This window comes from Benincasa hispida, unplaced genomic scaffold, assembly GCF_009727055.1.
Source record: "Benincasa hispida cultivar B227 unplaced genomic scaffold, ASM972705v1 Contig398, whole genome shotgun sequence".
In the NCBI taxonomy this organism is placed as follows: domain Eukaryota; kingdom Viridiplantae; phylum Streptophyta; class Magnoliopsida; order Cucurbitales; family Cucurbitaceae; genus Benincasa; species Benincasa hispida.
The window spans coordinates 152547-224635 of NW_024064833.1; positions in this window are offsets into that span (position 1 = coordinate 152547).

Consider the following 72089-nt stretch of genomic DNA (forward strand, 5'->3'; position numbering starts at 1 on the left):
TTTAAAAAAAAATCTTTTATGCCAATCAATTTAATCCTATTAAACCTATTTTAAAAGATTAATCTAGGTTACTAAACTTTTTAGAACCATTTGAACTTAGATCTATCTCAATCCAATTTTAAAACCCTTTTAAAATACTTGAGTTCACCCTAAGTCCGCATGTAATTCTTTCTTATCAATTTTAGGTCTAATTTCCTTTATAACACTTATAAACTGAAACAACCAAAACCACAATGCAAAGCTAACACATGAAAGGCATTCATAACGATTATAAACAGCCTAAGTGCCATGCTCAATGCATTGTTCATTCATTGCTACTTCTTTTATATAACGCTTATACAAAAACAGCAATGAAACAAGCACAACATGCATCCATACACCCTTAGACTATAACACTTATAATAAAATGATGATGTTGAGTTTTATGTCCTAAAAACTCGCAGTTTGTAAAATGATAAACATTTTCTATAATCAATATACTTGTTATTGATCTCATAAATTGTATGAAAGTCTAAATCCAATAAATTAAGACCCATGACTATTGTATGAGTACTTGAACTTTATGTGGAGACATAAGAGTGGATCGGGTTCGAGTAAATAGTCAAAATGATCTATGGTACATGAATGAGGTTGGGTACCTTATTTTGGTAACATCATTGGATGCGGTCTACTCCTTAGTTGTTACAAAGAGTTGTAAAGTGCTACATACGATGTGATCCTAATTCGTACATGTTATGACATGAGAAGTGGGGGCATCCTATGCAATGAGTTTGCATAAGATCAGGACCAAGAAATAAGCCACTTTTACTTTATAACGCTGTTTACTGTTTAAGACTGACTATTTCACCTAGATGACCTAGGTAAGTTGATCTTAATCCTGAGCTAACTATGAATTCCTGTTTATTCGGGATTGCCCTTAGATTTGCATAGTTGAGGGTTGGCTCCACAGCACCGGTTCAATAAGACTCCCATTTCAAGGGTAAGACCGAATAGATAGCTGGGACATAGGGTGCAAGACGGAGTTCACGCCTACCCGATTTAGGGATAGGAGAAAGGTTGTTCTCTCTAGTACTTAATCCAGATCTTGAACAAGGGCCCCAACCTCTCACTGAGCTGAGAGAGTTTAGTTTGATGATTAGATCACAAACCAGTTGTTCATTAGAGGATCAGTAGAGATTTGAGGAATAAGACGTAATCTCGGGGGTAAAACAGATATTTGACCCAGCCGTTATATGAACAACCTATGAAGGGTCGACTTGCTGATTATGGTTAAATCATGTGGACATAATATATCTACAGTGAGGGGAGTGTAACTATGGGCTTTAGTGGAGTGACCCATTAGTTAACGAATGGGGATTAATTTGGTCTAATGAGTTTAACTGATTAATCTCGAATCGTTGGAGCCCATGATCTGTAGATCCGCGAGGTCCCCCTATTAGCTCGTAACTTACTGGCTCTAGAATAGCATGATAAGTTAATTTGAAACGTTCAAATTAGAATTAAGGGAATTAGTAATTATATGAGATATAATTACATGTTTAATTTTAGAATTAAACGGAATAGAAGAATTTATATTTAAATATGATTTAAATATATAAAGATGGATATGTGTTAAAATTAATTTAATATTTGATATTAAATTAATTAAGTTTTATTTAATAATTAATTTATGAAATTAATTAAGTTTTATTTAATAATTAATTTATGAAATTAATTAAATTTTCATTTTTTTTGATTTTTGGATAAAATTGAAAAATTGTAAAAGTAAAAGCACACAAAATGAAAAAAATAGTTTTTCCATTATCCTTCACCTAACTAGCTCACACATGAAGTAACTTCTTGCCTTTGTCTTGTCTAAGCATGAGTTGGAACTCATGCAGTTCTTCTCTTTTCATGTTGATCTGCAATATAATGAAGAGATTGGAGTGAAAATCGGGCATGCAATCAAAAGAGTTTTGAGAGAAAAATTAGTTTAAAGAAAGGTTTCTTCAATAAGGTTGCAGTAGTAAGCTTTTCTCCTTCATCCCTTGATTCAAGCTTGTTTTGAGTCCTAAAACTCAATCTAGAACACCAAGAGAATAGTGTGGAATATCTTGAGGTGGTCTACAACAAGATATCAAGATAGCAACTGGAGATGGAGCTTTGAAGAAGTTCTATAAGAGGTATGTCTTGAAACCCATTTTTTCTATAGAAGCATGCTTTATATTATGCCAAAATTAGTGAATTTGAGTGCTTAGATTATCCTTGTGCTTCCACTACTGTTGATACAATCCTACAGATTATGCATGATAATGCTCACTGCATGCAAAATATCACTCTTATATTTCATGATGCATGCGCATACTTTCATGTAGTTTCCTCATGCTAGATTATAACATTTATAATACATGATGCATGAATAATTGCACAACTAAAGGTGGGTTTTTAAACTATATATCAAACATTTTGCCATATAAACACCATACATCTCATATATGATAAACAAATGTTAATGAACTGGGTAGAATTGCCTCAAATCCACAAAAATAAAGCTAACTATTACACAACAAGGAGTCTCTAGTTCAAACTGGCAAACCGGGTCTTAAACCATCTGGGCGAAGCAACGCGTCTCCAACCATCGTGCACCAAACTCCCCGTGATTGTCTACACGAAAGAACAAATGATTTTCTCTATCGTTTACCTACACTCCCTGAGCTAAACGATCATTTAGCAACAATCATGTACCTTTCATTAAGCAATGAAGCATGAGGTATGCGATCGCCTAGCGCGCTCCCCACAACGCAAGCCTTACACGATCATCTAAATAACTANAACGCGTCTCCAACCATCGTGCACCAAACTCCCCGTGATTGTCTACACGAAAGAACAAATGATTTTCTCTATTGTTTACCTCCGCTCCCAGAGCTAAAAGATCGTTTAGTAACGATCATGTACCTTTCATTAAGCAATGAAGCATGAGGTATGCGATCGCCTAGCGCGCTCCCCACAACGCAAGCCTTACACGATCATCTAAATAACTACGATGTGGCAAAGCACCATCGCCTAAATGATCGCTTAGCAAGCACCTTTGTATCGTATAGCGTGTGATCATGTAGGTAGTAACTAAGTGATGAGGCATGCTAACTACATGGTTGTCTAGCACGCGCCTTCTTCTAAACGACGAGCATCAAATGCTCCCACTACGATCGTCTACCTCTAACATCTATGTGATCGGGCAACCAATGCCACGTGATAGAGTAAATGAATTAGCCCATCGTTTAGCATTAGTTAAACGATCATTTAGTAAATACTACACGATCACCTAGATAAATCCCAACGATCGTTTACCTGAGGCTACACGAAACGACCAACTCTTGGTCTTCTTCTTCACTAAGAACCGCATCTCTATGCTTCAAAACTTCATCACGAACGACTTGACTAACTATAACTCTTTGAATTACAGACTCGATTGCATATTAACTACGCTAAAAAACACAGAGGCCCTTACAAGTTAACACTTTGTAATTGAAAGAAAGCTTTAAACAAAAACATCCATCAATGCCATCCACAAATGCACTTAACAATTAAACAAAAATGCAGAAAACCCACCAAGACTGTAAAAGAAGTTCAAAACAGAACTAAAATTTGGAATATCAAAACAATCTGGCTTTGATACCAATTGAAGGAAATCGAACACGAGGATTTCCATGAGTAGCAGAAGGATCTTTCCATATTTCGATCGTATATGAACAACAACACTTAGAGTCACAAACAGAAATATATGGTTATGCATAAAATAGAAATTACAACATGCTTTAGAACATGATCAAGGGATAAGACTAACAAACCTTTGAAGACTCATCTTCAAGTTCCTTGATCACGAACGCTCGATCACAACAACACAGCAACACACGAACGTTCGTTTAACATGACCACTACACTGCACAATCATCGTGCACTCGAACAAAGCCATCACCATGGTCACGAGCACCCAAACACCGCGAAGGCCTAAACCAAGAAGGTTACCTTGGTATTCTCGGTGTGAGAATCCAAAGGGTGGGCTTTGTGTGGACTTGGTTGGACTCGATTGGGATTGTGGCTCATTCAGACTTTCGTTGAGATCGTGTTCTATTTGTTGCATTCGAGTTCGGGCTGATTGAACGATTTGCTAAACGATCGAGGGATAATTGAAGAAGAGTTCTTCAAAGGAATGTATACTCTATCCCTATTTGTTCTTTTATATTTAGCATGTTGTAATTTCTAATTATGCATAATATGTTTTATTTCCATCAAGACTATAATTGTTTATGTTCATTCTGAATGGGATTTGGAACGATCCGCTTCCGCTCACAGGATATCTATGTTTAGATTTCCTTCAGTAGCCTGTTGAAATGTACCTTTGGGATCCAAAAATGGTAGAATCACTCTGATATTAGTAGTTAGATGAGATTTTTTCAGTTAAGGGAGGGGTAGTTGATCACCCTTCGGTGGCTTTTGCTCTTAACCTCTAAAGTATCATTGCTAGAACTAAATCAATAGTTGAATTAAGATTCTTTGATTGTTTTTTTTTCTTCATTGATTGGATGTTTGTATTTTGTGTAATAGGTTATAACAAAGGTAACTAATATGGTCAATTATTTGTTATTCTTTTCAGCATGTTTTCCTCAATTATATCCTTACTAAAGAACAAAAATTTATCTGGTGAAAACTATGCAACATGAAAATCTAACTTGAATACGATTCTAGTTATAGATAATCTATGGTTCATCTTAACGGAGGATTGTCCTCCAATCGTTACTCAAAGTGCATCCCAAGTAACGAAGGATGCTCATGACCGTTGGATAAAGGCCAATGACAAGGCTCAAGTCAACATCTTGGCAAGTCTTTGTGACGTTCTTACCATGAAGCACGAGGCCATGGTCATTGCACATAAGATCATGGAGTCCCTCCAGGAGATGTGTTGGCAATTGTCCACTAAGATCCAGCACGAGGGCTGCAAGTACATTTATAACATGCGAATGAAGCAAAGTTATAAGCATTTATAACATTTATAGGCCAACAAATGAGAGAACACGTTCTTGACCTAATGGTCTACTTCAATGTTGTTGAGATGAACGATATAATCATTTATGAGCAAAGTTAGGCGTTCTTTATTTTGGAATCTCTTTCAAAGAGTTTTCTCCAATTCTGTAGCAATGTGATTATAAATAAAATAGAGTATACCCTACCCTTCTAAATGAGTTACAGACTTATTAGTCTCTTATGAAAAATAAGGGACCGGTAGAAGGAGAGGCAAATGTTGCTCACTCTAAGAAGTTCCATAAGGATTCATCCTTTGAAACTATGTCTGTTCCCTCATCTTCTTGTTCTAAAAAGATCTAAAAGGAGAAAAGTGGAAGGGTCTCGGTGCTGGGAAAAGCAAGGCCAAGGTGGCCGACAAGGCAAGTGGTTCCACAACAATGTGGATAGTCACAATATGATTTACTGGTTCTAGAAACTTGTTTACTGAAAAATGGCAATAATGCCTGGATACTTGATTTGGAAGCCACTTATCATGTTTGTTCTTCTTTACTTGGAATTAATTCCTTCCAGTAGCTCGAGGAGGGTAAAATGACACTCAAGGTTGGCACGGGAGACGTCATTTTAGCTCGTGTAGTGAGAGCTACGAATTTTTTTTTTTTGGAAATAAATATTTGTGTTTAGAAAACTTATATATTGTTCCTAAAATTTTAAAAAAACCTTGTATCTATTTCATCTTTAATTGAACAGACATACTTAATTTCCTTTTCATTAATGAAGCGTTCATTATGAAAAATGGTGTACATATTTGTTTTGCTAAATTAGAAAACAACTTGTATATGCTAAGACCAACTGGAGCAAAAACACTTTTAAATAATGAGATGTTTACAAATGCTAACATTCAAACAAAAAGGCAAAGAATTTCTTCAAGTAACAATAATACCTATCTTTGGCATTTGAGATTAGGTCACATAAATCTAGAGAGGATAAGGAGATTGGTAAAGAATGGACTTCTAAGTGAGTTAAAAGATGATTCATTTCCTCCATGTGAATCCTTTCTTGAGGGAAAAATCACTAAAAGAGCTTTTCATGGAAAATGTTATAGAGCCAAAAAGCCCTTAAAGCTCGTACATTCGAATCTTTATGGTCCAATGAATATAAAAGTGGTAGGCCACTGGATTCACCTCATCCGTAAACCCGCACCTATGCAAATAATATTTATAAATCACCAAACTAACTACTTATACTAACTGGTAGTACAATTGGCAAGTCCGGGGTCGAACCTTAGGGAAGCGTAGAAGATTAGTTCATCAAAGCTCGTTTTCAGTTAAAGAGATAAATGTGGGAAGGGGGGGGGGGTTGGTGTGGATTGATAATTGAGATTGCATGAAAATAAAATGTGAGAAAAAGTAAGAGATAAAAGTGCAATTAATCGAGATGTCCCAATGTAATTTAGATCATTGACCCAATTTATGACTTAAACTTATTGTTTATGCTTTGCCCAATTGATCAGAATCCCAACCAATGGTCCTAATTTTCTAATTAATCAAAATGCATAGAAAACAAATCCGCTCCATACAAATTAACGAATCGCATTAAGTTCTAGGGATTATGATAAGACGAGTGTTTAACTTCCAATGTCTAATTAAACAATCATTATGGTCTTTCTCTAGGTTGCTAGAAGCAGTCCTTTTTGCCTAACTAACCTATTGCTTCCAATGGGATTAACTTATAAATATGTGTCAAATATTGAGTTAATCACAAAGCATTAGAATCACACAATGAAATTATTGAGCGTCAATCAACAATTAAAAATCATGTAATTCATAAATATAAATTCAGATTAAAACCGATAGACAAGTTTGTGTACATTAATAAATCGAAACCTCTAGAAATTACATCGAGTTCCTCTGAATCCCTAAGCTAAGAAGCCAAAATCTTACCTTCCCATGGAGGATGAGAAACTACAATACGGCATTACTTGATTAACTACTAAATAAACGCCCAAAATACAAAGTGGAAGAGAAAAGAGAGGGGAAATTCGACTGGAGGCCGAAGTTGGGCGAATCCTATGCCCTAAAACGAAAAAAATGGTATTTATAGAGTACCATCGCAATGTTGCAACACTACATATATGGAAAGTTGTAGTGTTGCAATGCTACAAGTAGCATTGCAACGCTACTCTACTTTGTCGCACGCTTCCGTCTTCAATTCGTAGCATCGCAATGCTACTTGTAGCATCGCACCACTGCCCTGTTTTGCACGAAATAGGTAGCTACTACCTTATAGTGTTGCTCAATGCTTGTTTGAGTGTTGCAACGCTCCGTCTAGGGGTGTTTTTGTCTGTTCAGGTCCCTTTGAAGCTCGGTTGCTCAAATTAGCTCTTAGTTGCTCAAAAGTAATCCCAAATAGCTCGTAATGAATAATTCTACCACAAGATGCTCAATACCTACAAAATAATCAAATAAACACATTAAAAATAGTAACGACCTCAAATTAAGAAGAGGAAAATAGCACATTTTCGGTGCAATCAAATACCCCCAACTTAATTCTTGATCGTCCTCGAGCAAGGTAGAATCCCACATTCATACAGAAAATTATTCTTGCTCAATCACAAAGGTCGTTACTTTAGTTTCAATAGTCTATAAGGATGAGATTTTCAATAAAAAAATGAAATCCGATTACAATCAAACAATGAAGCATATTAAAAAAATGATCTTAAACTTTTCATGCATGAGTGAGTCAAAAGACCTACTAATTAAGCTCGTAAAATCTGGATGGTTTTATAAGGCCCTCAAATCGTTTTCCCCTACACTGGCTTGAAGGTTTAAGAGCCAAGCTTCCTAGACTCAACTTTGTAATGACACACTTAAGGAAACCAAACTTTTATTTTACCCCTTTTTATTATATATATATATATATATATATGCTTTACGCAAAGAAGAAACTTTATTTAGATAAGATTTTTTTTTTAAAACGGGCTAAAAATCATGATCATGCTCTTTAAACATTGTTTCATGCAAACCTAATCACAAAAAAGGGTGTGTCATCAACTACTTCATCATAACAAACCAGGCAAGAGAGCAAGCAAGCAAATTAAGCACACAAACATCATTCTAGCACAACGCTCAAAGACCCCAACAACCACCACATACCCCACCCCCAACTTAAATTAATACATTTTCCCCAATCTATTTTCAAATAAAACTCATTAAGAATAAAAACATGGGAACAGAAAACCTCCCCTGATAACATTTCTGCACACGGGATGGTGGTAAGAGGGTTGTCTCAAATTGATCTTCTTCTTCTTTAGGGAAGAAGGAAAGATCCTACCAAAGAAAAATAAAACAAAGAAAAACTACAAAAGAAAACCTACAAACAAAAAATAAAAGAGCTAGCCCACTAAAAAGAAAGAAAAATAAAAAAGTAAAAAGAAAAGAAAAGCTAAAACTGAGGGCACATAGTGGAAAGAAAAGACTAGCCTCAGTCGAAATTTGGAGTGTCTGGATCCCTCTAAAGACCACTCTAGAAACCGATGCTAGCTTAGTAGAGACAGTTCTCCTCAGCGATGAAGTTGATTATCTTTTCCATACGCCTCGCATGATGAGTAGTCTCCTGAATCACTCTCAAAGACTCAATAACCACTTGAGACTTCAGTGGACATCCTCAACGCCTACTCTGCATTGGACTCCCCGGCTACTGGAACATCGTTCTGATCTGGGGACCAACACGGGGATTTTCCTTTTTCGTGTGAGCTTGCACATCCTCTCTGTCATCCTCGTCATCGTCTTCATCTAACTGATCTAATCCTCTCCCACAAAAAGCGGCAACTGAAGACCTATAGATGGAAGCATGACACCCCATCCTCTCTCCGTCCTCCAGAATCTGCACCCCTGACCTTTGGCACAACTCCGTAATCATGCTCAGGTACCCTAGACTACTGGTGGTGGAACAACGTTCACAATGGTAGATCGAAGCCCTAATGACTTGACCGCCATGAAGGAAATCAGACATGAGGATTTCCATGAGCTGTGAAATGATCGTTCCAAATTCCATTTGAAATTGAACACTAACAATTACAGTCAAGAAACGGAAACTTACAGGTCATGCACAATACGAAATTACAGCATGCTTTACAATGAGGTCAAGGCATAAAGTATACATACCTTTGAAGACTCATTCTTCAAACTCCCTCGATCGCTTGATCAGTCTTCAAGACAGCAACACACGAACGCTCGTACAAAACGACTGTAACATAACACGATCACCAGCAAACACGAACTCAACGATCTCCAAGATCACGAATCCAAAAAACAGCCTCCAAAACCTCAAACTCAATCGAGTTGAGTGAGGACACCAAGATCAAGTGTGGGCTCTATATGGACTTAGTTAAAGGAAGAGACCAGAGGAATCACAATCGTGTAGACGATTGATCAAATGGGAGTTAAGAAGAGTCTATCGTATAGACGAATTCTCAATCGCGTAGAAGAAGACAATCTATCGTATAGAAAAATCCCTCGATCGTTTAGCTATGACCAGCTAAGTAAACTATTGTATAGTAACACTCCACGATTCTTTAGTCTTTCGTTCAGCTATCGTTTAGTGAAACCATTTCACTTGATAGCAATTCCATGAGTTTCTTTCTGAGAATAGCAACTCTTCTAAATTTAGGAAAACCTTTTTCCTTTTATCTCACAATACCATAAATCCACCAATAACCTCCCACGCAATTGGTTATTAGAGAAAAAGATATAATTATCCAACAATTAATATTATTATAAATATATATGATAACCAACTTACCATATTATATTTATAACCTATAGTTTTCATCTCATGAAACAGATAAACCATAGTCCTTTTTCTATTTTATGGTACTTAATATAAATCTCCTTTACATTAATCCTCCACTTGATGTATCTCATACATCACATCGATCATATCATATATCATCGAATTTCCTCTTGTCAATTTGAACATTTCAAATCAACACCAAGAATTGATTCTCAACTTGAATCCACTGAGCTACCAAGGGGACCTTATGAACCTGTAGCTCGAAGATCCAACGATACGTGAATAACTGACTAAACTCTTTAGTCACGGGATCCACCATCCGTTAACTGCAAGGCACTCCACTAAAGACCGACAACTGCACTCTTCTTACTACAAATATATTTTGTGTCGATAACAACCAATCAACAATTTGATAACCTTTCACAGATCGCTCGTAAGTATAGCTGGGCCAATATACCGTTATGCCCCTGTAGTTACATCTAACTCCTTAAGTACCACTGATCCCTCTACATGCCAAATAAAATAACTCCGAGAGAATTAGGATACCAATCCTAACAACCTCTCACTTGTCTTAATGCCTCAGGAGACTAATGTACCATACATGAGAAAAACAAGTACAATATACAATAAACTAGGGCATACTCTATACCCCAGTATCTTCTCCCACTTACCCTAGACAAGATGCCACATGTTCAGTAGACCCAGGCCTTCCAGATGACCCTCGAACACTTTAGCCATGGGAGCCTTTGTAAACAAATCAGCAACATTGTGCTCTGACGCGATCTTCGTGACTATCACATCACCGCAATGCACAATCTCCCTGATCCAGTGATATTTCCGTTCGATATGCTTGCCTCGACGATGACTCCAATGTTCCTTCGAATTAGCTATAGCCCCGTTGTTATCACAATAAAGAGTGATCAACAAATCCATATTTGGAACAACTTCCTACTCTGTAAGGAATTTCCTCAGCCAAACAGCCTTCTTAGTTACTTCACAAGCGGCTACGTATTCAGTTTCCATAGTGGAGTCTGCGATGCATCCTTGCTTGATGCTTCGCCACACTACAACCCGTCCATTTAGAGTAAACATTGACCCCAATGTCGATTTATGAGAATCCCTATCAGTCTGAAAGTTAGAGTCTGTGTATCTTATAAGGATCAAATCCTTATGTACATACACGAGCATGTAGTCCCTCATTCTTCAAAGATACTTAAGGATCGTCTTGACCGTTGTCCAGTGATCTAATCCGAGATTGGACTGGTAACGACTGACAATCCCTACTGCATAGCAAATATCGAGTCTGGTACACAACATTGCATACATTAAGCTTCCTACAGCTGAAGCATGGGGAATCCGTCTCATCTCCTCAACCTCTTGAGGTGTCTTAGGATATTGATCCTTAGACAAAATGATTTCATGCCTAAAGGGTAATAAACCCCTTTTAGAATCCTGCATCCTGTACCTGATCAACATTTGATCGATGTACGATGCCTGAGACAGGGCTAACCTCTTATTCTTACGATCCCTAATGATATGGATCCCTAGAACATACTGTGCCTCACCCAAACCTTTCATTTGGAATTGGGCAGTGATAACGGGCAGAAATGCATGTTATCATAGTGCTAAGTTCTTAAACAATGTTGGATTGCATTGATAAAATATGTTAAATTGCATCCATTAAGCATAAATTCTATAATATTGCGGTCGCATGCTTCCAACGCATTAGAGAAGTTGATCTTTATATTTTTGTGCAGAATAATGCGTTAACGCAATGCAAAGAATGCGATCATGAATACATTGGTTCAGTGCAACTTCACCTTAAGACTTTGCGTTGATCGTGCTCTCAAACATCCACCCAAGAAGAATCACCACAATATGGTTGGCGCAAATGGTGGGTGCATCCGAACGAAAGGATAATTGAGATCGATGGGACAAAAAGCTGACAGCAGTCGGATCCAAATTAAGTTGACGGCCGATAACGGTCACAAAGTACATCCAGCTTTATTGATGACAATTATTCGACGCATCAGTCAGGAATTAAAGCTGTCCCATCTATACAACCAGAAGAGAGAAGTCGTCTTTCACTTTTGATGCCCTATAATACCAAGTGCATTCTTCAGAGAAGGGGTTAAGTAGTCGATTACTTCGTCATTTACAAGTTCACATCTCTATGCATAGTTTTCTTTTCCATTTTACAACAGAGCTAGAGAAGAGTGGTGACGTCAGAGATCGTCCAAGGCGGCTCGAGAGAGAACCTTGGGGAGTAAGAGTAGAGAGCAGGTTGACTCTCGCGAAAGAGAGAATATCTTTAAAGCACGAGTAGAAATAGTGTAATGCCTGGTGGCAAGAAATTGCTCCAGGCTCTTTACTATACTTGCATTGTTATTCTGTACTTCATCGTATATATATTCAGTGGAAGTTCTTTGTCTACATCTACTCACTCTCTTAATACGCATGAGTAGCTAAACTAGTTGAATGGGTTGAGAGGAACTAAGCTAACATGATCTAGGAAGTTCATTACCTGCGATTGTCTTGTTTTATGCTGTGCCAAATACCCCTTTATAGTTACTTGAGAGAATCTAAAGAAAGAACCTAATGTCTCGAGAGAGCTAAGTTATAATCTGGACTCGAAAGAGCAGGATTAGGCTTGCATAAATAAGAGATAAGGACTTAGAGATAAGCTCTATTTATTAACTTGCATCGCATGCATCCTAGGAATAGGAGTGATATTATGTGGTCGTATATTTGTGTGAATGTCATGTTGTCTTCGCATAAATAGAGATAGAGGTTTAAACCCTGTAGACTTATCGCATATTTATCGCATGCGTTCTAGCCTTAGAAGCCGTGGCATTCACGCCGAGAGGTGGTTTACTGTTGTGTGCATGTTGCATGATCGCAAAGCATGAACGCATCCTAGGGAGTGTTAGCCGAAACCCTTCTCAACCCGTTCACCGCATATTCATCGTATTTCCCATCTACCAACTCTTTTCAAACTCTGCTGCATTTATTATTATTTTCATCAATGCAACAACAATCCAACACTTGTTTATTTAACTGGTTACTGCAAGTTTTCATAAAAATCTCTAACGAAACTATTTTCACAAGTCCCTGTGTTCGACCCTAGACTTACCAGGAAACTCAGAGGAATTTACACTTGGATTCCACTGGGGAAACTTGAGTGCACAATGCTATCCATCAACATATATCACCCATAATTCCACACTTCCTAAATTCAAGCATCAAGCAACTAACCATTTCTTAATGTCAGTCAGAAACTCTACATCATTCTCAATGAGTAGGATAACATCCATATACAGTACCAGGAAAGCTACTGAGCTGTTGATGATCTTCTTGTAAACACAAGGTTCATCAACGTTCTAATCAAAGCCAAACGATTTGACCGCACTTCAAATCTAATGTTCCATGATCTAGACGCTTGTTTCAACCCATAATTGGACTTAAAAAGCTTGCAAACTCTTTGCTCTTGATCTGGAACTACGAACCCCTCTGGTTGAGCCATGTAGATGGTCTCCTCAAGATTACCATTAAAAAGGTAGTCTTGACGTCCATTTGCCATATCTCATAATCAAAAAATATGGCTATGGACAAGAGTATCCTGATAGACTTTAGCATGAAAAAAGTGAGAAAGTTTCCTCATAGTCCTCTCCCTCGACCTAGGTATAACCCTTTGCCATGACTCTAGCCTTAAAGGTTTGCACCTTTTCATCTACACCTCGTTTTCGCTTGTAGATCCTCTTACACCCTATAAGTTTTACCCCATCAGGTTGATCCATAAGTTCCCAGACGTTATTGAAGTACATAGACTCCATTTCCTGGTTCATAGCCTTAATCCACTCATCCTTGTCAACATCTTCCATTGCTTGCTTAAAAGACAATGGATCCTCAACTCCATCATTATAAATGAGATTTTGGGCTTCAGTCAGACCCATGTAGTGATGGGTTCATAACCCTCCCACTATGTCGAGGAAGTCTCAACTCTCGAGCTGGTTGACTAGATGTGCCGACCTCAACAACACTTTTTGATCTGTTAGTCTGTTCAACAACTCTTGTTTAACCCTTAGCAGTCTCAGTCTCACTAGAAATCTCACGTAAAACAAGCTTACTTTGTGGTTTATAATCCCGGATGTGGTCATCTTTCAAGAAGATAGCTTTTGTAGAAACAAACACTTTATTCTCACTCGGATCATAGAAGTATTCACCCCTCGTTTACTAGGGTAGCCTACAAAGAGGAAAACTTTTGAATGTGGTTCCAACTTCTTTGGGTTAGTCACAAGCACATGGGCCGGACAACCCCAAATCCTGAAGTAGCATAAACTATCTTTATGGCCTCTCTACAAATCAAAATATGTTTCAGAAACACTTTTCGAGGGAACGTTGTTCAGAATATAACATGCAGTCTCCACTGCAAAACCCCAAAACGAGTCTTGAAGATGAGCATAACTCATCATAGACTGAACCATGTCCAACAAGGTTCTGTTTCTCCTTTCTTCCACCATTCTGCTGAGGTGTACCTAGGGCCAAGAGTTGGGACATAATTCCATGTTCTATTATATAGTTATGAATTGGAGGTCCATATACTCTCCACCATGATCAGATCCTAGTGTTTTTATCTTCTTACCTAACAAGTTTTCAACTTCAACCTTATACTCCTTGAACTTGTCAAGGGCTTCAGACTTACGTTGCATTAGGCATAGATACCCGTACCTTGAATAATCATCTATGAAAGAGATGAAATATTCATACCCACACCGAGCCATAACACCCATCGGACCACAAAGGACAGAACGTACAAGCTCTAAGGCTTCCTTGGCTTTGTAACCTTTTCGAGTAAAAGGTCGTTTGGTCATCTTTCCTTCGAGGCATGATTCACACACCGACAAGGAGTTTTCTTTTGAACTCTTCAGAAGTCCACATTTCACCAACTGCTCAATCCTATTAAGGTTGATGTGACCTAACCTTAGATGCCAAAGATGGGTTTTTTCCTTAGGAGAAAGCTTTGGTCTTTTAGCTGTTGTCCCTATACTGAACATTTCAGTATTAAACAAGGCTTTTATGACTAACGGTCTTAGTACATACAAGTTACTTTCCATTGAACCAAAACCAATCTCCATCCCATTCTTGGAAATAAACACTTTACTCTCAGAAAAGGAGAAGGTATAACCTTGTTCAATGAGAAAAGAAACCGAGATTAAGCTCCTTTCAATATGAGGAACTACAAAAACATTATCCAGTAACAGATAACGTTTCTTGTCCAAAAATAACTTTAGCCTACCTATAGCAACAACTGAAACAACCTCACAAGTACCGACTCTAAGAGTCAACTCTCTTTGTGACAACGTTTGTTAGGAACTAAATCCTTGGTAAGAGGAACTGACGATTAGTAGCACCCGAATCAAGGATCCATGAAGAATCATTATTCTCTACCAAACACGTCTCCAAGACAAATAAATCATATCTACTGTCTTTAGACATCCTCCTCTTTTTGAGAGTAGTGGGATCAGTATCAGAACCTAAATAAGCCCCAAGTTCCATGTCAGAGAACATTTCTCGTCAATGAACTTTAACAGAGTCAGCAACACTTTCTTCCTCTTCCTGGAGTTTAACTTGGGAATTGACACTACTGGTATTGTCATCCATCCCTTTGTACTCAAAAAGTAAGAACTGACGTTCAAACAATTCTTGCAACGAGTCCATGATCTCACGTGCAATGACCATGTTCTCAACCCTTCTGGCAAAAACATCAGGTATGCTAGCCAATATGTGAAGTCGGCCAATGAATTAGCCTTCATCCACACCTCATATACATTACGAACACTTAGCGATGCATCAAGGGTCGGGACTTGAGGACACTCCTCAACCATGACAAACTCGAGGTCGTTTACCACGAAATACATTTTACAAGACTCTTTCCACTATATAAAACCGGTCAAACTAGAGGCATTTAACGAAAAATCAAACATGCTACTGAAAACAAAAACACATTGACCTACGTTAGGTTCTAAGCAAATACTCATTGATAAAACAAACAACATCCAGTATGGTTTAGCAAAACTAACATGAACCCTGTGTGACATCTAGTTTCGTAATGACACTTCAAAGGTTTAAGAAAAAAGCCACCGAAGGGTGGTCAATTTATCCCTCATTTTGAATTGAGACATTCTCAACCAACCATTAATACCAGAAAAAATCTTGCTCCTATAACGACTAGCCATCATTGATTTTGTCAAGAAATCATTAACTTACTTAACAATTTCCCGTAAGTGTGACCCGTCATTTTAGGCCCTAGAGTTCTGCCCCAGCAGCGAATCCGAAGGGAAAAAATCCGATTAAGGAAAAAACTAAAGTGACCCTATCCATTTCTGGAGTTCACCTTGATATTGACCAACTGCACAAAACCCATCCGAAGGGGGACGCTCCCAGGGCGCCACAGGGAGTACAAGAACGATCTCACGGTGCGAACCAATGAGGAGATTGCAGGATGTGTTGACACACATCCTTCACCCACTTACTATAAATACTCTTTCTGTCCACCTTGATATTGACTCATGTAAACACCATCCGAAGGGGGATGCTCCCAGGGCACCACGAGGCCAAGCATGAATCTCACAGCGTGAACATTCATGGAGAAACGTGAGTGGAATCATTGACATATCATATATATCTCTTCCTCCCATTGAGTATTTTATAACCTAGGGTTTAGTTTACTTTGAAAAAAACATGGCTAAGGATTTTAACTAAGTGACTTTTTAGGTTTGCCCAAGAGTAACTTTTACCTGGGATAGTTGAAAAACTTTTGATCATCATCCATTAAACTCTTTAACAGAGTCTTTGACCAATTGTTGCATGCTTACAGGAAATCTATCTAATTCACCTTTCCAGGTAGGTTCCCCAGGTAGGGGTGTTTCGTTTCCATCAGCTTAAGTACCCCAGCCTAGACAGAACCCGCCTAAGACAAAAGGTCCCTTATAGATAGATTTAATACAAATTTAATCTTTTATGCCAATCAATTTAATCCTATTAAATCGATTTAAAAAGATTAAACTAGGTTGCTAATCCCATTAGAACCTTGAACTTAGGTCTACCTCAATCCAATTTGAAAACCCTTTTAAAACATGAGTTCACCTAAGTCCGCATGCAACTCTTTCTTATCAATTTTAGTTCTAATTTCTATTATAACATTTATAACATAGACAACCAAAACCAACCACAATGCGAAGCAAACACATACAAGGCATTCATAACTTTTAAAACTTAGCCTAAGTGTCATGCTCCATGTATTATTCATTCATTGCTACTTTTAATAACTCTTATACAAATAAGCAACGAACCAAGCACACATGCTTCCATTCACCCTTATACTATAACGCTTGTAATATAAAGATGATGCATGAATATGCTTACAGTATGCATAAATATAACTCTTATATTTCATAATGCATGCACATGCTCTCTTGTATTTTCATCATGCCATATTATAACACTTATAATACATGATGCATTTGCACAACCTAAGGTGGGTTTCAAATCTATGTCATACACCATGTCATATAAACCACATGCATCTCATGTATATTTAACAAAAGTTGATGAACCTGAATAATTAGCCTCAAATCCTCAAAACCAAAAGCTAACTATTACAAAAGCAAAGAGTCTCCAGTTCAAAAGGGCGAACCGGGCCTTGAACCGTCTGGTCGAAGTCCGCGTCTCACTAATCGTGTACCAAAAACGAGTGATCACCTACATGAATGAGTAAACACTTTACTCAATCGTTTACCTACGCTTCAAGAGCTAAACGATTGTTTAGCAACGATCGTGTACCTTTTACTATGCAACGAAGCATGAGGTACAAGATCATGCAGCGCGCAATGCATAACGCAAACCTTAAACGAGCGTCTAAACGACAAAAATGCGGTGAAGCACAATCGTCTAAACAATCTCTGAGCGAGTGCCAAAGTATCACATACCGCGTGATCATGTAGTCAATAACTATGCGATGAGCCATGTTAAGTACACGATCATTTAGTGCGTGCGCCTTTTATTAAACAATGAGCATTATATGCTCCCACTCGATCATTTACCTCCAGCGTCCACGCGATCGGGCAACCAACTTTATGCGATAGAGCAAACACTTTACCCCATTTAGAATTAGCTAAACGATCGTTTAGTAAATACTACATGATCGCGTAGAAAAATCTACACGATCGTTTAGCCAAATCCCAACGATTGTTTACCTAAGGCTACATGATATGACCAATCCTTGGTCGTCTTCTTCACTGAGAACCACATCCCCATGCTTTGAAACTTCATCACGAACGATTCGACCAACTCAATGTAGGATTGTATCAGCAATAGCAAAAGCACAAGGATCATTTAAGCACTCTAATTCACTAATTTTTGCATAATATAAAACATGCTTTTGCAGAAAACAAGTGAGTTTCAAGACATACCTCTTGTAGAACTTCTTCAACGCTTATTCTCCAGCTACAATCTTCTCCAATTCTTGTTGGAGACCATCTTAAGATCTTCCCCACTATTCTTTTGGTGCTCTCGATTGAGTTGTGGGACTCATAACAAGCTTGAATTAAGGGATAAAGGAGAATAGCTCAGAACAGCAATCTGGTTGAAGAACACCTTCTTCAACACGAATTTTCTCTAAAATTCTCTCTTGATTGCATGCCCGAATTTCACTCCAAACTCTTCATTATATTGCAGATCAACATGCAAGGGAGAGAGTTGCATGAGTTGCAGTTCATGCTTGGAGTAAGACAAGGCAAAGAGATGGCTTTTGTGTGAGCAAGTGAAGAGATGGATAATGGAAAACATGATTTTTTCCATTTTAGTGTTTTGTTTTTCTATTTTTCAATTTTATCTCAAAAATCAAAACTTGATTTTAAAAATCATTTTGATTTTAAAATTGAAAAATAAAATTAATTTCATAAATTAATTTTAATTAAAACTTAATTAATTTAAATCAAATATTAAATTAATTTTTACACACATCCATCTTTCTATATTTCAATCATATTTAAATATAAATTATCCTATTCCGTTTAATTCTCAAATTAAACACGTAATTATATCTCATATAATTACTAATTCCCTTAATTCTAATTTGAACGTTTCAAATTAACTTATCACGCTATTCTAGAGCTAGTCCATTACGAGCTAGTAGGGGGACCTTGCGGACCTACAGATCATGGGCTCTAACGATTTGAGATTAATTGGCTAAACTCATTAGACCAAATTAATCCCCATTCATTAACTAATGGGTCACTCCACTAAAGTCCATAGTTGCACTCCTTTCACTGTACATATATTATGTCCACATGATTTAACCATAATTAGTAAGTCGACCCTTCATAGGTTGTTCGTAATAACAGCTGGGTCTAGGTCATCTAGGTGGCATTCTAAGGGCAAATCTAAGGGAACCATAATTAGTAAGTCAACCCTCACCTATGCAAATCTAAGGGCAATCCCGAATAAATAGGACTTCATAGTTAGCTCAGGATTAAGATCGAGTTACCTAGGTCATCTAGGTGAAATAGTCAGTCTTATACAGTAAACAACGTTATAAAGTAAGAGTGACTTATTTCTTCGTCTGATCTTATGCAAACTCATTGCATAGGACGTCCCCACTCCTCATGTCGTAACATGTACGAATTATGATCACATCGTATTTAACACTTTACAACTCTTTGTAACAACTACAGAGTAGGCCACATCCAATGGCATTACCAGAATAAGGTACCCAAACTTATTCATGTACCATAAATCATTTTGACTATTTACTCGAACCTGATCCACTCTTATGTCTCCATATAAAGTTCAAGTACTCATACAATAGTCATGAGTCTTAGTTTATTGGATTTAGACTTTCATACAATTTATGAAATCAATAATAAGTATATTGATTATAGAAAATATTTATCATTTTACAAACTGCGAGTTTTAGGACATAAAACCCAACAATACTCCCACTGGTCTAAAACTCCAGTGGATCAATATATACAAATATATACAATGTTGAGTTTACATGAAGAGAATAAAATGTACAACTATAATTAATTAGAATAAAATGTACGCGTGATTTGTATGTATGATATTCAATGCTCATGATGATGCGATACTACTACTATTTATGTGTTAATTAGAGATGCTCAAGTAGTATGCCCTGCGTTGTCACAAGTTTCCTTACGATGGAAGCAAGTGTAATTCCACTACAAGTTTCTCGGTGTTATCCGAGGTCGAGCACGAGGAAGTGGTACCGATTATTGCAGTATGTTCATGGTATATGCGACCGGGTTTTTCAATTCTTTATAAAAATGTGTACAATATGTAAATTACAGTAAAATAAAGGAAAGTAGTAAGATGCGATAAAACATGAAAATACAATAAATCTAAACTAGATGTTACAAGATACAGGCTTTATGTGCAAGATACTAGGATTAAGGCTAGCTATGAAGATTGTGCAAAGACATGGGATGCGACGACAAGTCTTGTGAATAGATTAGAAAGAGAAAGACATGGGATGCGACGACAAGTCTTGTGAATAGATTAGAAAGAGAAAGACATGTATTACAAACAACACAAGTTCTTAATTGAATTGAAGGTATAAATACTGTTCCGCTCTTCTCTTAGCGTACACCTCTCAGTGATCAGCCGCGTTTCCTACATGTTTGTGGTGAAATAGAGTTTAACGTAATGAATGCAAGGTTGCTTCCATGTCTAGAAGTACTTCTCGCTTTAGTTAACGAACTCTTCTGACCTTCTCTCGATAGATCAAAATGACATCTTCACTTCTGCTCTCACAGGTGAAGTGCCGTCTAGCATGCTTTAGTTAAACGTATTTTATAACTTTAATACATATTAAGTTCTTGGTGATTCATATTGCTCATCAAGGGATTAAGAAAATCATGAAGAAAGTGACTAATGGGTGAACGGAAACAGACAGAGAATGGTAAACAAAATCTATCGAAACATTTAATATTTCTACTAAGTGTTTGATACATGATGTGTGAATGAAGAGATAAAGAGAATATGGAATACAATGAAAGAAAGATAGAACAAATACAATCTGGTGCCAATATCTTGGCACAGATTCGATGGAGAGCTTGCTGGATAGGATGGTTTCGATGGTAGGAAGAGCTTCCCTCTCAGGCTTGCTCCATCGTTAGCAGGGCTCTCTGCACAGAGCTTCGATCTGGTATACAGCTGGTCGGATCTGAGATTTACCTCTCGGCCTTATCTCTTTCTCTTCCCAGATTTCTTCTTTTTACAGCACTTAGCCAAGTATCAAATAGCATATTTTTCTCTGAAATCGCTGGGGTATTTATAGGAGCATATCCTTTGACTCCGGCCTTGTGGTCCCCACTTTTGTTATGAAAAATCCAAAGATAGAGGGATATTATTCCTTCTGTTATGCAATCGGACCGTCAAATTTGCACAACGGTTAGTTGTACATGTGTCTCAATCCTCCGCCTTTGTGTTGCTCAGCTGCATCTTTCGATCATGGGTTCGCATGGGGAGTTTGTTTTTATTACCGCATGTGGTCAAAGCATAACTCTGGACCGACTATCGCATTGTGCCGTTACTTCGGTAATTGTCTCTTCAAGGTTGATCGACGGGCGCGATGTGATAGAGATGCGTTGATTAGTTTCTCATGAGCCTTGAGCGCAAGCGGTGACTTGGTCTCCTGCAAAACAGATTAAAGTTTGGCTTGTCCTCCATCTTTTTGGCTTTAGTGGGTGTAATTGCAAACATTTATAATTATTGTCATACTAGGTTAATTTTCATACAATTGGCACATAATTACTAAGTTTTGGCCACAATATCTAGATAAGGTGGCATAAATAACTTGTATTTCTACAAGTTATCACACCCCTAAATTTAGATATATGCTTGTCCTCAAGCATATCTTCTACTAAGGCAATCATGCTCCATTCCTATCCTATATTTCTGCGATGATTGGTTGCTCTGAATGTTACACTTAGGCACATTACCTGATATTGCACTTTCCTTCTATCCTTGCTAATTCTTAGCAAGCCTTACTTTATGCTTCTATGTAACAAAATTCTGCTCAAAGACACTTTTCGAGTTTTCAAAATAGAATGCTTATCCCTTCTTTATTAAAACAACATGATGTATCTATATGCGGTGAGCAAAACTTTGCGTCATTTATTCACTTAGAGACAGTTGGTCATGGTTACACTCTTTGTTTTGGCTTGTCCCCACGGGTGTTATGCGAACATCCAACTATGGTAGTGTGACAGTTCTAACTTTCAACTCATGATAATCAGAGGAGTTGTCCCTTGCCTTCTTTTTCCCTTTTTGGCTTATACTACGTTGTTCTTTGAAACCCACCTTTGTTTTGGCTTGCTCCTATAGATGTCATACGAACATCCAACTACGAGCAGGCTCCTTTCAAAACTAAACTCTTATCAGGTTGGGAACAATTTTGAAATTTTCCCTTGCGTTGACATTGGAGTTTTGCAAATTTTTTTTTTGGTAAATGAAAGTAGACACATTTTCTGAAATACTACATACTTCTGAGTTCATCTACTCAGACCTTCCCCACCCCTAAATTTAAAGATGAGCAAGGTCCTCATTGCTATGTTTGGATAGATTAGACAAACACTTAGAAGAAAATTTCAAAAAGAAGGTTTGAGCAGGCCTTTGAAAGATAAAAGATAAAGTACTGCTAACCTAAGAGTTAACTAAGTGTTAGTCAGAATTTACTAAGTATGGGAAATGTTTCTAAGTGTAACACATAATACATCATAGCAATGCGATGAAGATCGTAAAAATACAAGAGTACAAATATAGCAAAGATTAACAAAAGAAGATCAAGAAAGAGGCTCAGGAAAAGAGTAGAGTGAATTATGTACGTTGATTGTATTGACTATTAACAAAGTATGCGAATATATTACAAATGGTCGCATTACAAACAAAATTTTCTCATGCCTGTACAAGAGTCAAAGAATTTAGTTAACTTACAAAATAATAAAAGAATTGAATACAATTAAAGAATGGCCGCATTAAAACTTAAAATTGAAGAAAGAATAAAAACTAAGGTTGAGGAGCAGGGGGATCTGGTGGAGGGTATTGAGGCGGTGTAACAGAGCCATAGTAAAAAATAAAGGGATGCCTTAGATGTGGAGGCACCATCAAACCATGCAGATAGGCGGTGAGAAAGTTGAAGTATTCTTGATTGCGCTCCGCTATCTGCCGCTGGTGTTGGAAGATCCTGTGCATATTGCGCTGGATATTGATTAGTGCTTCCCTTGAGGTTGCAGCACTGTGTTGAATCTCATCAATGCGCTCCATTGCTACCTCAAATCGATGGTTGAAGAAGTGACGTTGCTGAGAGACAAGTTCTTGCTGTTGGGCGAAGAGAGTTCTCATTTCAGCTAGCTCAGCAGCCAAGGAGGTGGAGGATGGTTGTGTCTGCAATGTCTTGCCAACACCGTTTTGAGGTGGCCATATGTACCTTCACCCAAAGCGTATGGGTCATCAACTTACGGAGGTGGGGTAGTGGGGTGTAGTGAAGAAGTTGTTGGTGAATATGGGGCTGCTAGTTGAATTGGAGAGTTGGGGAAAAGAGGAAGATTGATAATAGGTTCATGAAGAGGGGAGGAATTTTGCACTGGCAGGGTTGGAGGGCTTGGAGATCTAATGACTAAGGGAAGAGGGTTTAAGGGCTCAGGATCATGTGCTGGTGACTCATGCACCCTCACTTTTCCCTTATCTTCTCTTTTTCTTCTTTTTGGTCTGGGTTCCTGCGGCGCATTCAAATCAATCGCATGTCTCTTTGCTGGCAGTTCCGGGCAATATGGGGAATCCTTGAGAAGCATCCTCAGAATTTTGATGTTGATGAGGCCGTGAACTTCTAGCATGGGCTCCTCATCAATGCCTACACCCGCACTTAAGCATAAACTTGAGATGATCCACGGGAAGAAGTACTGCCCTCGTATATGCCCCACTAGTGCTCTGATCTGCCCTACGATCAACCTTCCCACGTCCATAGGAATGCTGCGTGCAATACAATATGCGACCATCACCTGATCCTTTGATACAGTTCTGTCATGCATTGTTGGGATCAGCCGCTTTTTGACCAAATAAACCCAGAGCCTTCCCTCTGTCAGCAAAGACTTAGACTCCAGAGTGCGGATGCCTTTAGGGGAAATTGTCCATCTTGTACCTGGTTGCGCTAGTACCTTCAGCGCGTCTCTCAATAGTTCTTCTGTAGGATCATCAATGATAGTGTTCCTTGGTGCATCAGGGTTGTACCTCATCTGATAAAGTCCATTGATGTCCTTTGCGCTGAAGTGTACTATCTCGCCCTTAAAAGTCACTACATCCTTATTTCCATGCAGACTCCCGCGATAGAAGTCCCACACTACCTGAGGCACGATGATGGATGGGCACTGGCAGAAAGTGTCCCACCCATGCTCCACAATGACACTCAGATGAGATCAGGTAGTGGGGTCGGTGCAGGGTAGAAGCCCATCTCGATTAGCATATCATCATTCTCCTTTCCCTTAGATGATCGCTTCTTGGTCGATGCAGGCTCGCTGCTCTTTGCTATGTCTATGCCTTTTGCTTGCTTAAGGCAGGCTGCTTGCCTTATTCTCTTTTCCCGCTCCTTGCGTTGTTCCTCTTTCTCATGTTCAGCGAGTTCTTTGCCCTTACTTTTGTGCAAGCGCTTTTTGTTTGCTTCGTGCTTCCTCCTCTTCTCTTCCACACACAATCTTTCCTCTTCTTCCTTCTTTCTCCTTTCTTCTTCTTCTACCTTTCTCTCTTCTCTCTCAAACTCTTCTTTAAACTGCTCAAAGGCCCGCAATAGGCGTTGATCCTCTTCGCGCTTCCAAATCCCTTCAAGTCGGGCAAGCTCGTTATTTCTTCGCATTTCTTCAAATTCTAATCTTCTTCTTCTGTTCTCTTTTGCGATGATGAGCTTGCCCCGCTCCATCTTTTCTTGCTTCTCTTCTTCTTTTTTTTCTTCTTCTTTCCTCCTCTTCTAGTGCTAACATTAATTGTCGAGGGTCGATGCTAGACCCTTCTGGTGCATTCTCCTTGCGACGCTGCATTAGGGAGGTTCCCTCTGTTTCTTCTCCTTCATCCATCGCAACTAATTGTGTTGCTTCAGGTTGCAGCGAATCCATCAATTGCACCATTTCCCCCTATCCTCCCTTACGCAGGTCGATTCTCCATCCTTCTCGGGGCTTGTAGCCCTCTGTTTTGCCTTTTCTTCTTCTCTCAGGCGCCCCTTCTCCTTTCGGTGCACCCTTCTCTCTTCTTTCTCCTCTTTCCTCTTCTTCTTGGCCTCTTCATCTTTGTCATCATCCTTTTTCTTTTTGTTCTTTCTAGACTTGTGATGATGCGACGACTTCGCCTTTCCAACCTTCTTTTCCTTTCTCTTCTTCTTCTTCTCGTCTTCCTTCTCGGCCTATGCTGCCTTCTTCAATCTAGCTTCAGCTTCCTTCTATACCTCAGCTGCCTTCAACTCTTCCTTCTTGGCCTCTTTTGGCAGCATACTCCCTGCAATCTCCTCCATCGCAAGGTCAGAGGTTATTAACTCAATCTCCGCTTCTCCGACCTCTTCAACTGCGGTCTCTTATACACATCTAGATGTGTATAAGAGACAGGGTCAGAGGTTATTAACTCAATCTCCGCTTCTCCGACCTCTTCAACTGCGAACTCATGTTCTTCTCTTTCAATGATTGCAATTTCTTCTTCTTCCATTTGTGGAGGCTCATAAAAAATTTCTGCGATGATAGTGGCCTCTGAAGTTTCCGGGACCAAAACGTCATTCCCTTTATCTTTTTCTTTAGCCACCACATCTTCCACCACCACTACTCCCTCCTTTATCGTTTCCTCTGCCACAACCATCATCTCCTCCTCTGTAGGCAGTGGCTGGTTGACAACCCCTGCCTTGGGTAGCCCTCCTCTTTGCACCAAGGTGCTTAAGATGTTGCCAAACACCTCCATATCGTCTCGCCTCTCCCGTTCACTTTCAGTGGAGACAGACGATGTTGGCATTGGCAAGCCTTCAGTGCTTCCTCCTCTTTTGAACGAAGGAGGCCTAACGACCAAAGGATTTCTCCAGGGTCTTCCAGTGGGTCTGGGGACAGAATAGGCTTGGGCGGCAAGCCTGCGACTGACAGCCAGGAATGCTGCCTCTCGCATGGCTGCTTGGTTAGGGACAGACGGTGAAGCAGGTTGGTTTGAAGTTTGGTCGGCCATTGAAACGGATTTGGAGAGGAAAAGGGTTCTAAAAAAGGGACTGGTAACTTAGAGCTTTTTGGGAGAGAAAAGAGTTCTGAAGGCAAAATGCTAGGGTTTCGAGTTGCTGGTAAAGAATTTCCAAAGAAGAGAAAAGGGGTATTTATAGGTTGGGCCATGGTGAGCCCAATGTGATTTATGCGACGACTGGCCTCAAGCAGCTCAACAGGCGCGTCGTTCCACCTTCTGCATTTATGGAATTTTCAGAAAAAGTGTCCTTTCGCCTGCCAAGCCATAATTTCTTGGGGATACGAATCGATTGGACTTCTTCTCAAATTACTAGACAACATTTTTCTTCAATATTTTATTCGAATGGATGCATGATAAGTTATAACGCATCGTGTTCAATAACGCAACTATATCTTTGTAGGGGATGGGTAACAACGCATATATCCCCGCAACACACCCCTTAACCAATGCATTTCTGGAAGATACCTCGACATAGTGCATTTGACTTAAGGACGGGCAAAGGTCATATACGAGCGCAACACACCCCTCAACTCAATATAGTTGAGTTACGTGATCGCAATGCATTCCTAATAAGCTTGGGATGCGTCCATTGTCATTTTGCTTTCTTGTTGTTCAATGTTTTATTTTTGTAACACAGGCATTTTATTTTTGTTATTTTATTATTTATTTTTCTTTATGACTCAATCATTCACAAATTAAAGCTCATACACTGACTACAGAAAACTCAAAGAATTAAATGCAAGAATGAATTAAATGCACAGAAGTAACTGAAGAATGAAACTCGAAGAGTCAAAATTTGCATTAATGAATCATTAAAGCTTAGTTCAAAAATCAAAGAAGGAATTTAGTAAAGCAGAATAAATGTAGTATCGAGATATGGACCGAAAATTTGCATTGTCTTTGATGCTTGCAATCCACATCTCTGTAGGCGGTCAGGCTTGCCTGCTCAATGTCTTCATGGACATTTTTCTTTTCCTGTCGATCCTGGGGCTTCAGAGTTGCTGGGCAGTGTTCCAAGTGTCCGATTTCTCAGCTCAGAAGCCAGCTGGCCCACTTGGATCTCCAGATTTCGTATAGAGGATGCTTGGGCCTGCATTACCACATCATTCTTATCCATGTATTGTTTCAGCAGCGCCTCTAATGATCCTCCTGAGGCATTAGATGATGATGATGGTCGCTGGTTCTGCGGTCTTGATTGCCCCTGATTATGGTGAAACGGAGGGTTCCCTCTGTTGCCCCCTTGATGGTTTATTGGCCCCCCTAGGTGGATTGCCACCCCAACCGAAGTTAGGATGACTCCTCCAGCCCGGATTGTAGGTGTTGCTGAATGGGTTATTCTTGATGGCACACACTTGCTGCAGATTTAATGGACATCCTTCAGCTCCATGAGCCCCTCCACTGGTAATGCAACCAATTCGGCCACTTGAGCCGGCGCAGCGGGTTGCACTGATTGTGGAGCAATGGCTCCTTGATTAATGGCCATTGATTGAAGGATTGAGGTTACCGTGGCCATCTGAGTGGCCAATGTAGTCATTGTCTCCGCCGGGACAATGGTTGTTTCATTTTCCCTTCTCTCGTTCCCTCGACCTCCATAACTGTCATCAATCCAGTCATTCATGTTCCATGAGATGCGATCGAGGATGATGTTGGCCTCAGTGTATGTTTTGTCCATAAAACCTCCTGCAGTGAAGGCATCAGCAACAACTTGCGTTACTCTGTCTAGGCCATTATTAAACGTTTCCATCAAGACGTAATCGGGGATCCTGATATGCGGGCAATTTTTCACCAACCTTCTAAATCGCACCCAGGCGGTGCTCAGGGTCTCGTTCTCTTTTTGTTGAAAGTTCGGCACATCCTTTCGTCTTCTTGTGTTGACAGCCGGCGGGAAGAACTTCTTTATAAACCGCTCAACCAGTTATCCCCATGATGTGATTTGATTGGGCTCTAACGAATAAGCCCATTTCTTAGCCTCATCCCTCAAGGTGTAAGGGAACAGATATAACCTAATGTTCTCTGGAGTTACGTCAGGTAGGGAGAAATTTCTGCACATCTCCACGAAGTTGGTCAGGTGGGCATGCGGGTCTTCACTTTGCAGACCCCCAAACTGCCCTACATTCTAGATCATTTGTAACATGACCAGCTTGATCTCAAAACGGGCATTCTCCTCAATAGTTGGCCTTGAGATTCCAGGCGAAAAATCGTACAGGTTGGGTGCCACATAGTTTCGCAGTGAGATATTGCAATCGGCTACCAAGAATACAGGATCTTGGGTTGGTCGAAAAACCCCTTCATTCACATCTGGCACCGCGTTATCGTTATTATTTTCCATGTTGGCCACCTTTTTTCACTGATTTCTATTCTGGCATATCCTCGTGCGGAAGGTTCGCTCAATCTCAAGGTCAGCTACGAACTCCAGTTTAGCACCATAACTCATAAACCGTCAGGCTGCTCTCCACGTTAAACAGCCAGTACAATGAGATCTATCCTGCAAAATACCAAAAACCACTCAAACAATAAACTATTGACCAGTGTCCCCGAGAACGGCGTCATAAACTTGTAATGCATGCTTTGTATGTATGATATTCAATGCTCATGATGATGCGATACTACTACTATTTATGCGTTAATTAGAGATGCTCAAGTAATATGCCCTGCATTGTCACAAGTTTCCTTACAATGGAACCGAGTGTAATTCCACCGTAAGTTTTTCGGTGTGATCCGAGGTCGAACACGGGGAAGTGGTGCCGGTTATTACGGTATGTTCATGGTATATGGGACCGGGTTTTTCAATTCTTTATAAAAGTGTGTATAGTATGTAAATTACAGTAAAATAAAGGAAAGCAGTAAGATACGATAAAACATGAAAATAGAATAAACCTAAACTAGATGTTACAAGATACAGGTTTTATGTGCGAGATACTAGGATTAAGGCTAGCTGTGAAGATTGTGCAAAGACGTGGGATGCGACGATGAGTCTTGTGAACATATTAGAAAGAGAAAGATAAGTATTACAAACAACGCAAGTTCTTAATTGAATTGAAGGTATAAATACTATTCTGCTCTTCTCTTGGCGTACACCTTTCAATGATCGGCCGCATTTCCCACATGTTTGTGGTGAAACAGAGTTTAACGTAATGAACGCAAGGTTGCTTCCATGTCTAGAAGTATTACTCACTTTAGTTAACGCACTCTTCTGACCTTTTCTCGATAGATCAGAATGACATCTTCACTTCTGCTCTCACAGGTGAAGATGCCGTCTAGCATGCTTTAGCTAAACGTATTTTATAACTTTAATACATATTAAGTTCTTGGTGATTCATATTGCTCATCAAGGGATTAAGAAAACATCATGAAGAAAGTGACTAAATGGGTGAACAGAAACAAACAGAGAATGGTAGCGAAATCTATCAAAACATTTCAATATTTCTACTAAGTGTTTGATACATGATGTGTGAATGAAGAGATTAAAGAAAATATGGAATACAATGAAAGAGAGATAGAAACAGATACAATCCGGTGCCAATGTCTTGGCACAGATTCGATGGAGATCTGCTTGCTGGATAGGATGGTTTCGATGGTAGGAAAGAGCTTCCCTCTTAGGCTTGCTCCATCGTTAGCAGGGCTCTCTGCACAGAGCTTCGATCGGGTATACAGCTGTTGGATCTAAGATTTACCTCTCGGCCTTATCTCTTTATCTTTCAGATTTCTTCTTTTTTAGCACTCAGCTTAGCTTTTTCTCTCTAAAATCTTACAGCACTTAGCCCAGTATTAAATAGCATATTTTCTCTGAAATCGTTGGTTATTTCTAGGAGCATATCCTTTGACTTTGGCCTTGTGGTCCCACTTTTGTTATGGAAATACCAAAGATGGAGGGTTATTATTCCTTCTGTTATGAAATCGGACCGTCAAATCTACACAACTGGTTAGTTGTACATGTGTCTCAATCCTCCGCCTTTGCATTGCTCAGCTGCATCTTTTGATCATGGGTTTGCATGGGGTGTTTGTTTTTATTATCGCATGCGGTCGAAGCATAAACTCTGGACCGACTGTCACATTGTGCCATTACTCGGTAATTGTCTCTTCAAGTTGATCGATGGGCGTGATGTGATAGAGATGCGTTGATTAGTTTTTGATGAGCCTTGAGCACAAGCGGTGACTTGGTCTCCTACAAAACAGAGTAAAGTTTGGCTTGTCCTCCATCTTTTTGGCGTTAGTGGTGTAATTGCAAACATTTATAATTATTGTCATACTAGGTTAATTTTCATACAATTAGCGCATAATTACTAACTTTTGGCTGCAATATCTAGATAAAGTGGCATAAATAACTTGTATTTTACAAGTTATATCAGATGCGTTGGATGTGTTGGATGCGTTGGATGATGGATGCGTTGGATGCATTAAGATGATGGCTGCGTTGGATGATGGATGCATTGGATGCGTTGGTGAAGGAAGGAAAATGGAAGGATGCATTGAAGGGTGGAAGGCGATTGAAGGATGGCAGCCGAGGATGAGGCATTGGGATGGCACAAGGGCTAGAGGGTGCCATGCGTCGAGCAGGCTCGACCAAACTTCCCAGCCATGCGTCGAAGTGGGTCAAGCTGTTGTGCCAAGCGATGCGTCGATGGCAGCACCCATGCATTCAAAAGGACGAGCAAGCCCTGCCGAACGATGCGTTGATGCTAAGCTGCCTGCCAAGTGCCCTACCCATGTGTCAAGCGGCCATGCCAAGTGCACAGCCCATGCATCGAAGCGCCCTACCGAGGGTCGTGCATCGAACACCCTGAAATGCACCGAACGCCTTGCCATGCGCCCATGTGGCGGGCAAGCCAATGCGTTGAGTGACCAGCGCCTATGCAGTACGCCCATGCGTCGAGCGATGGCCAGTGCCTATGCAGCACGCTCATGCGTTGAACGGCTAGCACCTATGCCAAGCACCATGTGCGCCATGTCGAGTAAGCCTTGCGCGTGGTACCTAGTGAGCCATGCGTCGAGGATGAGCGGCCACCTATGCGTTGGTGATGGTTGCTCTTGCGATCGGCTAAGTTCGGATTCGCGATGGTAGTAAGTTGACTTGCTATGTATTGATTATGGGACTATGCGTTGAACATCAAGAGTTGGACGCATATAAAGGATGAGATCGACTAGAAAAAGTCATCAAACCATGTGTCTTATTGGAGGAAGCCTTAAGCCTTAAGAATTTTAGGTGGTTGTATCAGATTGGAAGCTCATGCGTTGGCTACATAGGAGAAGGACACTTAGATTGCCTGATGCAAGATTGCGTTGATGGTGTAAGGAAGAGACACTTGGTCATGCAGCCAAGTAGGAGGTGTCGGCCATGGAGCAATCTTGGACGCCTATAAATAGGGCAAGGACTTCAGATGAGAACTCAAATTCTCTTCAAAGGACATAAAGAGGTGACTTCCTTGCTTTCGGCACTGGGCAGGCGTTAGCCCCCATATTATTCTATTTGTTGTTCTCTTTCATTCATCGAATCCTATGTCTACTGTTACTTGTTACTGGACGACTAACCAATTCCTTAAAATAATAATTAAAAAAAGATTCAAACAAAAAATATAACTACAAACAACAAAAGAAATATTTCTAGATTTCACATCTAATTTAATTGAATTTTGGGATTATAAGAATTTGCTTCCTGAATTATTATAAACCAACCAGTCGGATTCACATTTTACCCAATCTTCGCTTTCTAGCCCGAAGCCAATAACGAGAGAACCCTTAATACTAACAATAGGAATTTTTAGAATTTTCTATTGAATGAATGGTACATGATCAAACAAAACTACTTGTTACAAATAACATCTTGTTATTGCATCGAAACATAGAAATGTTGACTAATCTGACTAATATTGAACTTGGTAAAATGAAATGGTTGAATAATTGAAAAATGAGATTATTCAGGAATACACATTGAATGCTAAGATTACACATTGAGTTTCTGGTAGTAGATCCATAATAAAAAAAAGTGTTTGTGATTGTTCCAGAAGAAATGAAACAAAAGATACGGTAGAGCTAGGATAGTTATTGTATGAGGTCTAACCATGCTAGATGCAGAGGCGCATAATAGATCGATATGAACATCATGAGCTATCCCGTAATAAAACCTGTTGTTGCTGATACTTTCTTCTCGGTTCCTTTCTCCATGGGAGAAGACCATGCGTTGATAACAAGACCATGCGTTGGTCAAGAAGTTCCAAGAGGGGAGATGCTGTCGGGCAGAAAAGACAGGAAGTAGCATCAATTTGGAATGAAGAGTTCTCCCAGAATACTTGTGCGTTTGATGTGATTCTAAAGCCATCTGAAAGCTAAAAGAGTCTATTCTTCATGGTGCGGCTGATGGAGAAGAAGCTCCAAGGAATCGGGCTGGAAGCTGAGAAAAATACAGAAGGGTCAGGCTTTCGGGTAAGCTGGGTCAGTATTGATGTTTTGAAGATTACGGCTAAACCAAGAAAAGTTCTGAGTTAAGATTTTATGGTAAGCTTCCTGAGAAATTTTAGAACATGTTTGAAGAAAGAAGTATCTTAAAATAAGGTCTGGAACTATGAGTAATCTAAGCTGATATTTGAATCTGGAATTTAGTGTTCAAAAAGAGAAACCAAGGAAATCTAAGGAACTTCGGAAAGGAAAGTTCCTAACCAACCAAGGTGAGTGGTTATTGTGTGTTGTATTATTGATATAATTTCTATACATAGGTAAATACATATAGGGGATAATATTAAATTGGCATGATCAGGGATATTTGTTTATCTGATTACTATGCTTGTTGAGATATTGCTTGTATGTTTGTTTTGGAAACTGAAATTGTACTCGGGATACATAATTAGCATGCTTGAAAAAGGTACTTGGCAGGAAAATATAGTCGGCTTCGATCGGCAGGAAATGATAGTCGGTGACGACCGGCGGAAAATATAGTCAAGTTACCTAAGCATAGCTAGTGGGAAAATAGTCGATGTGCACATTGGTAGGATAATAGGGTACAGGGAAAGTTTCCACAGGAATTGTTGTTGTCTTAGTCTACATGTGAAAGTACTAGGGATGTTTTATTATGTGATAACCAGCGGTCAAGCTGGGGTTGATTGTTTTAACCAGCGGTCGAGCTGAGGATTGTCCAGCGGTTTGGCTAGAAAATAATAATGAACTTGTGGTAATGTTCTTGTTGACTATGCATTGCTTTTCCAAAGGTATATTTCTGTTGACAAAGTTATTTGTTTATCTAAAGGCACCACTCACTGGACTTTATAGCTCATGTTTTCCATGTTTTATGTTTACCCCCTCCCCCCCTCCAAGTAGCGAAAGGTGAGGAGTTTCAAGGTGTTGCTAAGGTCAAGGTATGCCACGTGCCACAGTTACACTTCCGGAGGGTTTTACAGTTGTTGTTGTAAATTTGTATTTAAGTCTTGGAGTTGTATAAATGTTACATTGTTGTAATAAAATGGGCCTACTTAATCAGTTGACTGTTCAATTTGTACATTGGTATCAGAGTTATTTCTGCAAAGAGTTTTTAGGCAGTAAGTGTCAATGAAAGGGTTGATAATTGCTGCAGTCACGCCCTTTCCTAGGCTAAGAGGATGGTCTGGAGCGGGGTGTGACATTGAGTGAGGACACCACCACAATGGTTACCTTGGTATTCTCAGTGTGAGAATTCAGAAGTGTGGGCTCTGTATGGACTTGGTTAGAGGAAGAGACTGGAGGAATCAAAATCATGTAGACGATTGAGCAATTGGGAGATGAGAAGAGTTTATCATATAGATGAATACTCAATCATGTAGAAGAAGGCAATCTATCATATAGAAAAAGACATGCTATCGTTTAGCTATGACCAACTGAGTGAACTATTGTATAGTAACACTCCACGATCGTTTAGTCTCTCTTTCAGCTATCGTTATTGAAACCAGTTCACTTGACAACAATTCTGTGAGTTTCTTTCTGAGAATAGCAACTCTTTTCTAAATTTAGGAAAACCTTTTCCTTTCATCTCACGGTTACCATAAAACCACAAATAACCTACCACTCAATTGATTATTAGAGAAAAAGATATAATTTTCCAATAATTAATATTATTATAAATATATATGATAACCAACTTACCATATTATACTTATAACCTATAGATTTAATATTTCATCTCATGAAACATATAAACCATAGTTCTTTTTCTATTTTATGGTACTTAATGTAAATCTTATTTTTATTAATCCTCCACTTGATGTATCTCATACATCCCACCGATCATATCATATATAATCGAATTTCCTCTTATCAATTTGAACATTTCAAATCAAAACCAAGAATTGATTATAAACTTGAATCCATTGAGCTACCAAGGGATCTCATGGACCTGTAGCTCGATGCTCCAACGATACATGAATAACTGACTCAACTCTTTAGTCACGGGATCCATCATCTGTTAACTGCCAAGCACTTCATTAAAGACCGATAGTTGCACTCTCACTACAGATATATTTTGTGTCATATCAACCAACCAACAGTGTGATAAGCCTTTACAGATCGCTCGTATGTACAGTTGGGCCAATAACCATTATGCCCCTGTAGTTACATCTAACTCCTTAAGTACCACTGATCCATCTAATGAACATAAGTCATAGTCCTACTATGACTGAGTCCTCTCTTCCAAAGAGAAGTTGTGGTCACTATGTTCATGACCCGGAATTAGCCCTTAAGGGAGCAATCTATCTACTTACCCCTGCTTGGGGGAAGGAGTGAATTCCATCTTGTGTAACTGAGTTCCCAGCTCCTAAATCAGACAAATCCATAAAAAGGTAGGCATGTTGAGTTAGCAATCTGGTCACTCTCATCCATACTAATCAAAGGACCGCCCTCAAAGGCAGGAGTTCCCAAAACACCCAGGATTAAAGTCATGTCACCTATGGTCATTTTAGGGGAGATGTAACTCTCAAGTATCAATGGCGTTATATAAAGAGACTATTCATCCCGTGGTTCGGTCTAAACTCTTTGTATAGGACACCCCTGCTCACATGTCTCCACATGAATGGTCTGGATCTACCATCTACAATAGTTTACCACACTTGTAAACCTCTACAAAGTGGGTCGTATCCGTAGTGTCACTAGGATCAGGTATCCCTCCTTAATCCTTATACTATAGAACCTTTTAGGTTATCACTTAAGACATGATCCACTTGTATATCTCATATACATGCTTAAGTTTACATACAATAACCATGGAGCTTTGTTTATTGGATATGAGTAAATGCCAAATAAAATAACTTTTATTTTATTCATAACAATGTGTATAGTTTACAAACTATGAAACTCTGGGAGAATTAGGACACCAATCCTAACGCGCCATTAATGAACATCCCTTGGACAAGATAGTAAAGGAGTTTGGCCCGGTCCTTCGTGACATTGGTGAGGTGCAGCACTGGCATCGACGTGGAACATACGAATGCGTGCCAGATCAGGCCAGAGACAGACATATCGTACTTCTGAGTCTCATTGCCACTCCCCTACACCTAGGTTGCAAGCTGAATCGATCCATTTATGGGTTGAAGCAAACATCTAGATCTTGGAACATTCAATTTGATACTGCGATCAAATATTTTGGTCTTGACCAAAATGTTGATGAACCTTGTGTTTACAAGAAAATCATCAATGGTAAAGTAGCTTTCTTAGTACTTTATGTGGATGATATCCTACTTATTGGAAATGATGTAGAGTACCTTACTAATGTTAAAAACTGGCTAGCAGCCCAATTCCAAATGAAAAAATTTAAGAGAGTTACAATATGTTCTTGGGATCCAAATCATTAGAGATTGTAAGAACAGAACGTTGGCTCTATCTCAAGCAACTTATATCGACAAAATGTTGGCCCAGTATTTGATGCAGAACTCTAAGAAGGGTTTATAACCTTTCAAGTACAAGATTCACTTGTCTAAAAAATAGTGTCCTAAGACAGCTCAGAAGTTGAGGATATGAGATGTATTCTCTATGCCTCAGTTATGGACAGCTTAATGTATGTTATGCTCTGCACAAGGCCAGACATTTGTTATACAGTGGGTATAGTCAACAGGTACAAGTCCAATCCAGGATTACACAACTGGACTATAGTTAAGAACATCCTCAAATATCTTAGAAGAATGAAGGACTGCATGCTAGTATGTGGATCAAAGGATTTGATCCTTACGTGATACGTTGATGCTGATTTTCAAGCTGACAGGGATTCTAGGAAATCCACATCAGGATCAGTGTTCACCCTAGACAAGGGAGCTGTAGTATGACATGGCATCAAGCAAGAATGCATTGTATACTCCACTATGGAGGCTAAGTATGTAGCTGCTTGTGAAGCAGCAAAGGAAGTAGTTTGGCTCAGGAAGTTCCTAAGTGATTTAGAAGTCGTTCCAAACATGGACTTGCCCATCACAATATAATGTGACAACAGTTGGGTAGTAGCCAACTCTAAAGAGCCTCATAGCCACAAATAAGGAAAACATATTGAGAGGAAGTATCACTTAATACGAGATAATGTGCAACGAGGAGAAGTGATCTTCACAAAGATCGCTTTGGACCACAATATAGTTGATCCATTTACGAAGGCTCTCTCGGCTAAAGTATTCCAAGGTCATCTAGAGAGTTTAGGTCAATGAGACATGTATATTGTATAATCTAGAACAAGTGGGTGATGTGTAATGGGTTTATGGATGCTTTAGTTTATTATATTTGTATATTTACCATTCCCATTGTTTTAGGTTATTGATATCCTGTACATCCCACTAACTAGAGTTTTAGTTCAAGTTGGAGTTTACTAGGTTTTATGCCCTAAAACTCGTCGATAGAAAATGTAAATAATTGACTGTCATCGATAAAGAGTTATCGATATTATTTCAATAAGTGTTATTGACTGTGTGGTATTCATTTTGTCTTAATAACCCTAAATGCAATAAACTAACATCCTAGGTTGTCTTACTAGTCTTGAACTATATGTAGAGACATACAGGGATCAATGTTCAAGATACAACCTAAAGGGTCTGTAGTATAGGGATAAGGTTGAGTACCTTATCCTGATGACACTATGAATATGAACCACTTTGTATTTAATAAAAACGCAACGATCTAACGCGTTCGTATAGGTGACATGTGAGTGGGGGTTGAAACAGTTAACTATTAACATGCGGAAGCAATTTGATCATAAGCACTCTAATATTATTAATTCAGAGTAAATAAGCATGCATGTTCAAAACTTAATTAGGGTTAAAATATACAACCTTTGTAGCTCAAATTCCTTATTGGTTTTGATCAATTCTTCTCACGATCAATTCGTAGACCCCGACGAGATTCTTCCTGACTATTCTCTGGTCTTAGATCAGGATGGTGGGATCCGGTGAGGGACAAAATTATTGAAAGAAATTGTATAAGGGTTTGAGAGAGAAATAGGGTTAGGGTTCCTAAAGAAAAAACTCAAGAATTTCCACTTGACCAAGAAGATTAACTTCATAGAATCATTCTATTTATAGGAAAATTCATGAAATTATGCAAAGTTGAGTTAATGATAATTTGACACTAAAAAACCATGAACTCTAAGTGGGATTAGTGTTTTAAAGTGGGAAGAACACCTAGCAAAATTGTTTTGATAAATCCACTAAAAATTGGATTTTCCCACTAAGTCAATCTTGGACTTTCCCACTAAATTGGTCAACTAGTAAGACTTTGACTCTCAAAGTCTATAGTCAACATTTTGACTTAATCTCAATTTTGACCTTGTAAAAAATTTTGACTTTTATCCCAATTTTGACCTAGTCAACAATTTTGACTTTAATTCCAATTTTAACCTAGCCAACAATTTTGACTTTCATTCTAATTTTGACCTCTTTAATTTAAAATTAATTTAAACAATTAATTTTAAATTAATCATTTTAATAAATTTAATATTAAAACCACACTAATCTTGATAAATTCTGATTGACCATTCTTGAATCCCCATTAAAAAAAAAACTCGATATTCAAAAATTATTTAAACATCTTTTTCTCTCTATACAAATTTATATATAAATATTAGGTTAAATATATCAAATATATTTAATACTTTACTCCCAAAACCAAATTCGAAAACTTCGAACTCATTCCTCACACTTCTAAGGTTTAGTTCGATATGAGCTAGTAGAGGGACCTAATGGACCTATAGATCATGAGCTCCAACGATCCAAGATTAACCAACTAAACTCTTTAACCTAGCTAATCAATATTCTTTAACTATCAAGACACTCAACTATAGTCTAGTAGTTCCACTGTCCTCATTGTAGATATATTTCTTTCCACTCGATATAATCATCATCAGTAAGTCGACTCTTCACAGGTTGTTCGTAATTATGATGGGTCAAATATTCGTTTTACCCCCATAATTACCTATTTTTCCTTAAGTTCCACCGATTCTCTAATGAACAATTGGTTTGTGATCCAACCACTAAACAGAGTCCCTCTCAGGCCAATGAGAGGGTGAAGCTCCTTGTTCAAGATCTGGAGTCAGTATATAAGGGAACAACCTCTTTATTATCCCTAGAAGCGAGTAGGAGTGAATTCTGCCTTGCACCCTATGTTCCCAGCTATCTACCTAGTTTTACCCCTAAAATGGGAGGCATATTGAGTTGACGCTGATGAGCCACCCTCACCCATGAAGATTTAAGGATAATTCCGAATAAACAAGAGTCCATAGTTAGCTCAAGATTAAGGTCAAGTTATCTAGGTCATTATAGTTGAAAAAATCAATCTTAAACAGTAAAGTGTTATAAAATAAGAGTGACTTATTTCTTGGTCCGGTCTTAGACAAACTCTTTGCATAGGATGCCTCCACCTGCATGTCTCTACATAAATGATTCAGATTACATTGCTTGTACTAAAAACAAAGTGGGTTGCATCCAATAGTGTCTTTAAAATAAGGTACCCAACCTTATTCGTACACTATAAACCATTTAGGCTATTTACTTGAACTCTCCATTTTTATGTCTCTACATAAAGTCCAAGTATTTATGTTATAGCCATGAATCTTAATTTATTGGATTTAGGATTTTTCTAAAACAAAATATGCAATTCACATATTCAGTAACGACCTTATTGAATAAAACTCATTAACATATTTATCAGTAATAGAATATGTTAAACGTTTACAAATCATGAGTTTTAGGACATAAAACCCAACATACTCCCACTTGAACTAAAACTCCAACAGTAACAAATATATATACAAAATGTTAAGCTTTTAGAGAAAAAAATACTATAAACTAGGGCATCACATACCCATGGTTTTTATCCCACTTGCTCTCAATTATACATCTCGTAGTCCTATTCACTAGGTGACCTTCAAACACTTTAGCCATGAGGGCCTTTGTAAACGAATCAGCAATGTTGTCCTTAGAAGGTATTTGTTTTACAATAACATCTTCTCATTGGACAATCTCACAGACGAAATGATATTTTCATTCAATATGCTTTCTACGCTTATGGTGGAGTCAGCAATACAACTACGCCAAACTTTCTAAGCCACACAGCTTCCTTCACTGCTTTATAGGAAGCTACTCTGCTTTCATGGTGGAGTCAACTAACAACTTTGCTTGATACTCCGCCATACTACTGCTCCTTCATTTAGGGTGAACACTGAACTCGATGCAGATTTTCTTGAATCTCTATCTGACTAGAAATCAGAATCAGTGTAACCTATAAGGATCATGTCATTACTTCCATATACGATCATGTAATCCCTCATTCTCCTAAGATACTTGAGAACATTCTTAACGACAGTCCAATGTGCAAGTCCAGGGTTAGACTGAAACTTGCTGACAATTTTCAATGCATAGCATTTGTCAGGTCGTGTACATAGCATAACATACATCAGACTTTCAACTATCGATGCATAGGGAATGCATCTCATGTCTTCAACTTCTTGAGGTGTCTAAGAACATTGTTCCTTTCATAAGTGAATTCCATGCCTGAAGGGTAGCAAACCCCTCTTGGAATTTTGCATCTTGTACCTAGACAACATTTTGTCAATTTAGGATGCTTAAGACATGGCTAAAGTTCTTTTCTTGTTGTTCCGAAGTATTTGGATCCTAAGAATATATTGAGCTTCTCTCAAATCCTTTATATGGAATTGAGTTTCTATCCATTTCTTGACATCAGTAAGGTATCTTACATCATTCCCAGTGATTAAGTTATCATTGACATATAACACAAGAAATGCTACAAATGTATTGACAACATTCTTCTAGAAACAATGATCGTCAATGTTTTGTTCAAACCCATAAGATTAGATTTTTGTATCAAACCTTATATTCCAAGATTTAGACACTTTTTTCAAGTCATAAATGGATCGTTTAAGCCTGCAAACTTTTTGCTCTTGACCCTGTTCTATAAACCCTTTTGGTTGAGACATATAGATACTCTCGTCAAGATAGCCATTCAAAAAAGTTTTATTGACATCAACTTACCAAATCTCATAATCATAAAAATTCTATTCTAATAGACTTTAGCATAGCAAAAGGGGAGAAGGTTTCTTCATAGTCCACCCCCTCTCTCTAGGTATAGCCCTTTGCTACAAGTCTAGCTTTAAAGGTCTGTGCCTTTCCAACTACATCTTGTTTTCTCTTGTAGATCCATTTACAACTGATAGGTGTTACTCCATCTGGTTGATCTACAACTTCTTAGATTGAATTATAGTACATTGACTCCAATTCGAGGTCTATTACTTTGATCCACTGATCTCTATCAACATCATTCATTCCCTTTTTGTAGGTCAATGGATCTTCGACGCCATTATAAGGTATGATGGCCTGAGTTTCTGTTAAACCCAAATGGTCAAGCTGTTGTACAACCCTCCCACTGTGTCGAGGTACTCTCAACTCTTGAGATGAATGTGATTCATCAGAATACTGACTCCATCAATTACTCTTGTTGAGGGACCAACTTCATCAACTACTTTTGTTGATTTATTTGTAGCTTCTTTAGAAACTTCACAGAATACTAGCTTATTGCGAGGTTGATGATCTGTTATGTGGTTTTCTTCAAGAAAAGTAGCATTTGTTGATACAAATATCTTATTTCTTTTAGATCAAAGAAGTATCAAACTTTTGATTCTTTTGGGTAGCCTATGAATAACCATACTTTTTTAACGATGTTCCAATTTTTTAGGGATTTGTACAAACACGTGTCAGACATTCCCAGATTCTTAAGTGACGTAAACTAGTTTTATGCCCTCTCCATAACTCATAAGGTGTTCTAGAAACACTTTTAGAGGGAACATTGTTCAAAATATAGGCAACAGTTTCACTACATATCCTCAAAACGAACTAGGAAAATGAGCATGGCTCATCATTGATCGAACCATATCTAATAAGGTTATGTTTCTTCTCTCCGATACACTGTTCTACTGAGGCATACTAGGTGCACAGAGTTGTGATTGGATTCCATGTTCTATCAAATAATCTTGGAATCTCATGTCTAGATACTATCCACCTCGATCTGATCGAAGTGTCTGGATTGTTTTACCTAACAAGTTCTCAACTTCAGCCTTATACACCTTGAAATTTTCAAGTGCTTTTGACTTATGATGAATTAGGTAAGTATAATTGTGCCTTGAATAATCATCTATAAAACTAATGAAATATTCATACATTCCTTGTGCTTTATCATTCATTGTTCCATGGAGGTTCGAAAGCACGAGTTCTAAGGGTTCTTCGGCTCTAAGACCTTTTCCAAAAAAAAGATTTTTTATTCATTTTACCCTTAAGACAAAACTCCCATGGAGGTAAATAGTTGTCTTTTAACTGGTTTAGATGACCACTTTTAACAATCTCTCAATTCTATTAAGATTAATGTGGCCAAGTCTTAAGTGCCAAAGATATGTATTTGGGAAACTTTTTGCCTTTTCTTTTTGTTCAGTCGTTTTAAACATCATGGTATTCAAAATAGCTTTTGCTTTTGTCGATTTCGACATATATAGGTTATTTTCTAGTTTTGAACAAATAGGAATACCTCTTTTAATGAACACTTCATTGATTTAAAAAGATACTTGTACAATTGTTCTAACAAACAAGAGATAGATACAAGCTTTTTTTTTCATTCCTAGAACAAAAAATACATTATCTAATATAATGAATCTATCTCCAAAAAATAACTTTAAATCTCCCACTGATTTTGCTGAGACAAATTCTCCTATTTCAACCCTAAGTGTTATCTTACCTTCCACAAGTGTTCTCCAGGAACTAGTTTTCTAAAAGGAATAACAAATATGGTTAGTGGCTCATGAATCTATTATTCAGGTGGAGTTATCATTTTCCACTAAACATGTTTCAACAACTAGTAAATCGTATTTACATTGTTTTTCCTTTCCAATTTTTTTTATTTTTTTTATTTTTTGGCTTTCTTCTCTACAAGGTACTTCAGGCAGTTTCATTTCCAGTACCCATCTTTGTTGCAGTGGAAATATTTCCCTTTGTTTGCAACTTGAACCTTGCCTTTGCAGCCAGTAGAAGTTTTCCCTTTTCCTTTACCCTTCTTTTTTCATCGGAACCTTCTTGTTCTTAGAAGAGGAAGAAGGGCCAGAATTTGTCCCAGAGGTTGGTCCTCTAGTGAACCTTTTAATGGTAGCAACATTTATCTCATGTCTCTTATGTTTCAAGAGAGTAATAATTCTGTAGCTCATTGAGAAAAGTAGTCAAGTTATATTCTATTTTGTTCATGATCACATTTGTGTGGAACTGTAAGAAACTCTTCGAAAGAGATTCTAGAATAAAACTTACTCGGCTCTTCTCATCAATGACAGCTTCGTTGGCTCTTCTCATCAATGACAACTCCGTTTATTTCTACCACGTTAAAATAGACCATAATATCCAAGATATGTTCTCTAACAGAGGTCCCTTATTTCATTCAACAATTATAAATGTATTTTATGGCATCATGTCTAAGGTAGAAGGACGGTTGTCCAAGCATCCCTTACAGAGATTCCATAATCTCTTTCGCAGTACTCTCACCACCGTGTTTCTTAGCCAATACATCAGATATGCTGGCCAGAATGTAGACTCGAGCTTTGACATTTTCCTTTGTCCACCTATCATATGCATCCCAAACATTTTGGTTTGCATTTGAGTTAGGGTTTGGAGGACATTCCTCACTTAAAACAAACCTTAGATCATCAATTACTAGTATTGTGTTTATGTTTGATTTCTACGTTGCGTAATTGTCCCCATTAAGTTTTCCAGAAGTAAGTAACTGTACTATTGAGCTAGTCATGCTGAAAAAATATATATATATAAAACTTACTAGTGAATTGCCATCAATTTTAATCCAATCTTGTTTAGAAAAAGTAATAATATACCCATCATTATTCTTATTGCAATGACACTTCAGAGGTTTAAAGTAACACCCACCTAGGGGTAGTTTGCTACTCCTCCTTTGAATCGAGACATTCTTGGCTAATCACTATTACTAGAATAACTCATATTCCAATAGATCTTTTTAGCTATCATTACTTTGGTCAAGAAGTTACTAACACTTAGTAATTTCTGTAAGTGTGACCCTCCATTTTCAGACCCCAGAGATTGGAATTAACAAGCTCCTGAAGTTGGAAAGACAATGCTGAAAAAAGACCTATGAGACCCTATCCATTTCTGGAGTTTGCGGTGTTCTAAAACCCATGATACAACCCTCCTAAGGGGTGGTCGCTCCCAGGGCAGAATCGCAAGTGCATCATGGGAATCTCACGATGTAACCTAATGGTGACCGTAGGATGTTTTGATACACTTCCTTCGCCTACTTACTATGAACAACTTCCCCTATTCAACTTGTTATTGATTCATGCAAACACTTTCCTACTGGAGGCCACTCCCAGGGTGACTCGAATCTAAGCATGAATCTCACGATGTGAACTCTTAGGGACATAGAAGCTGAAAACATTTTAAAACCTCACATCACTCACACATGCTCATAAAGTTAGGTTAACAAAAAAACTCAAGTATCAGGTCTATCTCCAGGTAAGATGTGTTCTGTAAACCATTAACTTAAGTACCCCCCAACCTTAGACAAGATCTTGCCAAGTGAATTTTCTTGTAACCGTAGTTTTACAAGAAATCAACCTATTTTAACTATTAAAATAGGAATTTTCTTGGTGGTTAATCCTAAGTGAGCATGCATTTAACTTTGTTATAGGTTTTAAAATCTAATTCATTTTATGAGGGGCAAAACTCTAGAATCTAAAATGAGGAGTTACACTTACAAGAAAATATTAAGCTAGTTAACAATTTCTGGATCGAACAATGGTGACTAATAGTTACATTAACAAGGAGTTGTTCTGTATATTGGTCGAGATGGTCTCATTTCAATAAAGGGGTACCTGATCACTCTACGGTGACTTTTACCCTACCTCATTGAGACATCATTGCAAAATAGATGTCATATAGGGTGCATTAAGTTATTTTTCTATTTGATTGGTAACCAAATGGGTAATGCTTGAATACTAATATAAATAAATTCTATGTTTCAGTAGATTTGACAAAATGACTTCCGCACCATTAAACATGCTCATCGTTGATAAGTTAACAAGTGAAAATTACATCACCTAGAAAAACACGATTAACACAGTTCTAATCATCGATGACCTAAGATTTGTCCTGGTGGAGGAATGTCCTCTAGTACTAGCTATAAATGCCACTCAAAACGTTCAAGAAGCATACGAGCGCTAGATATGGGCAAATGAAAAGGCCCAAGCTTATATCTTGGCAAGCCTTTCTGAAGTCTTAGCGAAGAAGCATGAGCCCATGCTCACTGCCTGTGAGATCATGGAGTTTGTGCAATGGATGTTCAGACAACCATATGCACAACTCAAGCATGACACTCTTAAATTCATCTTCAATGCTCGTATGCAAGAAGGGGAATCTATTTGAGAACATATTCTCAACATAATGGTCTACTTTAATGTGGTAGAGATGAATGGGTCTGTCATTGATGAGGCCAGTCAGGTTAGCTTCATCCTAGAAACATTATCTGAAAGTTTCTTGCAGTTCCATAGCAATGCTATTATGAACAAGATTGACTATGACCTAACCACTTTGCTCAATGAGCTGCAGACTTTCCAGTCTTTGATGAAAGTCAAGGAACAGAAGGAGGAGGCAAATGTTGCCTCATCCTTTAAGAAGTTCTTCAAAGATTCGACCTCGGGAACTAATTTTGTTCCTTCTTCCTCCAACACCAAAAAGTGGAAGAAGAAGAAAGGTGGAAAAGGGAAAGCTAACCCACCAGCTACTACCCAAAAGGGAAAGAGGGCCAAGGTTGCAAAAGGAATTTCCATTGCAATTAGAAGGGACACTAGAAGAGAAATTGTCCCAAATACTTGGTAGAAAAGAAGAATGTCAAGAAAGGTAAAGGTGATTCACTTGTTTTGGAGACTTGTTTAGTGGAGAATGATTATTCAACCTGGACAATAGATTTAGACCCCATTAACCATATTTGTTCTTCATTTCAAGGAATTAGTTCTTGGCGGCAACTAGAGGCTGGGGAGATGACGTGCCCAATGACGATGCATGTTGGAACTGGGCACGTCATCTCAACTAGGGCAGTGAGAGGACTTCGGCTTACTTTACAGAAAACTTATATTTTGTTGGACAATGTATATGTAGTTCCTGATTTTAAGGAGGAACTGAATTTATGTAAAGTGTTTAATTGAACAACATTGTTTTGTACATTTTTCTTTAAATTAAGAATTTAGTTCTAAGAATGGTATAGAACTTTGTTTTGTTAAGCTGGAAGACAATCTTTATGTGCCAAGACCGTTAGCAACTAAATTTGTCCTTAATATTAAACTATTTAAAACTGTGATCACTCAAAATAAAAGACAAAAAATTTCTCCTATGAAAAATGCTCATCTTTGGCACCTATGATTAGGACACATAAATCTCAATAGAATTGAGAGAATGGTCAAGAATGAATTTCTAAGCGAGTTAGAATAAAACTATTTACTTATATGTGAGTCATGCCTGGAAGGAAAAATGACTAAAAGATCGTTTACTGGAAAAGATCACAGGGCCAAAGAACCCTTAGAACATGTATTTTCAAACATCTTTGGTCCAATGAATGTAAAGGCAAGAGGAGGGTTTAAGTATTTCATCACTTTTACTGATGATTATTCTAGATATAGGTATGTTTATTTAATGCAACATAAGTCTAAAACACTTGTAAAGCTCAAGGAGTACAAGGCTCAGGTTGAAAATGTATTAAATAAAATGATTAAAACATTTCGATTAAAACAAGGTGGAGAGTATTTGGATTTAAAATTCCAATACTATTTGATAGAGTATGGAATTGTATCTCAACTCTCAGCACCTGGTACACCTCAACAGAATGGTGTATCAGAAAGGAGGAATCGAACCTTGTTAAACATGGTTCAATCTATGATGAGTTATGCTTCCTTACCTGACTCGTTTTGGGGTTATGTAGTACAGACTGCAGCTTACATTTTGAACTACGTTCCTTCCAAAAGTGTTACTGGAACACCGTTGGAGTTATGGGATGGTTGTGAAGGTAGTTTACGTCATTTTGGAACTGGTATTGCCCAAAAATGTGCTTGAGGAAATTCTTAAGAATAATCATTAGTAAAAGTGTTTGTGTCGACAAACGTTACCTTCTTAGAAGAGAACCACACAAGAGAGCATAAGCCAGGCAGTAAGATCATGTTGAATGAATTTTCCAGTGAAACTACTGAACCTTCAACAAGAGTTTTTGAAGAGCCTAACACCTCAACAAGAGTTTTTGAAGTTGCTTAATCAAGTAGTTCACATCCACCTCAAACATTGAGGGAGCCTCATTGTAATGGGAGGGTTGTGAACCCACCTATTCGTTATATGGGTTTAACAGAAACCCCAGCTATCGTAGTTGATGAAGATGTTAAGGATTCACTATCTTACAAGAAGGCAAGAAAGCTATGGATCTCAAATGAAGTCTATGTACTTCAATTCTGTTTGGGATCTTATGGATCAACCTAATGGGGTAAAACCTATAGGTTGCAAGTGGATCTATAAGAGAAAACAAAGTGCTGATGGGGAAGGTGAAAACATTCAACGCTAGACTTGTGGCAAAGGGTTACACCCAAGTTGAGGGAGTACACTATGAAGAGATTTTCTCACCAGTTGCCATGTTGAAGTCTATCCATTAACTCATATTATGATTATGAGATTTGGCAAATGGACGTCAAAACTGCTTTTCTGAATGGCAATCTCGAGGAAACCATTTATACGGAACAGCCTGAGGGATTCATAACCCAATGTTAAGAGCAAAATGTTTGCAAGCTTAATTGATCAATTTATGGATTGAAGCAAGCTTCTCAATATTGGAATATAAGATTTGATACTGCGATCAAATCTTATGGCTTTGATCAGAATGTTTATGAGTCTTATGTTTAAAAGAAAATCATCAACAGTTTAGTAGCTTTTCTTGTGTTGTATGTAGATGGTATCCTACTTATTGGGAATGATGTAAGTATGCTGACTGAAATTAAGAATTGACTAGCGACCCAATTCCAAATGAAAGATTTGGGAGAGGCGCAGTTTGTTCAGGCCATTCATATCTTTAGAGATCAAAAGAACAAGACCTAGCCCTATCTCAGGCATCATACATTAGCAAGATGCTTTTGTTTTTTATGCAGAACTCAAAGAGAAGTTTACTCCCTCTCAGGCATAGAAATATTATGTCTAATGAACAGTGTCCTCGGACACCTTAAGAGGTTAAAAAAATGAGACAGATCCCCTATGCATCGACTGTTGGTACCCTGATGTATACGATGTTATGTACTAGACCTGACATCTATTATGTAGTGGGAATAGTCAGTAGATATTATTCTAATCCAGGATTTGATCACTAGATCACCGTTAAGAACATCCTCAAGTATCTTCGGAGAACGAATGACTACATGCTTATATATGGTTCTAAGGATTTTATCCTTACAGGATATATGAACTCTAATTTCAAGATTGATAAGGATTCTAAAAAATCCACATCAGGATCAGTATTCACTCTTAACGGAGGGGTAGTAGTCTGGAGGAGCACAAATAGAGGTGCATTGCTGACTTCATTATGGAGGCTGAGTACGTAGTGGCTTGTGAAGCTGCTAAGGAAGCTGTTGAAATGCATCCCAAAAATGTGTTTTTTGGGCTTAGAATTTAGTTAGTTTTACACATAAATTATGATCTTTGATGCTTTTATTGTGTAATTGTAGGAAATCGAGCAATTGGACTCACAAGCAATTTTGGAAGATTAATGAATAAATACCCCCAAGAAGGTCAAAGTTTTGACCTAGGGTAATGAGAAAAGGAGAAAAAGGAAAGAAAATGTGGAATTTAGAGGCAGGGCAGCGTTGAGGGAGTGTTGCAACACTATCCCGTGACGCTGCAAGGCAGAGAAGATTGAAAAATAGGGCAGCGTTGTGACGCTACGACTAGTGATGCGTGCTATGGATGAAATTACTGCCAGCATTGCGACACTACATTGAAGCATTGAAACGCTGCGATTGCTGTCTATATAAGAAGTTTTTGGCCGATTTGATTTGAAGAGGTCAAATAGAGGCACTTTTAGGGCTATTATGAGATCGTAAAGCGATATTTCGGTGAGGCCTCCCTAAGGAGTGTAATTCTAGACAGAGGTGGCATTTCGGAGCTTCAAAGGATCAAATATTTGAAGAGATCATTGGGTTGCGATTTTAGATTCGATAACGAGAGTCAAGAACACTACTTGCAATTTCTTCCCTCTTTTATTTTTCGTTCCTTTGTGTTTGGAAACATCATGAATGGTCTATGTTTGTGTCGTAACCGTGAGTGACTGATTTGTGTTTCTAGGGTCTTGATCTAGTGTTATGGATTACAAAAACTGATTTGGTTATTTCTTGGATTGAATTTATGCATAATTATTTTAGCATGTTTGTTCTTAATGTTTTTGATTAACTGATCACTAATTGAATGTTCTTTATTTAATGTCTGTCTCAAGAGAGAATGTGTTGAGTTGGATCTAGCATGTTAAACTGTTAATCGAGTATGCACGAGAGTGATAGAAGATTAATAGAGATTGTTGACGGAGGAACTTAATGTTGTGGCTAGGGATAGAAGAGATTCGGGTCGATGGTTAGTCATTAGAAAGGGTTGAGCTCGAGAGTGGATACCTGGATAAAAGATTCCTAGGTCTATAATTTGCATGAAATTAATCTAAGGTCAAAATAATTAATTTGGTTAATTCATTTAACGAAATCATACCCTAGAATGTGTCTTTGTCTAGTTTCACCCCAGTTTTATCTTTTCTTGCTTTTCAGGATTAGATTAGATTAGATTAGATTAGTTCTTATTACAGTCTGGTCCCTAAATAAAATTAGAAGAATGTCTGAATAGCTAAAAGAGTCAAACCAATTCCTCAGAGGACGATACTCGGTCTCTTGACCGTTTGATTATATTATAATTTGACGTGTGCGCTTGTGCTACCATCAACTGTGTGGCTCAGGAAGTTTCTAACTGATCTGAAAGTGGTTCCAGACATATCTAAGCCCATCACCCTTTATTATGATAATAATGGTGTTGTGGCTAATTCTCGAGAGCCTAGGCATCACAACCGCAAGAAAACACAAAGAGCAGAAGTATTATCTCATTCAGAAGATTGTGCATCAAGGGGACGTGATCGTCACATAGATAGCTTCGAAGCACAACGTTGCTGGTCCTTTTAGAAAGGCCCTCATGGCTAAGATGTTTGAGGGTTACCTGCAGAGTATGGGTCTACGAGACAGGCCACATTTGGTCTAGCGTAAGTGGGAGATTTTGTACTGGGCGCGTATTATGCCCTAGTTGATTGTTTTTTTGTGTACTTTTATTAATATGACTTTTATATTGTACAACCCACTAGCTTTAGGAAAAGTGAGAGATTTTGTACTGGGCACGTATTATGCCCTAGTTTATTGTTTTTGTGTGTACTTTTATTAGTATGACTTTTATATTGTACAACCCACTAGCTTTAGAAAAAGTGGGAGATTGTATAAGACTGGACCACGAAATGAATAGTCTCATTATATAACACCGTTAATAATAGAGACTTACATTTGACCAGGATGACCATAAGTGACAGGACCTGAATCTTTAGTGAGTTGTGAACTCCTGCATATGAAGGCGGTCCTTTGATTTGTATGGGTGAGAGTGGCTAGATCACCGACTCAATAAGCCTACCATTTTTGGGATTCGTTTGATTGGGGAGTTAGGAATACAACTACACAAGACGGAATTCATTCCTTCCCTAATGTTAGGGTAAGTAGATAAATTGCTCCTTTAAAGGTTGATTCCAAGGCTTGAACAATGTGGCACCACACCATCTCTTGGTCCGAGAGGGGTTTGGTCATAGTGACTATGACTTATTGTTCATTAGATAGATAAGTGGTACTTAAGGAGTTAGATGTAACTACAGGGGCACAATGGTAATTTTGGCCCAATTGTACTTACGAGCAATTTGTGAAGGGTCATTTTGCTATTGACTGGTTATCCAATGGACATATAAATATATTTGTAGTGCGAAGAGTGCAGCTGTCGGTCTTTAATAGAATGACTGGCAGCTAATGGATGTTGACTAATTTAATTAAAGGGGTTTAATTAATTATTAAAGTACCATTGGAGCTTCAATCTACAGGTCTATAAGGTCCCCTCTGTTGCTCAACATAGTGTATTGAGAATTGATTTTGGATTAATTTGAATTATTCAAATTAATTAAGGGATTAATTATATGTGATATAATAAATATAATATATTTGATACATTATAATATAAAATTTATTTTGAGAGGAGTTAAATATTTGAATATGATTCAAATACTAATTATATGGATGTGATTCATATAAATTTAGTATAAATATGATTTATATTAAATGTCATGTATTATTGAGAGAAATAAAAACTATAAGTTATATTGTATTTGATACAATATAAAAACTATAGGTTATGTATTATATTTGATATAACATATAGTTATATATACATATAATAAGTTAGTTGTTATTATATATATATAACGAATATTTAAATTAAATTTATTTAAATTTAAATTTAAATTGCAAAATTAAAGGACTCCCTCCCTTTAATTATCTCTCAATGAATCGTGGTAGGGGAAGGATTTTTTTTTTAATTAATTTATTTTTTTTTACGGAAAATGATCTTCTTCCCCTGTTCTCTGAAGAAAAAAGATAGTTCTCTCTGTGAGTTTGAAAAAGAACACATGGAGGAAAATTCTTCTCTCAAACTCTCTCCCTCTTCCCAAAAGAACACAAAGCCCACATATCCTGTGATTCTTATCCCCTACAGAGAATAAAGAGGAAATTCTTGTGTTGGTGGCTATTGTGGTTTCTTGTTCATGATTGTTCGTGAAGAAGAGGGATTACGTGAAGAACGGTTCTTCAAGGGTAAGCACTTTCTAACCCTAATTCTTTTCATCTTGCATGCTGTAAAATTATTTAATGTTGACGCTTTTTTTTTTGTTCTAGAAAATTTTCACTTCTGTGAAAATTGGGAATTGGGAAGAATCCGCGCTTCCACTGTGGACCTTAGGGTTCCTACAAAATAAATAAATATTATTGTTTGTATTATTGTCTATTTTGTCTTAATAACCTTAAATCTAATAAACTAACATTTAAGGTTGTCTTATGAGTCTTGAATAGTATGTGGAGACATACAGGGATCAATCAAGATACATCTTAAAGAGTCTATAGCATAGGGATAAGGTTGGGTACCTTATCCTGGTAACACTATGGATACGACCTACTTTGTATTTGATACAAACGTAATGATCCAATGCATTCATGTAGGTGACACGCGAGTGGGGGTATCCTATTGATGACATGCAGAAATGCATGTCATCTTAGGCTTTTTATTTAGAATTATGAGGGCTATTAAACAGAATATGCGGCAATTATGTTAGGAATTCATGAGAAAATGAGCTTTTGGCATGCAGCATTGAGAATCTCGGCTAGCCCATTATTATGCGTTCAATTGTCTATTTTTGTAGCTAACACAGGAAGTGGATACAAACGCAGAAGCTGGACTACCGCATAGACGACCGCATACGGAGAAACTCTCCGTCGCAAAGACGAACGCATTCGATCAACGCATGGGTGTTGCGGTAATCAGCCGCATGCGTCCATCACATAGGAGTTGTGATCGTCAAACGATTGCAGTCATCGTGTAGAGTTGTGGTATTAAGCAAATGCAATCACTACACGATTGCGACTACACAATAACGCATACTAGAGGGATCAACGCAAGGTTGGTGGAATGAACGCATAATGCATATCTCGGGAAAATCAAAAGATGATGTTGACATCTCACCTACCACGCCGTTAGCAATAGAGATTCAGAAAGGACAAACATGCCGCGAATGTCAGAATCAGAGCAGTCCATTAATGCTATCGCCGATCCGAGCTCTATATAAAGAAGCCAATGAGCAAAATTTCAAATAATCCAAGGTTTTCGCCTGAGGTTCGCCTTAGGGAAGATCATTGTGATCCAGACAAATGCATGAAAAGAAAGCTTGAGAGTTCTTCATCTCTCTCATCCATTCTGAGTAACAACCAGAGCTAGATCTTAGGAGAGTCAGCCCCACAGCCCATTCATGGCACCATCGGCAGCCTTGATGCACATCCGCTGGAAGCAAGTCATTACTTCCAGCTGGTCATTTCACTTTCTCTTCTTTTCTTATATTGTATTGTATTACATTTTGTCATTAAGGAATTAATACATTATGTGTTCAATGCATTTCTGTGTTTCCTTCGATTCAATCTCCATCTTTCTTTACTTAACATCCATATCTTCATTGCATCACTTAGTGAGATTGCTAAAGTATCGCATACTTAATCATGTGGACTAGAGATATGAAGCATGTAGCAAACCACCGAAAGGTGCACGTTGCATGAGTGTGTGAGAAAACCTTATTTGCTTAGTGTGAAGCTAACGCAATGCTTGTCTATGAGTAAAGTCAGCAACAACTAACTGCCTGGGAGGGTAAGTGGTTGGTCGCATTAAGCAATGCAAGCTATTGTTCACTAGAGATAGGAATAATCATGTGTCAGCCAAGTTTATGTGGTTACCTTGTCTTATGTATGCGTCCACCGCACCTTTAGAGCTACTCGGGAGAGAGTCTAAAGAAAGAACCTAAGACTCAGGAGAGCTAGGTTAGAATCGATGCTCGGAAGAGCTAGATTAGGTTTGCATAAGCAAGAATGGAGACTTAGGAATAAGCTCCGTTTGCTATCACACATTGTATGCACCCTACGGATAGGATATTGCATGCACCCAGAAGTAGGATACGATGGTATGTGGCCATCACACTCATGCGGCGAGAGCACGTGAGCGGGTTATGGAGGTTTAGGCAAGCATAGGCTTCTCGGCACTATTGCATATACATCGCATAATGTCCTATAATTAGGCTCAAGTGTGTGTAGTATGATTGGATGGCTTGCGTTGGCTGAGGTTGCCCTTGCGGTCAAGCTCAGTGTTGCAGTGAAGACATCTCCACATTTTATCTTTTTTTCCATCCCTTTACTTCCTGTCAATAGTTGTCGTGTCTCTACCTCTCATTCATATTCTCATTGCGTTGTCTGTTAGTTAGGAGTAGGAGTAGTGTTAGCATAGAAACCCCTCCACCATTCTTTTATTCAACCGTTGCATTCACCTTACTGCATTCATCTAGCTACAAGTCCCTGAGTTCGACCTCGGATCACCCGAGAAACTTGTGTTCGCGTTATACTTGGCGTGAGCGCAAGAAAACTTGTGAAAGGAACGCATGGTCATCGTATACATTAGTTAACACATAGTCCAATGCCTGACCACTGGCATGATAATCAACACATACATTAAGAACATGCATCGCATATTGCATCCATGGAACTTTAGTCGTCGAGTAATTGATAGCTAATTTTCCGTCATTAAGTTTTTGCTGTTGCTGAGGACTTGCCAGCTAATTGTTTATTGAGTTTTGTGTCTCTGCAGGCAACCTTTTTATCTTGGGAGTATTGTAGCTTGTGCGACCAAGTTGCAACCAATATTGAAGTGGAGGCGATGCACCGAAAGCCAGTATTGACCCCAAGGTAGAAGGGCAATCAGTCACATGAGCTTAAGGCAGTTCTAAGCACATGGCAGCCGCATGCGCCCAACAATTGCCGAAAGTTCCAATGGTCAGGGTAAGCTCCTTGACCCAAGCAGTTGAGAGTAATCTCCTGCATGGAAGACCCCTTGCGGTGACAACACTCTAAATTTTCCAGGGACGTCTTCTACTATAGACCTTGCTTTCTTAGTTTAGGTTATTTTTATTTTTATTGTTATTTTGGATATGTGGCTGCTTCCTTGTTTGTGGTGTGTTTGTTCCTTGTAGGTGCGATAATAAATCTCCTCGATGCGCAGTACAACGGAAGAATTCTTTTCATCCTTCAATGCATGGTTTTGATCGCGTGGATTCCAATGTATAATCGCATGCGTTATTCCGCCTAGAGTCCTTTCTTGTTATCTTTTATGCTTTATCCTTTTGAAATTCTATTTTCCCGATTGCATTCCTTTGTGATGTTTCTATGGTGGTACGTATAATTCACTGCATCTTCTAACTAAGCATCACAAGGCGTTCCTCACTTTTATTAGCTCCTTCAAATTTTGAAAGTCTTAAGTTCTAGTTTTGTGTAAACCTTCATTCAAACATTTATTACCGCATTCAAACATTGCATTCATTACATTGCGTTAATTTATCAATGCAAAAAAAAAAAAAAGAAAAAGGAAAAAAAAGTGAAGAGAATTTTTTAGAATAATAACTCCACTGTCAACGTAATAGGGAAACCCATGTTGATAAGAGTTAAGTTGTGAAAGGCACTTACCCGTAGTTGGATGTTCGCATGACACAGTGGGGGCAAGCCAAAATGAAGCCAAAACTAGTTAATCTCATAACGTTAGAGCTTCTGATCTACAGGTCTACCAGGTCCCCTTGTTAGCTCACTAGAGGATACTTAAGAAGGAAAATTTGAACTGTTCAAATTAATTTGAGGAAACTGTATATTAATGTGATTGATATATAAATAATTATGGATTTGATCTATAATTAAATTGGAAAGTAATATTTGAATAAGATTCAAATTAATTGAAGTGAATTAGATTCACAAAGAATTAATTAAATTCACTTCAATTAATTAATAGAGAGGTTTTGTACATATACATGTGATGTTTATGATAATTAAATACATACATTAAATTGGGTTTAATGTATAAATATGTTTATGATAATTAAATACATACATTAAATTGGGTTTAATGTATAAATAGTTATTTAATTATTGAGCAAATTAAAAATAAATAAGTATTATTTAATTGGACTAATTAATTAAATAAGTGTTATTTAATTAAATGAGCTAATTAATTAAATAAGTGTTATTTAATTAATTATAGAAAAGAAAAATATTAGGAAAAGGGTTTGGCACGTTTTCTATATAAAGACCTCTCTATGGCCCTTTGGAAAGACACAACACATTCTCATAAAAAATAAAGACCGACAATACACAACACCCTAGTGTTATTGTGCATAATTTTCTCTAAGAGAATCCTCTCTACTCCCCAAAGAATAACGAGGTTACTCTCGTGGTAGTATTCGAGATTGTTAAAAAAATTGTTCATGATCAGGATCATTGGAGATTCGTTCATTGGAACTAGCAAAGGATTGTTCGTGGCACTTAGGAATTTACAAAGATAAGAATCGTTCTAATCTTTTCCCTAAAGCATACTAATTTACATGTTGATATTCTGTTTTAATTCAATGATTATGTTTATGTAAAATTCGAATTGTGGGATGCAAGGCATTTTAACAAAACACTTCCACTGTGGAATTCGATCCCTTCACCCTAAACATGCATACTATACATTATAACACTTATAACATACTTTCAATACATATTACATGCTTATCCTATGCTGGGATTTAAATCTACATGGCATACTATATGCATATAACTGATGGAACACAAGACATACGCAGCGGAATAAGGATCTAATTACATTCTATTTGCTTTTAATTAAAAGGAAATTAGCATGCAACCCTACTTAATTAATTAGGGGTTTTTTTTTTTTGAAGAAATTATCTTTGAAGGTCCTGAAACCCACTTTTCCTTGCTGAATCTCCACCCGAACTCTTCCGGACCACCATTAGAGTTGACCTACTATCCTCTGGACTTATAACCAGATTGTGGGACCCGGTGGATGAAGAAATCGAGAGAGAGAAAGAGATGGAAAAAGAAATGGATTTTTCTTTTGGTTTTGGGTTTTCTATTTTTCAGCCCAAATTTAGAAAACTATTTTGGCAAAAATGGCAAAAGTTTTTAGTCCAAACTCAAAGTACATATTTATAGAAAAAGACCATGCAAAATTGCATGAAACAAATTCATAAAAACCCAACACCTAGGATCCACTATCTAAGTGGGCTTAATGTCTCCACTATAAGCCAACACCTAGCCCACTATTTTGTTAGTGGAATTTTCCAACAAAAGTTTGGATTTTCCCACTAACTTTAGTCAAAGGGCAAAATATTGACTTTTTATGATTTTTTCTGTGTCGACTAATTTTGACCTCTTGAGCATGAAACCGCATTCGTTTTCTCGAAATTCAAATCATATTTGAATATAAGGTCGGTCAAAGTTTGACTTTTCAAAGTCAAAAGTCAACTCTTTGACTTTTTACATCTTTGACCATTTCCATTATTTTCGAGCTTCCGAATATGAACGTATTCATATTCTTGATATTTAAATCACATTTAAACATTAAAGCTATATTTCTAAATAGAAAAACTGACCACTATATCACATATACTTGTCGATTTCTCTCTCTTCACCTAATTCGAACAATTTGAATTATTCTATCATACTGTTCTAAGTTTAGTCCATATGAGCTAGTAGGGGAACCTAATTGACCTATAGATCATGGGCTCCAACGATCCGAGATTAGCTCGCTAAAACTCTTTTAGACGGAGCTAATCAACATTCGTTAACTAACGGGTCATTCCACTATAGTCCCGTAGTTGCACTCCCCTCACTATAGATATATTTGTGTCCATTTGATATAACCATGAGTAGTAAGCTAATCCTTCACAGGTTGTGTAATCTCGGCTGGGTCATAAAAACCGTTTTACCCTGAAGATTACATCTTGTTCCTTAAGTTCCACTAATCCTCTAATGAACAATTGGTTTAAGGTTCAACCTATAAACCGAACCCTTCTCAAGCCAAGGAGAGGGTGGGGCCCCTTGTTCAAGACCTGGATTCAGTACTAAACAACCTATTTACTATCCCTGTGATGGGTAGGAGTGAATTTCGTCTTACACTCTATGTTCCCAACTATCCACTTGATCTTACCCCTGAAATGGGAGGCTTATTGGGCCAGTGATAATTAGTTGCCCTCACATATGCAGATCTAAGGATAATTCTGAGTGAACAAGAGTTCATAGTTAACTCAGGATTAAGATTAAGTTACCTAGATCATCAATTAATGAAATAGTCAGTTTTATACATAAAATGGCATTTAGAACGTAAAAAGTGACTATTTCATGGTTCAGTCTGCAAACTCATTGTATAGGATGCCCCCACTCATATATCTCTATATGAACGATTCAGGGTCACATCGTTTGTACTAACTACAAGGTGGGTCGCATCCATAGTGTCCCCAGAATAAGGCGCCCAACCTCATTCATATACTATAGACCATTTTGGCTTTATATTTGAACTTGATCCACATTTATGTCACTAAATAAAGTTCAAACCTCATTAAATAGCCTCAGAACCTTAGTTTATTGGATTCAAGATTGCAATTTCAATAACAATTTTATCGAAAAACAAAACAGAATATGTTTATTAATTTATAAATTACGAGTTTTAGGACATAAAATCCATAAACAACAGACATGTTATTTAAACTATACATCCACAATGCATATTTAAATAAACACACACTAAAATGGACTGGTTTTGGGAATACTAAACTAGTAAACAACAAATTATTACAATAATAATTTAAAAACAGTCTTGAACTGGACCGAAACATATCGAACCAACTCAAACCACTTGAAAACCCCTTGATTTTGACTCCAAAACACCAATTACGGGCCAAAAATAGCAAAAAAAATTGAACCAAACCGGTTCAGACCATTTGGACTGACTAAAACAACGCTAGTCAGATGTGTGCAAGCGGGAGGGTCGGGGAGGCAGATCGCACGGGACTAGAGCTTCTACACGCATCAGGCACTGCTCGTAAGTCAGACATCAACTTGAGTTGGGTTATAGGTCGGATCTCAGGTTTAGAAGAAGTATTTGGGTCTAGAAGCTCTTTTCCTTCGAAACTGAAGTTGATCTCTTTACCAAAACCATTTGATTACAACCTAAAATCAACTCTAATGACTCTAGAAAATTTATAGACCTTTTTAGAGACATTAAAGCCCATTAAACACGAGACCAATTATTACAAATTTGAAGGAAAAAAATATTCCAAAGACCAAAAATCCATTTTAGCACACATGCATCCATCACATGAATAAATACCCACCAATTTAAAAAAAAAAAAAAAGTGTTGGGTTTTATGTCCTAAAACTCGTGGTTTGTAAACAATAAACTTATTCTATTATTAGTAAAGAAGTTATTGAGGTGTTATTCAATAAAGTTGTTATTGAATGTGTGAATTGCTTATTTCGTTTTAGAAATAACCTAAATCCAACAAACTAATATCCATGGCTATTACATGTACATTTGGACTTTATGTAGTAACATAAAAGTAGATCAAGTTCGAGTAGCCAAAATTGTCTATAGTATACGGATAAGGTTGGGTACCTTATCCTGGGGACACTATCGGATACGGCCCACTTTGTATTTAGTACAAACGATGTGATCCTGAATTGTTCATGTGGAGACATGCGAGTGAGGGCATACTATGCAAAGCATTTGTATAAGACTATACCAAGAAATAAGTCACTCTTACTTTATAACGTTGTTTACTGTTTAAGATTGACTATTTCAAAGCCATGACTTAGGTAACTTGACCTTAATCCTGAGTTAACTATGAACTCCTGTTTATTCGGGATTATCCTTAGATTTGCATGGGTGAGGGTTGGCTCAATAGCGTCGGCTCAATAAGCCTCCCATTTCAAGGGTAAGACCAGGTAGATAGTTGGAGACATAGGGTGCAAGACAGAATTCACTCTTGCCTGCTTTTAGGAATAGTAGAGAGGTTGTTCCCTTAAGTGTTGACTCCAAGTCTTAAACAAAGGGCCCCACCTCTCATTGGCTCGAGAGGGACTCAATTTAGTGATTGGATCAAAAACCAATTGTTCATTAGAGGATAAGTGGGACTTAAGGAGCAAGATATAATCTCGGGGGAAAAACATCTTTTGACCTAGTTGTTATTACGAACAACCTGTTGACTTACTGATTATAATTATATCGAGTGGACAGAAATATATCTACAATGAGGGGAGTATAACTATTAGGCTTTAGTGGAATGACCTAGTAGTTAACGAATGTTGGTTAATTGGGTTAAAGAGTTTAATCAGTTAATCTCAGATCGTTGGAGCCCATGATCTGTAGATCCATTAGGTCCCCTACTGATGGAATGAACACATGCACAGTGAAAGAAAAATGGATCTAAAGTACTCTAATTAGATTAATTATAAAGATAAGCATGCAAGGAAACAAACAAGTAAAAGGGGAAAATAATACAATCTTTGTAGTCTTTGAATCTTCTCCAAATCAGCTCCAATCTCCTCAGGAACGGTTCGTAGACCACCACGAGAGTCTTCCCGACTATTCTCAGCCTTAGAACGGGATGGTTGAATCCGGTGAGTGACTAATTTGGAGAGGAAAAAGCAAAAGCTTTGAGAGAAAAAGTCATCTAAATCCACTATGGCCAAGAGGACTTCAAAAGCATTAAACACTCCTTTTAAAGATCATTACATGCAAACATGCAACTTTGAGTTTGATGAGAATTTGACACTCAAAATTCTACTTACTCAAAATGTGGGAATTTAGTGGAATAAATGTCTTCAAATGAGCTAACACTTATCCATGCAAAAGTTGCCATTTCCCACTCACAAATGTTGGATATTTCCACTAACTTGATTAAAGTTTGACACTCAAAGTCTAAAGTCAAAAAATTTGACTTTTTGAATTTTAAAAATCAAAAGTCAACAATTTGACTTCCATTGTATTTTTGACCTAGTCAACAAATTGACTTATAATGCAATTTTGACCAAATCCATTTAATTTCAAAATTAATTCTAATAATCAATTTTAAAAATTAAATTAATAAATTCTTAATTAAAAATTTTAATTAATTTAGTTTAATATTAAATCCAACGCTTATCCCAATTTATATGAATCACTATTCATAATCTTGATATTTAAATCTTATTTAATTATCTCTTATTTTCTCTCTTTTTATGTTTAATTCACAATGTTAAGTTAAATATATTGTATATATTTAACACTTTGCTCCAAAAACCAAATTTGAACACTTCAAATTCGTTCATCACACCGTTCTAAGGTTTAGTTCGATATAAGCTAGTAGGGGGACCTCATGGATCTATAGATCATGGGTTCCAATGAACCACGATTAACCGGCTAAACTCTTTAACTTAATTAACCACCATTCGTTAACTATCGGGTCACTCCACTAAAGCCCAATAGTTGCACTCCTCTCACTGTAGATATATTATGTCCACTCGATATAACCATGATTAGTAAGTCAACCCTTCACAGGTTGTTCATAATAACGGTTGCCCACGAGATTACATCTTGCTTCTTAAGTCCCACTAATCCTCTAATGAACAATTGGTTTGTGATCCAATCACTAAAGTGAGTCACTCTCGGGCCAATGAGAGGGTGGGGCCCTTTGTTCAAGACCCAGAGTCAACACTTAAGGGAACAACCTCTCTACTATCCCTAAAAGTGGGTAGGAGTGAATTCCATCTTGCACTCTATGTCCCCAACTATCTACCCGGTCTTACTCCTGAAATGGGAGGCTTATTGAGCTGGCGCTATTGAGCCAACCCTCACCCATGCAAATCTAAGGATAATCCCGAATAGGCAGGAGTTCATAGTTAGCTCAAGATTAAGATTAAGTTACCTAGGTCATCGCTTTGAAATAGTAATATTAAACAGTAAATAGCGGTATAAAGTAAAAGTGAATTAACTTTTGGTCAGATCTTATGCAAACTAATTGTATAGGATGCCTCCACTCCTCATGTCAATACATGAACAAATCAGGATCACTTCATTTGTAGCACTTTATAACAAATTGTAACAACTACAGAGTGGACCACATCCAATAGTGTTACCAGAATAAGGTACCCAGCCCTATTCATATACTATAGACCGTTTTGGCTATTTACTGAACTTGATCCACTCTTATGTCTCCACATAAAGTCCATGTATTTAAAATAATAGCCATGAATCTTTAGTTTATTGGATTTAGACTTTACAAGTGAAATTCACATATTCAATAACAGTTTTATTGATAAATATCAATAACATCTTTATTGATAATATAATACGTTGTACAAACTGCGAGTTTTAGGACATACAACCCAACACCTACTAGCTCATGTTGGGCTAAGCCTTAGCACAGTATAACGAACGAATTTGAAGTGTTCAGAGTTGGTTTTTGGAGAAAAGCATTAAATATATATGATATATTGAAACTAATGTTTAATTGTGAATTAAACGTAAAGAGAGAGAAAATAGGAAATATTTAAATAAGATTTAAATATCAAGATTATGAATAAGGATTCATATTGATTGGGATTGGTGTTGGATTTAATATTAAATTAAATTAATTAAATTGTTTAATTAATTATTTAATTTTAAAATTAATTATTAGAATTAATTTTGAAATTAAATGGAATTGGTCAAAATTGCAATAAAAGTCAAAATAATTGACTAGGTCAAAATTGCATCAAAAGTTAAAATTGTTGACTAGGTAAAAAATGCAATGAAAGTCAAAATATTGATTTTTGACTTTGAAAGTCAAAAAGTCAAAATTGTTGACTTTGGACTTTAAGAGTCAAACTTTGACCTTTGACCAACTTAGTGGAAAGATCCAATCATTTTGAGTGGCAAATTCCAACATTTGTGTTGCTAAGTGTTGTTTTCAATTAAAGACATTTGCCCCACTAATCCCACTTTGAGTTGGTGGATTTCTTAGTGTCAAATTCTCATCAAACTCAAATTTGCATATTTTGCATGATATGGCCTATGAAAGGAAGAGTTTTATGAATATTAGCTCTCTTGGCCAAGTAGACTTTTATGAGATTATTTGATAATCTTAACCTATTTTCTCTCAAATCCTTAACATTTTCCTCTCCAAATAGTCACTCACCGGATCCCACCATCCCGTTCCAAGGCTAAAGAATAGTCAGGAATTGAGGAGATTGAAGTAGATTTGGAGAATATTTGAGACTATAAAGGTTGTATATCTTCTATCCCTTTGTTTTTAATTTCCATGCTTATTCTTTGAAATTAACCTAGTTAGAGTACTTTAGATCCATTATTTCTTCCATTGCGTATGTGTTCGTTCCATCAAAAAGAGTACTTTAAGCATGCTCTGATACCATTTGAAAGAGTTAAATAACATGCGGAAGCAATTTAGATCTTAAGCACTCTAATGTTATTAATTTAGAGGAAATAAGCATGCATGTTCAAAACTTAATTAGGGTTAGAATATACAACCTTTGTAGCCCAAATTTTTCATACCTTGCCCCAGGTTACCCTCTTAACCTGGAAGGAGATGTGATTGTAGCAGTTATCAACTCTTTTGCTGGCACTTACTGCCTAACTAACTTGTTTGACCTGTCTTAAACCCTAGTATACATACATTTCATCAACATACTGAATAGATTAACTCAAAACTTAACACATTTACATTATAGGGTTTTAGAACATTATTCATTCATATACTTATGTACATTACAACTTTGTGAGCCCAACATACAACTCTAGTCCCCATATGGCCGACACATGTGTACTAAAAATTACAGAGTCATCAATTTCATCAACTTGTGTCTTTGAGTGGCAAAGAAGCAACAGAGACGTCCCCTGGGAAGTGACCGCTACCTTGGAGGGTTGGGGGGACATTTGAAACAGAAGCTACAAGCCCAATGAGTGATTAACTTTTTAAACATAAGCATCATACATAAAACTGATAGTAAAATTAAAAGCTTTAGTTGAAAACATAAACAACATTCATATAAATATTAACATAACATATCACATCTGTACATAGCTAGACTATTCCTTACTTTGAGAGTGGACCTTTTCCTCAACTCTCAATACTTGGCCTCTTTCTTGAGAGTGAACCCTCTTGTCCAACTCTCTACCTTACTTAGCTGCTTAGCTGGGAGAAAGAACCCTTTTTTCCAACTCTCCATGCTACTCTAGGTTGAGGTGTGCCGCCTTTGTTCACTACCTTCCACCTAGTCTCATTCAACCAATCCCAGAGTTAAGGTGTGACTCCTCTGTCTAACACCTTCCTCAAGTGTGATGCCTCCGTTCAACATCTGAGGTGTGGCTCCCAAGATTAAGATATGACTCCTCTGTTCAATGCCTCCCCTCAAGGTGTGACTCCTCTGTTCATCACCTGAGGTGTATGGCTCCTCTGTCCAAGTCCAAGTAGCCTTATGCTCTCATAACTCGGCTTCCAGTTCCATCTCATATCTAGTCCTTGGCTCAAGTACCTTCTCCTCTGGTCCCTCAGTACTAAGCCTCTCATACTTCAAAGGCACAATCTTAGCTCTACTAGGATTCAGTAACTCTATAGCACTAGGGCTATTGCCTATTATTGCTAGTCAAACACTTAGCCATTCTTTCACATATCACAATCAACACATAGTAAACATCATATAAGTATGTTCAATAAACATAAGTTGAACAATCATTCATAAAGCTTTTAGAAAACAATAGAGTCACTCACTGTCTTTCACAATCCTCTTAATGTACTTCTCCTTTTGATGTCAAACCTGTGGACATCACGATGCATTCTATTCATTAACATTGGCCCCTTTTTTGGGATTAACATTCCATAACTAGCTTATTTTGTTTTAGTGGGCAGCCTTACCTTCCAATGCCAAGCTCACTATGCATTGAACACTTAGCTAAATTCTTAGGCCTTAACTTGACTAGGCAGCAACTACTTCACCATTACCTATCATCATGCATCCATTGCATGCGTCCATGTCTTGCCTGACGTTCAAGCCTCCTATGTGTTCAAGCTTCCAGCCCACGCCTACAGCCTATCGCATATCTAGCCTTTGCGCCAATCATACTGCCCAGTGCCCATCTTATGGCATGTCAATGTTGCCCCATACATTCGTCCAGTCACGCACCACATGCTCTAGTGCCTCTTGCACCTAACACCTCGCGTGCCTATTTGAACAGTCCAACACCCATACAGCACTTGCGCTTACGGCTTCAGAATACATTACATGGTCCAATGCATCTCAGCGCATCACGCCAACTCATCCTTTGCACACAACTCAACACTCATCGTGTGCGCTCAACATCACCGTCTGGCCCTTTAAGCCGATTGCTTGTTCATCCCAAGTAGCTACCTGCTTGTTCAAGATTCTAGATTCAAATTACAATTTAAATAACGAGACACACTCAAGAAATTTCCTTCTACTCTTAACAAGCTTACCTTAAAATTTTAGTTCAAAACTCCTCATAGTTTGGCCGGAATCCTCAAATCACCAAGACTGGCCCAAGCTTACCCAAGAGCTCGACATTTAGCCAGATTCTTTACTCTCCAGCTTGATTCCTCCAAAAATTTCCTTTCGAAAATTCAACTTCAGCAATTAGACATACTCAGGGTTTGAATGGCTTTGGAATCACTCCATTTGCACGAGTGAATTGCTCAAACCCTCTCTTCAAAGCCAAGCTTCCCTTTATACTAACAGTTGCATAATAACCCTTCATTGTTAAGCTGCCACCTCATCCTTGTGACATGGTATGACCAGTTTCTTCACTGCACATATGAAGTTTTCCCTGTGACATGGTAGGCTCAGATATATGTTTTTAGTATATAAGACTTTCTTAACTTCATGACCGTTTTCACAGTTCTCAGCTCGGACGTGTAGAAGTCTTGCTGATTTTCAACATCTTAAGTTTCATAGTTATTTATGGAAGGGGTTGTTACACCTCTTTTGGTACTAGTTTTAGCTATGTCAAACGATGGCCCTCGTTTCGCATCTAGTTTTTTTGAAGAGTCTTCAGTTAGCATTGGTTATCATTGGATTTTAGTACAATTTTTCACCCATAGTCTGATGGTCAAATAGAACGTCTGAACCAGATATTGGAAGATATGTTGTGTGCTTATGCACTAGAGTTTTCAGGGAGTTGGGACTCTCACCTGCATTTAATGGAATTCGCATATAATAATAGCTATCAGACTGCCACTGGCACATTGCCATTTGAGGCCCTATATGCAAAGAGTTGCAAGTCTCCAGTATGCCGGCGTGAGGTTAGTGAGGGGAAATTGCTAGGTCCTGAGCTAGTGCAGACCACGAATGAGGCAATACAGAAGATCAAAGCTCGTATGTAACCAGCTCAGAGCAGACGGAAAAGCTATGCCGATGTGAGACGAAAGGACCTGGAATTTGAGATTGGTGATAAAGCGTTCTTAAGGGTGGCACCTATAAAAGGTATTATGAGGTTTGGCAAGAAAGAGAAGTTGAGTTTGAGGATCATTGGGCCTTTCGAGCTCTTAGAGCGAATTGGCCTTGTAGCTTACTGATTGGCATTACCCCCAGCACTGTTTTCAATTCATAATGTCTTCCATGTTTCGATGCTAAGGAAGTATGTGGTAGACCCGTCCCATGTAGTTGACTTTGAGCCATTAAGCTACAAGGAGAAGCCTGTAGAATTTCTCGTCAGAGAGGTAAAGACGTTGCGCCGCAGGGAAATTGCTTTTGTTAAAGTTGTGGCAGAATCGCCAGTTCAAGGAGGCTACCTGGGAGCGAGATGATGAGATGAAGGCCCAGTACCCGGAGCTTTTTCAAGAATGAACTTTCGAGGACGAAAGTTCTTTGAGGAGGGAAGAATGTAACACCCCCGGAGTTTTTTCCAAGAATGAACTTTCGAGGACGATAGTTCTTTGAGGAGAGAAGAATGTAACACCCCGTATATTTTTTTAGTAATAATGTAATTTCAGTAACTTTATTATTTGGAATTTCAGTAATTGTTATTAGTTGGAAGACATTTTTGGAATTTTGGACTTCAAGTGTAAGTGTGGGAATTTAATTGTTGGCGTGAAATTATTCAAATTGAAAATTAATGGCAGGAATTAATTTTCTTTTGAAACAGAAAGGCATTTAATAGTATAAAATGGAAAGGAATTAAATGTAATTATATTTATTTCCCTTTTTGTTTTATTATTATTATTATTGTTTTTTTTTTTTTATAAAAAGTCAAACCCCACCCCCCTTTTCTTCCTCATGTTCTTGAGCCCATCCGACGCCGCCCAAAGCCGTCGCGTCAGTTTCTTCTTCATGACCTCCGTCCACCACTGCTCAAGCGTCGTTCACTTTTGCTGTCATTGGATCTATCGATTTGGGTAAGATTTCTTCCGTTTGGGTTTGTTTTCGGTTGATTCTTGAATACTCATTTACTTTTGGCATCAATTGGTTGATACCCATTGTGTTTCAACTTTGGATTCAAGTTTGTGAAGGTATTGAGGTGTTGTTCAGTGAAGTTGGAGTTTGTTTTAGCGAGTTTTAGTAAGTTTTATGCTTTGATGACCCTCTTGTGGATTAATTTTGGTTGTTGAGAAATTTTGGTAAATTCATTTGGAAGTGATTTTTTGGACGAAGCTACATATGGATAATTATTTGAGACATTGGTAGTGAAGTATATGATTCAAGCTTAATCATGTAAGCCTAATTTCAAATTATGATTAGGGAGTTGATTCAAGAATTTCATTCAAGATGAAGAAGAGTTTGGTTTGCTAATTATTTTGGCTTAAAATTGGAGGTTTGGAAGGTGAATTCGAATTGGACCACACCTTAGATAAGGTTATCTAGAAATATTTTGTAATATTTTGGTGTTTGGAATTTGGCCTTAACTATTAATTTTAAAACTTGGTTTATGTTTAGACTTGATTAAGGATTCAAGAATTTCACAAAGATTCAATTGCTTTTTGGTTCGACCTAATATCAAGGTAAGTGATCTTACTACTGGAACTGCCCACGGGACAGGCACTGGATGTATGCTAGCATGATGGATGAATGTTATGGTAGAATGACAGCATGATGAACTGATAGTTTAGTATGACCAATGTATGTTTTGGTACGAGATCTGAAATATTTATTTGTGTACATAGACACTTGAATGCTAGCATGAGATGGTATGTAATTCCATATGGTTGTATTTGATCTGATGATGTTGAGGTATGTGTATGTTGTAGAGCCATGATGTTGAGATATATATGTATGTCATAGATTCATATAGTGATAATTATGATGTTGAGACCATGCAAGTGTCCTTACTGATTAGTTAGATGCCCATTAGATTTTTTGTTTCCTTCAGGATTCACCAGTTTGTGTTTCCTTCAAGATTCACCAGTTTGTATTTCCTTCAGGATTCACCAGTTTGTGTTTCCTTCAGGATTCACCAGTTTATGTTTCCTTCGGGATTCACCAGTTTGTGTCTCCTTCGGGATTCATCAAAGGTAGTGGGCATACTTAACTACATTAGGATAGGACTTAGTCTCCTTCTTATTTCATGTGTAGATGTGTCCCATGAGGACTAGAGTAGTTTATATGTTTCACCAGAGGTGGGTATCTAAAGAACATAGATGCCCAGCCTGACCCCAGTAGTGGGGTTACTTACTGAGTATTTTATACTCATTCTTTCTCATGTTGTTGTTTCAGGTAAGGGTAAAGATGCACCGGCGATGGACAAGCGGAATTTGTGATCGAGCCACTGGGACTAGTTTTTACGCTTCCGCATCATGAAATTTAGAGTTCTTTTCATGTTTCTCTTAACTTTTAGTTTTGATGTTTAAAACTCACTTTAAGAATTGTTTTTCAGACTCATTTATTATTCTTCATGAATTATGGGTACCCTATTATTGTTTTAGTATTTGAATTTAATGAAAGTCTTTTGAACTTACCTTATTTAATTAGCATTTATTTCGCCATAACCGAGTGTTGTTTTGAGTTCCATGCATGCATGTATTTAGTAACGGCCTAACTTAAGTCCTAGGAGGTCGGGTCGTTACAGCATGTCTCCTTCAACAATACATCGCCCAACTTGGCCAACGCATAGCTCACTTGAGATTAGGTTTTTCCTTTACTTAGAATTTTCTTCTTCCATCTTCCTACTTTCTTTACTTCTTTTTTACAACTTTACTTTAACATGCCCATTACTCACTTATGTAGGAAAAATGGAGTACGAGGTTTACAAAATTCCTTCTTGGTTTTGATCAATTCTTCTCACGATCGATTCATAGACTACCACGAGAGTCTTCTCGACTATTCTCCGGTCTTAGATTGGGATGGTGGATCCAGTGAGTGACAAAGTTTTTTAGAGAAATTGTATATGGGTTTGAGAGAGAAATAGGGTTAGGGTTCTAAAAAAAACTCAAGAATTTCCATTTAACCAAGAAGATTAAACTTCATAGAATCATTCTATTTATAGGTAAATTCATGCAAATCATGCAAAGTTGAGTTAATGATAATTTAATACTAAAAAAACCATTAACTTTAAGTGGGATTAGTGTCTTAATGTGGGAAGAACGCCTAGCAAAATTGTTTTTATCAAATCAAAATTGAATTTTCCCACTAGATCAATCTTTGATTTTACCATTAAATTAGTTAACTTGACAAACTTTGACTCTCAAATTCTATAGTCAACATTTTGACTTTATCTCAATTTTGACCTAGTCAATAATTTTGTTTTTATCCCAATTTTGACCTAGTAAATAATTTTAACTTTTATTCCAATTTTGATAGTGTAGTGGCAGTTTATTGTCTTATTTTGTAGGTATCATGCACTGAGGACAGCTTCAAAACAGTGAAAATTACGAAACTGCCACTACACTGTCACAGCATTGCAATGCTCTACCCTGACGGTCTAAGGCAGAATGTGCAGCGTTGCAACACTCCAAAGTTGTGCAACACTAGTGGTACAACGTTGTTTTCAGCATTCCGACACTGCGATCTTTCCTATAAATACTCCCCTTCGTCTCTAAGTCAAAATATGTCGAATTTGGGAGGCCAAATTGATGCAGGCCGAAGTAAAACTCTTTCCTTCGTCCATGCCCTTTAATTTTCAGTATCTTTAGGTTAGTTTCGCTTTTTATTTTGGGTTGTAATCAATGGAACAGATGTGTATCTCAGATTTTTCTATGAATTGAGAGGTAATCTCTACCTAGTTTCTTTGAGCAAGAGCCATGTATTTAATTTCTTGAAGTTTTCTTAATTAATTTAACTACAATCTTGTGAATTCTTTGGTTGGATTTGTTTTAATTTTAATGGAATTTTGATAAATTCTTCTGACGAATTAATTTGATGAAATTATTGTTTGCAAAATCACTCTAGCCTATGCATCATTGATTGATTTAGTTGCACATATTAGGATCGCATGTTAGGGTCTAGACTTTTTCGAGCCAAACTCATGTATGCCCTAGTGTAATCTTTCCAAATAAATCATGCTACAAGTATGGCTTTCCAGCTTGTGTATGTCTCAACAATTGAACCCTTTCTTAATGCTTTTTAGTTTTAACTTGTATGTTGCTAAGAAGGAAAAGTTTTAAACTGAATTAGTGCTGGTTTGGACTTTTAATCATAATTGGCTAATTGGCTAATTGGGCGGTGTGTGAGCAATGATGTGGAGAAGGGTCAAGAGTTGTGTATTATGGCAGTCAATGAGGGGTGTTTGGAGGAGAACGAGGGAATTGAGAGTGTGAGGAAGGGGCAAGACTTGGGTATGGGTGCGAAGGGAGCTAGCCTAGTGGATGAGATTAAGGGTACGGAGAGGGTTGAAGAATTTACTATGGTTAGCCGACGTAGGCGTGATAAAGGAGGTGTAGGGCATAGGGGTAGTAGTAGGTCACCAGGTATGGCGCCCTTGAAAAGCAGGGTAGTTTATGGTTCCCCTGGAATTACGGGGTTTGTAAAGCATGTTGATGATCTTAATCAGTTTGATGTTTTGTGTGATAAGAGGGGAGACTTGTTGGCATTGGCTCTAGTGTAGGAAGATCCTAATCCGTTATTTGTTATGGATGGGATGTTCGGGAGTTTAGGCAAAGGCCCAGTGGAAAGTGGTAGGTGTGATCTCTTGCAAGATTCATAATTTGGTGTTCCTGGAATGTTAGAGGGTTGAATGACCCTATCAAGTGTAGGGTGGTGGCAGACTTTCTGGCTTCCTCCTCTGTTACTTTCTGTTGTTTGCTTGAGACGAGGGTTCGTTGTGAAAATTTTGGTATGGTGATGGGTAGATTTGGTGATGCCTGGAGTTGTGTGTGTAGCTATAGTGTGCAGGGAGTTGGGAGGATTTGGGTGATGTGGCAGAAGAATGTCTATGATTTTTCCATTGATGTCAGTAGGGATCAATTCATTTCTGGAATCTTAGTGGATATTGTATCTAGTGCTAGGGTACATATTGGTGCGGTGTATGCCTCTAATCACGTCAGCGAGAAGAGGAACTTGTGGTCTTAGTTGATTGATGTATGTGCCTCGTGGCAGCTTCCTGGAGTTGTTTTGGGGGATTTGAATGCTATTCGAAGTAGTTCGGAAGATTTTGGTGGTTGCCCTAGCTTGAGGGAGATGGAGAAGTTTGATGAGGTGTTATTGGAGGCGGATCTGTTTAAGTTGGGTGTTACAGGTAACTAGTTTACTTGGACTAGTAAACTTCACGGGAATGGTATCTTGCGCCGCTTGGATCGATGCTTGTCTAATGAGCGTGGAAGGTAGCTTTTCCATATTCGGAGGTTAGAGTTGGTCAGTGGGGGATTTCTGATCATAGCCCTCTTCTAGTGTCTATAGGGAAGACGAGGAGTAGACCGCCTCCTACATTTCGTTATTTTTTTCATTGGGCAGAGGCAGAGGGTTTTCTTGATACTATCAGGTCAGTGTGGAGAAGGTCTGAGGATGTGTCTCCTATGGTTAGTTTTGTGCGAAATTTAAAGGCAATGAAACGGGTTTTTCGTGCATCGTTTAGTAGGCGTATCTCTATGTTAGCTAATGAGGTGCTGCAGCTAGGCAGGTTATGGAGGATCTCAGGCTACGGTAGAAAGGAATCCTGATTCATAGTCGGTGTGTACAAAGGTGGCTCGGGCCACTAAGGTGTTTTGGTCAGTGGCGAGATTGGAGGAGGCGTCGCTCCGGTAGAAGGCCAGGGTCAGGTGGTTGGAGTTAGGTGATATGAACACAGTTTTTTTCATCGTTGTGTTCGTTCTCGTTGCAACTGCAGTGGTTTATTTACGACCGTGGATGCTGAGGGGACTCGCTAGACGGTGCATGATAGGGTGGCAGGGCTTGTGGTAGAATTCTTTCGGGGTTGCTTAGGGCTCAGCATGTGGGGTATAGGGATCTTACTGCCTGAATTCGGGATATTGTGCAGTTCAGCTAGCTGAGGAGGGGGTGGAGGCACTTGGTCAGCTAGTGAGTCGGGAGGAGATTCAGAAGGCTTTATTCTCGATGAAATCTGGGAAGGCTCCTAAGCCTGATAGGTTTTCAGTGGATTTTTACAGAGCTACTTGGAGTGTGGTTGGGGATGATTTCTGTGATGCTGTGCTGAATTTTTTTTAAACATGTTACCTGCCTGGTGGAGTTAATTTTACTACTATTACTCTCATCCTTAAGAGGCGGGGAGTTGAATGTATGGATGAGTTTCGTCCTATTTCATGTTGCAATGTTGTGTATAAGTGTATCTTGAGGATCTTAGCTGAGAGATTGCGGTTGTGGTTGCCTGATTTCATCAGTGGTAATC